General features: G+C 42.4%; 1 protein-coding gene across 4 annotated transcripts; it reads left to right on the forward strand.

Moving 5' to 3' along the window:
• The first annotated feature begins 274 nt into the window (after positions 1-274).
• On the forward strand, positions 275-48,762 carry SLC25A42 (solute carrier family 25 member 42). Of its 4 annotated transcripts, none has more exons than XM_056518192.1 (9): positions 275-950; positions 10,942-11,038; positions 30,174-30,301; positions 32,332-32,446; positions 33,737-33,762; positions 34,775-34,941; positions 39,745-39,861; positions 47,086-47,237; positions 47,599-48,762. In XM_056518192.1, the coding sequence occupies exons 3-9, from the start codon at positions 30,218-30,220 to the stop codon at positions 47,922-47,924; spliced, it is 987 nt and encodes a 328-aa protein (XP_056374167.1). In that variant the 5' UTR covers positions 275-950; positions 10,942-11,038; positions 30,174-30,217; the 3' UTR covers positions 47,925-48,762. The 4 variants fall into 4 exon arrangements, with proteins under 4 accessions (XP_056374167.1, XP_056374165.1, XP_056374168.1 ...); XM_056518190.1 differs by having other exon boundaries at positions 275-653; XM_056518193.1 differs by lacking the exon at positions 10,942-11,038.
• The last annotated feature ends 19,218 nt before the right edge of the window (positions 48,763-67,980 follow it).

Here is a 67,980-nt window from a genome sequence, read left to right on the forward strand (position 1 = left end):
GCTGCCCGTGCATGCTGGGAGTTGTAGTTTTGCAACAGCTGGAGGCACCCTGGTTGAGAAACACTTCCCTACTCTAATAGTAATTGGAGGTTGGGGATGTAAAGTATGTAAAACCTTCAATCCATATACAGATAAAAGGAAAAATGCAGGTGACCGTGGAATCAGCAACAGGTGCCTCTAGTGTTGCAAAACATCCCTAAGTTTCTAGAAAGTTCTGCCGCGTTACGCACGAAGGCACGTACACGTATAAGTACGTACGTACACGTAACGCACCAGTACAGTATATCTGTCACGCAATGCCCAGCGCCCCTCCGCTCCTGTCACCTTTCACCCTGTTTCTAATACCCTCTGTTCACCCTTCTCCCATCCCCCAGCAAAATAGCGGCCACATGAGATTATTAACCACGCCCCCTACCGGGAATTGGATCGTTAATACGCCAATCATCTATTTAAACCCAACCTCTTAGCCCCGCCACACAGCGACACGCCCCCTTGATTCTGATTGGTTCACAGGCCAGTCACTCTCATTTTCCAAACAATTCGGCTAAGTTTAGTCACCAGGCAACACCGTGAAGGGCGTAGCCCAGGCTACTGAGTCTTGTACGGTGGCCTGGAGTGGACGGGTTTTAGAAGCGGTTTTGTGGCTGACAGAGGTGAGTGTGTCACCTGCCGGCGGGTGTGTGTACCCACTGAACGCTTGGGCCCCGCTTAGGGCTGCCAGTGCTTAGGAATGTACCCGTGTTTCTCTTGGCACTGATACAAATGGGTCCCCCTCCCCTCCCTTCATGACATTTGTTTCTGTCCACATTCATAATACCGTAGTTGTTATGGAGATGGTGGCAGTCACGTGTTCTGTGTGTAATTTCTTATCCTGATTGCCTGTTGCTCAATGTATGGGAATTTGGCAGTGCCATCTGGACTCCCACAGAGGCTGTGTTCTCTCTGTTGAGGTGAGTGGTATTGGCATCACATGCTCCCTGTGTGTGGATAGACATTTACAATCTCAGGATTATAGGATAAATCCAGAATTACACACCCCAGAGCCAACTTAACCCTAGAAACTATGCAGATCTTCTACATTGTTCCCTGAGATAGGACTTCAAAGCTGTATTAGGCTGGGTTCACACCACGTTTTTCAAATACGGTAACCGTATAGGGTTTTCCACAAAAAAAGTATACAACCGTATGCATAGAGAATGCATTGTAAACCGTATTCCAAATGTTGTGTACGGTTGCATCCGTTTTGCCTCGGATACAGTTTTGCCGCTTTTCCAACCGTAGGCAAAAACGCTGTCCACCACGTTTTTGCCTCCGGTTGGAAAACCGTATGCGAACCGTATGCGGTTCTTTTAACATTGTTGTCTCTGAGAACCGTACACAGAATTTCAGAATACGGTTGCACACGGTTTTTCTAATCCGTTTTTGGAGTTGACACATGCGCAGATTGGAATTTCAATAGAACAATAGTAACTTTATTAAATTGCTGGAAAACGAATTCCAGCAAAATCGTTGGCAAAAACGGATGCAAATGGATAGAACCGTACATACGTTTTGGAACCGTATACGGGGAAAAACATATACGTTTTTAATTTGGGAGTCATACAGTTGCATACGGTTTTTGCCGTACGTTTTTTAGCGGAAAACCGTATACGGTAACCGTATTTGAAAAACGTGGTGTGAACTCAGCCTTAGGCTGCATTCACACCACGTTTTTGTAATACAGGTCCCGTATCAGGTTTTTGAGGAAAAACCGATTCCTCAAAACCTGACTAAACTGTATCAAAACGTGTGTACAAATTTTAACCCGTATACGGTTTGAAAAATGACATCCGGTTGCATCCGTTTGTTTAAGAAAAAAACGTATACGTTTTTAACTTTTCACTCCATTTTGAATAAAGTTTTACTTGCTTGATTTGAAATTCCAAGAAAAAAAACTGCAAAGTCAAAAACCGTATGGTGAAAACCGGATGGAACTGTATGCACATACAGTTCTGTACGGTTCCCATCCATTTACTCCCATGTTAAAAAAAAAAAAAAAAAAAAAAAAAAAAAACCATATATGGTTTAATAGTTTTTCAACCGGACCTAAAACCGTGGTACGGGTGGGTTCACACCACGATTTTCTTTACAGTTTTTGGAGACGGTTTCTTTAAAAAAAAAACTTATGCAACTGTACAGAAAACCGTGCCCATAGACTTTCCATTCAAAACCGTATGTACCATATTGCATACGGTTGTCTCCGTTTTTCACACCACACGGTTTTTTACTTTTTTTTTTTTTTTTCTGGACAGAAAACCGTGGCCTACCACGGTTTCTGGTCCAGGTGAAAAACCGTATTGACCCGTATACGTTTTTTTTAAACATGGGAGTCAATGGGAACCGTACAGAACTGCACAGTTTTTTTTTCTTGGAATTTCATTCAAACAAGTGAAACTTTATTCATAATGGAGTGAAAAGTTCAAAACGTATGCGTTTTTTTTTTCTTAAAAAACGGATGCAACCGGACATCACTTTTCCAACCGCATACAGTTTTTAACCATATACAGATAAAACTTTGTACACACGTTTTGATACAGTTTAGTCAGGTTTTGAGGAATCCGTTTTTTTATCAAAAACCTGAAAAAAAACTGTATTGCAAAAACGTGGTGTGAACCCACCCGTAGACTACGGTTTTGGGTACAGGAAAAAAAACCTGACAAAACCGTACAGGATGCAAAACGGACACAACCTGATACATCTTTTGGCATACGGTTTTCAATGGAGAGTCAATGCATACGTTTTCCAATACGGTTCCATACGGTTTTCACATAGAAAACGTATACGGGAACTGTATTGCAAAAACGTGGTGTGAATGCACCCTGGATTCACATCAGGTTTTTGCAATACAGTTCCCGTATTCGTTTTCTATGTGAAAACCGTATGGAACCGTATTGAAAACCGTATGCATTGACTCTCCATTGAAAACTGTATGCAAAAAGATGCATCAAGTTGTGTCCGTTTTGCATCCTGTACAGTTTTGTCAGTTTTTTTTCCTGTACCCAAAACCGTAGTCTACCACGGTTTTTGGTCCGAGTGAAAAACTGAATTAAACCTTATATGTTTTATTTTTATTGACTTGTGAGTCAATGGAAACCGTACAGAACTGGTTTTCACAATACATTTTTTTTACTTTGCACATTTTTTTTCCTTGGAATTTCAATCAAACAAGTGAAACTTTATTCAAAATTGAGTCAAAAGTTTTTTTCTTAAAAAACGGATGCAACCGGACATCATTTTTCAAACCGTATGCAATTTTTTTTTTTTTTTTTAACCGTATACAGGTTGAAATTTGTACACCCGTTTTGATACAGTTTAGTTAGGTTTTGAGGAATCCATTTTTCATCAAAAACCTGATACGGGAACTGTATTGCAAAAACGTGGTGTGAATGTAGCCTTAGAAAAAAACAATTGGAGGACAGTTCCTGGTCTATTACCCCGGCGTTCATTCACCCTGCTCAGGAGTCCACACAGAAGATGGTCACTCGCATTGTACATGAAAAAAAATGTGCCTATCACCCCTATTATTGGGATATCAAATGCTGCTCAGCCCAGGGGTCACAGGAGAGGGGCAACCTGTCCTGTAGAATGTGGCACGGAGATGAAGAAAGAAAACCCTTCTGATGTCAGGTGCTGCTTATCCCAATAAAAATGGATTCCGAATGAGGAATATTGTTTAAATCCAAAATGGACTACTTTATTTGGAGTACTGTATAATGAAAGGACTAATGACTCATTTTGGGGTGCACTCTACCTTCCTGAGTTTGGTCTGAGGAAGGGGTGAGTACACTCTGAAACACGTCATTGTTTCTTTATTTTATTGTACTACAAATAAACTAGTTCACTTTAGATTTGAACATTACTCTTGATGTAGAATACATTTACATTGGGATAAGCAGCACCTGATATCAAAAGGGGTTTCTTTTCTGACCTCTGTACTATAGGACCTAGCAAGGAGTGGTGTCTGTGTACTACCACATCTACTACGGTTTGAAGCCCACTGCATACGGTATTATGCAAAATCCACTTCTATATGGTGCCTCCGATCAGAGGTGGAATAACTCACTACTGCCAGTCTGGAGGCCATACCTACCTGCTCGGTCACGTGGATAATTCACTATCTGGTTGCTGCTTTTTCTGATAATGCATCCCATTTATTCCTATGTACGGCAGGTTATGATTAGAGATGAGCGAACTTACAGTAAATTCGATTCGTCATGAACTTCTCGGCTCGGCAGTTGATGACTTTTCCTGCATAAATTAGTTCAGCTTTCAGGTGCTACCGTGGGCTGGAAAAGGTGGATACAGTCCTATGAGACTCTTTCCTAGGACTGTATCCACCTTTTCCAGCCCACGGGAGCACCTGAAAGCTGAACTAATTTATGCAGGAAAAGTCATCAACAGCCGAGCCGAGAAGTTCGTGACGAATAGAATTTACTGTAAGTTCGCTCATCTCTAGTTATGATCTATGTCCATGCAATGTGTGATTTATGGAAGATTCACATAAAAAAAATGTACAACAAGCAGTTAGCATCCCAAAAATGTAATAAAGCTTAGTGACAAATTAGATGACCATAAAGGGGTGTGTGTGTGTGTGTGTGTGTGGCTGGGAGGTAGGGTACGCTCACACAGGTTGTAACCACATGGTTATTGATGCGTTGGGTCAGGTTTACATCAGCATTGAGCTCCATTTGCTAAATCCATTCTAATTTCGGGAGCTAATAAAAAAAAATAAAAATACTGCAGACCTTTCCCCCATCACCCCCTCTCCCCAAACACCAATGTGGACAGCTAGACGAAAACTTTACAGGCTGTTTTCAAAGTGAGTGGTCCATTGTTTGTCACACATATGGACTCTGCAACAGAGCTCCAAAATGGAGCCTAGATGCAGATGTGAACTAGGCCTAAATTGCACGGTTTACTGAATCAATAACTACATTGTGTCACTGTTCACAAAATAAATAAAGGGAACACTTAAACAACACAATGTAACTCCAAGTCAATCACACTTCTGTCCACTCAGGAAGAAACACTGATTGACAGTCAATTTCACATGCTGTTGTGCAAATGGAACAGACAACAGGTGGAAATTATAGGAAATTAGCAAAACACTTCCGATAAAGGAGTGGTTCTGCAGGTGGTGACCACAGACCACTTCTCAGTTCCTATGCTTCCTGGCTGATGTTTTGGTCACTTTTGAATGCTGGCGGTGCTTTCACTCTAGAGGTAGCATGAGATGGAGTCTACAACCCACACAAGTGGCTCAGGTAGTGCAGCTCATCCAGGATGGCACATCAATGCGAGCTGTGGCAAGAAGGTTTGCTGTGTCTGCCAGCATAGTGTCCAGAGCATGGAGGTGCTACCAGGAGACAGGCCAGTACATCAGGAGATGTGGAGGAGGTCGTAGGAGGGCAGCAACCCAGCAGAGGGACCGCTGCCTCCGCCTTTGTGCAAGGAGGAGCACTGACAGAGCCCTGCAAAATGACCTCCAGCAGGCCACAAATGTGCATGTGTCCACTCAAACGGTCAGAAACAGACTCCATGAGGGTGGTATGAAGGCCGACGTCCACAGGTGGGGGGTGTGCTTACAGCCCAACACCGTGCAGGACGTTTGGCATTTGCCAGAGAACACCAAGATTGGCAAATTCACCACTGGCGCCCTGTACTCTTCACAGATGAAAGCAGGTTCACACTGGGCACATGTGACAGAGTCTGGAGGTGCCATGGAGGACATCGTTCTGCAACATCCTCCAGCATGACCAGTTTAGCGATGTGTCAGTAATTGTGTGGGTAGCATTTCTTTAGGGGGCTGCACAGCCCTCCATGTGCTTGCCAGAGGTAGCCTGACTGCCATTAGGTACCGAGATGAGATCCTCAGACCCCTTGTGACACCATATACTGGTCCGGTTGGCCCTGGGTTCCTCCTAATACAAGACAATGCTAAACCTCATGTGGCTGGATTGTGTCAGCAGTTCCTGCAAGAGGAAGGCATTGATGCTATGGACTGGCCCGCCCGTTTCCCAGACCTGAATCCGATTGAGCACATCTGGGGCATCATGTCTCGCTCCATCCACCAATGCCACATTGCACCACAGACTGTCCAGGAGATGTTGGATGCCTTAGTCCAGGTCTGGGAGGACATCCCTCAGGAGACCATCAGGAGCATGCCCAGGCATTGTAGGGAGGTCATACGGGCACGTGGAGGTCACACACACTACTGAGCCTCATTTTGACTTGTTTTATGGACATTACATCAAAGTTGGATCAGCCTGTAGTTTGGTTTTCCACTTTGATTTTGAACGTGACTCCATATCCAGACCTCCATGGGTTGATAAATTTGATTTCCATTGATAATTTTTGTGTGATTCAGATTTAATTATCCAAAATGCCTAAAGGGATATTTTTATTCCTGTGTGTCCGGTATGCAAATTAAGTAGTCATTGGGGCTGGGAGCAGGGGGCGTAACTAGTCACATTGCCTAACCTGTAATTGTGCTCTGCCAGCTTGTATGGCAGTGAGTAACGTAGAAGCCTCTTTGCCTGCTGAGCATGATGACAGGTAAGGTATTGTCGCTAGTTGCTGCTGGCCACGATGACTGCATACTGTGTTAGTGTGAATAAAACTATAATTTCTGGCATTTTGGATACCTCAAACTACCCTATGAGACAGTTTGGAAACTTGGAATAACCCCTATGCTGAAAGGTTCCTGCTGGAAAGGTGAACAGATCTGTAAATTTTTTATTAAACAAATTCAGCCTTTCCGTACTAAACAGCTGCAGTATGTCCTGTAGGGAGAGGTGTAGTTCTTTCCAAATGGACATGGTTCTCCCCACTGCCACCTCTGCCTAACAGGTTATGTTTACACCACCGAATGTTTGTACAGAAAAACTCCACGGGGGAGATTTATCAAGGGACTCAGAGCGGTTTTTTTTTTGCTTACAAAAGTCGCCCAGAGCTGGCTTGCAAAACGGCTTTTGGAGAGCAAATTTTTATATTTCCCGCTGGCAGCTGTGATCACAGCTCCAGCGGGAAATATGATATAACAACTGTACAAAGGGGCCCGGGCTGGCAACATAATGCAGCCGCTCAGGCTCTGTCTGATTCTATCCCCGCAACCCTGAATTAATGATGGGGACACTGCTTTACATCCCCCCCCGCTTGTCTCCCACCCAACCGTGCTGCACATCTCCAATCTGTCTGCTACCTGTTGCAAGACTACAACTCCCAGCATGCCCATACAGTGAGGGCATGCTGGGAGTTGTAGTCTTGTAGCAGGTGGGATATGTGCGGCGCGGGCGGGAGACAATGGGGGATGTAAAGCAGTGTCCCCGTCATTAAGTTAGGGTAGCGGGGTTAGAATCAGACGTACACAGGTGGCTGCAGAGTGATGCCAGCCCGGGCTTCTTTTAACATACCACGGCCCTGCAGAGTTTCTATATCCCCCTACTGTAATTTTTATATTTCCCCTGATTGGCCGGGACAGAGCAGCCAATCGCGGGACCCGGCAGGAAATTTGATCTTACAGTAGGGACTAAAAACTCTGCGGCTGGCATCACTCTGCAGCCGCCTGGGACTCAATCATATATTATCCCCGCAGTGCCGTGGTAAGGAGGGCTGGCTGGCATAACTCTGCAGCTCCTCGGGACTCCCACAGCCACGAAGGGAGATGTGTAGGAGCCATCCCTCAGCACTGCGGTAGACGCTGGGAGATGGCATAGATGGCTCCTGAATGTCTCCCAGCCTGGCTGCGGGAGTCCCAGGTGGCTGCAGTGTTATGTCAGGCCAGGCTCCTTACCACAGCGCCACAGAGTTTACTGTAATTCCAAATTTCCCACTGGGTCCCGTGTCACGGGACCCGGCGGGAAATATGAAGTTACAGTGATTTTGTTATCACCCCGGCCAGGGAGTGGAGCGCATTACCGCTCGCTTCCCTGGCTTGCACGACTACAACTCCCAGCATGCCCTTACTGTAAGAGCATGCTGGGAGTTGTAGCTGTGCGACAGGGGGCAGGTGACAAGCTGCTGCACTACTACAACTCCCAGCAGGCCCTTACTGTAAGGGCATGCTGGTAGTTGTAGTTGTGAGGCAGGTTACAAGCTTGTCACCTGCCCCCTGCCGCATAACTACACTCCCAGCATGTCCTTACTGTAATGTTGTCACAAGCTTGACACTCACCCGGACATCTCCAGCACCACATGACTACAACTCCCAGCATGTAAGGGCATGCTGGGAGTCGTAGTCGTGCGGCACAGGAGATGCGCAGGCAGGTGACAAATGGTTTTTCTCATTTCAGATCTGTTTATCCTGTGGACTACTTCGGATTTGGTGGACTGCGTCGATGACCAGCGTTTTTTTTCTTTTCTTTCTGTTGAATGTTAATAAAATGGTTAACAAGGGCTTGTGGGGGAGTTCTTTTTGGAATAATTATATATATTTTTTTAAACATGTTTGTTTTTTTATTTACTTTACAGGCTTAGTAGTGGAAGCTGTCATCCATTACTAAGCCTGGGCTTAATGTCAGCCCCAAAAACAGGTAGCGCTAATCCCCCAATTATTACCCGGTACCCACCGCCACAGGGGTGCCGGGAAGAGCCGGTACCAACAGGCCCGTAGCATCATAAATGGCGATCCTGGGCCTAGGCGGTAATAGGCTGGCGTTATTTAGGCTGGGGAGGGCCAGTAAAATTGGTCCTAGTCCACCCTGGTAACGTCAGGCTGTTGCTGCTGGATTGGTATTTGGCTGAAAATAAAAATAGGGGGAACCCTATGCGTTTTTTTATTTTTTGTATATTTAATTATTTATGCAAAAATTAAGCATAAGGTTCCCCCTATTTTTATTATCAGCCAAATACCAATCAAGCAGCAACAGCCTGACGTTACTAGGGTGAGCGAGGACCATTGTTACTGTCCCTCCCCAGCCAAAATAGCACCAGCCTGTTACCACCAAGACCCAGGAGCGCCATTTTTGACTCTCAGAGCCTGTTTGTACTGGCTCTTCCCGGCACCCCTGTGGCAGTGGGTACCGGGGTAATGATTGGGGTTAACCCTAAGCCCAGCTTAGTAATGGACTCCGTCTATAAGACAGCTTCCACTACTAAGCCTGTCAAGTAAATAAAAAAGAAAACACATGTTTAAAAAAAAAAATTTAATTCCAAAAAAAACACTCCCCCACAAGCCCTCGTTAACCATTTTATTAACATTAAACCAAGAAAACACTGGTCACTGTACTCCTCCAAATCTAAAGTAATCCACGGGATACACGGATCTCGCACTTTTTATTTATTTATTTTTTTTTTCAAAGCTGCAAATTGTTCTGAAGTAATTTATTGGTTTTTGCTTGTGTGCTTAAAAAATGGTAATCAAAAGTTATTTATTGGTTTTTGCTTAGGTAAGCCAAATTTATCAACTCCATGTGATAGTATAATAAATATGTCACACATAAGCAAAAGCAAGAAAAAAAATGCCTACAGAACTTTCTTACTAAAGCAACGATGATAAATGTCCCCGCATGTGGACATTCAGCAGACTGCATGCTGCTAGGATTGTCAGATCCCGGGGCATCCAACTACTGTGGCCCCCCCCCCCCCCCCCCCCCCCCACCAAACGATCTCCTGCACAGGGCCCTGGCTCTCCTTCTAAATGGAGCGTGATGACCACCGCACAAATCGATGACTGAAAGGCCCCCTCAATGCAGCTCTATTGGAAAGCCGGCGATTGCCAAATGCAGCGCTTTGGCTCTCCCATAGAGCTGCCTTGAGGGAACATGTGAGCTGCCACTTTGTGCGGTGGTTGACACACTCCATTCAGGGGGAGAGACGGTGAATTGAAGAAGAAAAGAAAAATGAAATAAATAAAAATAAAAAAAAAACTGTGATCCGTAGCCGAATGTGACCTGAGATGAGAGGGAGCCAGCTGTAAAGCAGAAAAGGGTGTCCCTGTGTCACATTCTGCTACAGGGACACTGTTTTCTTCACTACATGTGCTGTAGTTTACTCTTGTTTCATTTTCTTAAATTTTTTTGTCCCTATTGTAGATACACCAAAATAAATGACGTAATTTCTTCTTTGTGGAAAATCTAGGACATAAATTAGTCCTGTTTAATCAGATTAATCTGCATCCAAAATGTGATGAAATTACATGGTTAAATTCTAAGGCTAACTTTGTGACATATATTTTGCGGTGTATTTTTAGTTTTTACCTAAAGCTGAAATGACCCTATAATACATTGTACTGTGTGACCTACTTCCTGTATTGATTCTGTTTTCCCTGCTGTCTTCTATAATACAGCATTTGTGGGTCCAGTAGGGTATAGTATGCATTCCTGTATAGCCCTACTGTGCCCAACCATACAGTATGCTATCTTGTAGGTGACAGCTGTGTTCCTGCTACAGTTTCCTTCAGATTTGTTGCTTTGTAGGATAATTTGGAGAAAATCAAATTGCTGCTGAATTCTTACTTGGCAATGGGTAATGTGTATTAAGTAGAGTGTGAAAGTGTTCTGTTTTCTCTTTGGGAGTTCAGTGATAGGTGGTGTCGGAATTATTGTCAGGGCTGGTTGCCGAGTTTAATAAGGTCTGAGCTGTTATCATTTTCTATTTTAATCCTTTCCACACAGCATCTGTGTTAACATCACATGTGCATATCATGTCTGAATGCCTGCTGGAAAGGCATACCCCCCCCCCCCCCCCCCCCCCCAGACAAAATTTATCCTTTATGGCCTGCAAATGAAACCTTGGAATACCTTTTTTTTGCTAGTATTCCAACATAGAGGGGGAGATTAATGAAAACCTGTGCAAAAGAAAAGTTGATCAGTTGCCCATAGCAAACAATTAATTGCTTGCTTGTTTCATATAATAAAAAGCAGCCTCTGAAAAAATATAATTTACCCTATTTTCACCTTAAAGGGGTCCCTAAGGATGTATTGATCAACTTAACCGGCGCTCTTCTGCACTAGCCTGTTGCATGAAGCAATAGATCACCGATCGGACGGCGGTGAGCAAGGTAAGGACCCTCCTGTCGTCTGCTAAGCTGATCGGGACATCGCGATTCTGTTGCGATAGGTCCCGGTCAGCTCCGCTGAGCTGCCGGGATTCTTTTACTTTTGCTTTAGACGCCGCAATCAACTTTGATCTCGGCGTCTAAAGGGTTAATGCCGCGCATCGGCCCGATCGGCCGTGTCTGGCATTAGCCGTGGGTCCTGGCTGCCCGTAGCAACCGGGACCCACCCGGTTTAACCAGTTCTCCGCCGGTGAGAAAAGTTTAAACCAGTTAAACTAGACCAGGGCGTACAGGTACGCCCTGAGTCCTTAAGGATCGGGGATGCAGGGCGTACGCCTACGCCCTGCGTCCCCAAGAGGTTAAACTGGTACTCCACTGAAATATTATTATTATAATGTATGTGTGTCTGTGTATATAGATATAGATATATATCTTTTTTTTTTTCTTTAACCCCTTAAGGACTCAGCATTTTTCCGTTTTTGCATTTTCATTTTTTCCTCATCACCTTCTTAAAAATCATAACGCTTTCAGTTTTGCACCTAGAAATCCATATGATGGCTTATTTTTTGCACCATCAATTCTACTTTGCAGCGACATTAGTCATTTCACCAAAAAATCCACGTCGAAACGGAAAAAAAAAATCATTGTGCGACAAAATTGAAGAAAAAATTTCATTTTGTAACTTTTGGGGGCTTCCGTTTCTACGCAGTGCATTTTTTTTGGTCAAAATTAGGGATCGACCGATTATCGGTATGGCCGATAATCACGATTTTGGGCATTATCGGTATCGGCAATTATCTTGCCGATAAGCCGATAATGTCCCGCCCCCCGCACCGCCCCCACCGCACCGCGACCGCCACCCCCTCGACCCGCCGCACCGCACCTCCGACCCACCGCACCGCGTCGCACCCCCCACCGTGATGCTAGGCGGTATACCGGTATGGATTTTTTCCCATACCGCTATACCGGTCGGGCCCCTCCCCCACCCTCCGAGTGAATAAAAAAAATTTAACTTACCCGTAATGGGGGTGGTCCAGGCCATCCTTCCTTCATGTAGTGTCCGGGGGCGTTCCGGGTGGTCCGGTCCGGGCTGTCCTTCTTCTCCCACGGTCTTCTTCTCCGCTCCGGCCTAGTACGCTGCATAGACGCCGCTACGCCGTGACGTCAGGTGCGTTGCTGCGCACGGGCGTCACTGCGCAGCGGCGTCTATGCAGCGTACTAGGCTGGAGCCTGCCCGGAGTGGAGAAGAGGCCCGCTGGAGAAGGACAGCATGGATCGGACCACCCTCCACCCGGAACGCCCCCGGACACTACAGGAACGATGGATGGATGGCCCGGACCACCCTGGCAGGTAGGGGAGAGAAGCGGGTGGTGGCGGCGGCCTATGGCCCCGCAAAAGCCACTGCAGATCATTGATTTAAAGCGCCCGCTTTAAATCAATGATCTTCAGCGGTGTCGCAGGGGGTTAAATAGCCGATAACTTATACCGGAATATCGGTATAAGTTATCGGCTATCGGCCCTAACCTGCACCGATTATCGGTATCGGCCCTAAAAAAAACGATATCGGTCGATCCCTAGTCAAAATTACACCTTGTCTTTATTCTGTAGGTCCATACGATTAAAATGATACCCTACTTATATAGGTTTGATTTTGTCGCACTTCTGAAAAAAATCATAACTACATGCAGGAAAATTTATACGTTTAAAATTGTCATCTTCTGACCCTTGTGACTTTTTTATTTTTCCGGGTACGGGCCAGTATGAGGACTCATTTTTTGCACAGTGTTCTGAAGTTTTTATCCATAGGGAGCTATAGCACTGCACACACTGATCTCCTATGCTGATCCCTGCAAAGCCATAGCTTTGCAGGGATCAGCGAGATAGAGGCTCGATTGCTCAAGCCTGTAGCTCAGGCTTGGAGCAATCAAACCCCGATCAGACGCTGCGGAGAGAGGTAAGGAGACCTCCGCCTGCGTCCCAGCAGATCGGAACATCGCGATTTTATCGCAATGTCCCGATCAGCCCGACTAAGCTGCCGGGAAGCGTTTACTTTCGTTTTCAGATGCAGCGATCAACTTTGATTGCCGCGTCTGAAAGGTTAAAAGCGCGCGGCACAACGATCGTTGCCGCGTTGTAGAGTTGTAGTGATGAAACAGCTGGAGGCACCCTGTGTAGATGAACTAAGGGCGGAAGTCCCCCCCCCAGCAGGCATCAGTGACATGGTGCCTGTTGGGGAAGTCTGCCTGGTTGTGAGCACACTGCCAGGCAGACAAAAAGCATTTTTAATATAGTAAAAATAAAAATTAAAAGCAGGAAGGGGGTTAGGGATAGATTGGCAATAGGCAGGGACAGAAAAAAAAATAGGATGGTGGGAGCTACCCTTTAATACAATGTTATAGCCCCTTATAGGAGCTATAATATTGTATAAGAAAAGTGTAAAAAAAAAAAAAAAAAAAAAAAAAAAAAAAAATCATTAACCCTTTCAATTATCCCTTCCCCTAATAAAAGTTTGAATCACCCGGCATTTCCAAGAATAAAAAAAAAGTGTAAATAAAAATATGTGGTATCGGCGCGTGCGGAAATGTCCAAATTATAAAAATATACCGCTTTTTAAACCGCACGTTCAATGGCGTACGCGCAAAAAAATTCCAAAGTCCAAAATAGCGCATTTTTGATAACTTTTTATACCACAAAAAAGTGATCAAAAAGTCTGATCAGAACAAAAATGGTACCGCTAAAAACGTCAGATCACGGCGCAAAAAATTAGCCCTCATAGCGCCCTGAACACAGAAAAATAAAAAAGTTATAGGGGTCAGAATATGACCGTTTTAAACGTATAAATTTTCCTGCATGTATTAATGATTTTTTTTCTGAAGTGATACAAAATCAAACCTATACAAGTAGGTTTTCATTTTAACCGTATGGACCTACAGAATAAAGATAAGGTGTCATTTTTGCGGAAAAATGTACTGCGGAAAAACGGAAGCCCCCAAAACTTACAAAATAGTGTTTTTTCATCAATTTTGTCACACATTAATTTTTTTTTCCCGTTTCACCGTATATTTTTGGGTAAAATGTCATTACAAAGTAGAATTAGTGACGCAAAAAATAACCCATCTCATAGAATTTTAGGTGAAAATTTTAAAGTAATTATTTTTTAAAGTAAACAGAAAAAGCCGGGTCCTTAAGGGGTTAAAATTGACCTTGCTCTGGAGTCTGAGGACCTCCTCGAGGCGGAAAGAGATGTTTCCTACACCACTAGGGGTAGGTCCATATGGTTAAAATGATACCCTACTTATGTAGGTTTGATTTTGTCGTACTTCTGGAAAAAAATTGTCATCTTCTGACCCCTATAACTTTATTTTTCCGTGTATGGGGCGGTATGAGGGCTGATTTTTTTGCGCCGTAATCTGAAGTTTTTAGCGGTTCCATTTTTCCATTGATAGGACTTATTGATCGCTTTTTTATTCATTTTTTCATGATATAAAAAGTGACCAAAAATACACAATTTTAGACTTTGGAATTTTTTTGCGCGTACGCCATTGACCGTGCGGTTTAATTAACCATATATTTTTATCATTCGGACATTTCCGCACGTGGCGATACCGCATATGTTTATTTTTATTTACAGTTTTTTATTTTATTTTTTTTTTTTATGGGAAAAGGGGGGATGATTCAAACTTTTATTAGGGGAGGTGTTAAATGATCTTTCTTCACTTTTTTTTTTTACTTTTTTTTTTTTGCAGTGTTATAGCTCCCATAGGGACCTATAACACTGCACACACTGATCTTTTACATTGATCACTGGTTTCTTATACAGGGGTGTGGAAATTTTATAAAAAAAAAACTACTTGTCCACGGGACTAAAACGGACTAAATCTACTTGTCCCTCATGACGATCCACTTGTCCGGCCAATTTTCGCTTTTACGCTCTGATTTTTTCCTCCTCGCCCTATAATAGCCATAACTACCTACTATAATGATACCTTTTTAATTTTTCAATAACATATTCTCCGAACCAAAAAAAAAAATAATATATATATATATATTTAGGGAAGGGATATTGAAATAGTAAAAGATAATTTAGCAGATTTGGTGGTTTTCTTTTCTACGCCATTTACCTTGTGGTTGAGGTAACATGTTAGTTTTATACTTTAGGCCGCCTGATTACAGCAATACCAGATTTGTATCGTTTACGTCATGTTTTACTAATTCTGGACTTTTTCAAATTTTTTTAATTGCCATTTTTTAACCCCTGTAGCTTTATTCTTTTTCCACATACCAGGCTGTATGAGGGCTCATTTTTTGCGCCATAATCTATTTTTTGTATCTGTACCATTTTGGTATTGATCTGACTTTTTAATCGCTTTTTAACTTTTTTTTTCTGGGATATTATAAAAATTGCAAATCTTTGGTTTGGTATTTTTTTTTTACATTTACCGTACGGGATACATAATGTTATATTTTAATAGGTTGTACAATTACGTACGAAGCGATACCAAATATGTTTATTTTTATTATGTTTACATGTTTTTATATAGGAAAAGGGGGTGATTTGAACTTTTAACATGGAAGTGGTTAATGCAGCGGTCTTCAAACTGTGGCCCTCCAGATGTTGCAAAACTACAACCACAGCCAACGGCTGTCCTGGCATGCTGGGAGTTGTAGTTTTGTAACATCTGGAGGGCCACAGTTTGAAGACCACTGGGTTAATGTGTGTCTTTCAAACTTTTATAAACTTTTTTTTTTTTTTTTTTTTTTTTTAAGAGCACTGATCATCAACTAAACGTTCCCTAACCCCCTCCCCATCTGTCCCTGACTCTAACTATCTCTATCCCTGTATTTATTTTTGTTTAAAACCCCCTGTAAATACCTTTTTCATAGCATCTTCGGTAGCTCAGTGTTGAGCAGTATATGAGGACAGGAAGTGCGTTTGGCCCTGCAGGCGCAACGTCATCCGAAGCCTGGCTGGGCCAGCATCCGCCGTTCTTCCTGTATGGAGCGCGCATACATGTGAAGCACAGGGGAGGGCCGATGTGAGGTGGATTTTTGCGCCCCCGTCAATTCTTGTGTCCGCTCCTCCCCCAGCTCTCCTAAGATTTCCGAAGCTAGAGCTGGGGGAGGGCAGAGCAAGGGGAGAGAGGAGGTACACGCCCCCTCTCTTATCTCCCCGAGCTCCGGAGGATGCAGATCTCCACGGGGAGAAGTACACGCCCCCTCCCTGAGCTCCCCGAGCTGAGGCCGCAGATCTCCATGGATAGTCAGAGCAGGGGAGAGAGGAGCTCGGCTAGAGCAGATCTGGAAGCCAGAGCTCTGTTCCTCATCTCCCCTGCCTGAGCTCTGACTGTTTACTGTACACGGGCTGGGGATTCATACACTGCAGGGACTGGGAATAAATCTCTTCCTGGGGATGATCTCTATGTGAGGGGGGGGGGGGTCCCTGTTGTGTGTGTGTGTGTGTATGCTGGGAGTTGTAGTCCCTGTTAGGTGTGTGTGTATACTGGGAGTTGTAGTCCCTGTTAGGTGTGTGTGTATACTGGGAGTTGTAGTCCCTGTTAGGTGTGTGTGTATACTGGGAGTTGTAGTCCCTGTTAGGTGTGTGTGTATACTGGGAGTTGTAGTACCTGTTAGGGGTGTGTGTATGCCGGGAGTTGTAGTCCCTGTTAGGTGTGTGTATGCCGGGAGTTGTAGTCCCTGTTAGGTGTGTGTATGCTGGGAGTTGTAGTCTCTGTTAGGTGTGTGTGTATGCTGGGAGTTGTAGTCTCTGTTAGATGTGTGTGTATGCTGGGAGTTGTAGTCCCTGTTAGGTGTGTGTGTGTATGCTGGGAGTTGTAGTCCCTGTTAGGTGTGTGTATGCTGGGAGTTGTAGTCCCTGTTATGTAGGTGTGTGTATGGATGCTGGGAGTTGTAGTCCCTGTTATGTAGGTGTGTGTATGGATGCTGGGAGTTGTAGTCCCTGTTAGGTGTGTGTGTGTATATGCCGGGAGTTGTAGTACCTGTTAGATGTGTGTATGCCGGGAGTTGTAGTCCCTGTTAGGTGTGTGTATGCTGGGAGTTGTAGTCCCTGTTAGGTAGGTGTGTGTATGCTGGTTTCGGGCTGGTTTCCGCTTTTTTCATGGGGTGTTCATTAGCCCCATAAATGGGACATAGAAATGCACGGGGGTTCATACAGGGAAGCAGAAATGCACGGGGGTTCATACAGGGAAGCAGAGATGCACATGGTTCATACAGGGAAGCAGAGACACACCTATCAGGGACTCTGCTTCCCTAAATGGACTACAACTCCCAGCATACATACACACACACACACCTAACAGGGACTACAACTCTCAGCATACACACGCACACATAACAGGGACTACAACTCCCAGCATACACACACACATCTAACAGGGACTAAAACTCCCAGCATACATACACACAACAGGGACCCCCCCCCCCTCCTCCTCACATAGAAATCATCCCCAGGCAGAGATTTATTCCCAGTCCCTGCAATGTATGAATCCTCAGCCCGTGTGCAGTTAACAGTCATAGCTCAGGCAGGGGAGATGAGGAACAGAGTTCTGGCTTCTAGACCTGCTCTAGTCGAGCTCCTCTCTCCACTGCTCTGACTGTCCATGGAGATCTGCATCCTCCAGAGCTCGGGGAGCTCAGGAAGGGGGCGTGTACTTCTCCCCGTGGAGATCTGCATCCTCCGGAGCTCGGGGAGATAAGGGAGGGGGCGTGTACCTCCTCTCTCCACTTGCTCTGCCCTCCCCCAGCTTTAGCCCTGCTGTTTCTATCTTGCAGAGCCACGGGTTTGAATTTTTCACCTCACAACGGCATTGTCGGGAGCGCGCCCTGCCCGCTCGCTCCTTCTGTCTGATTGACAGGCGGGAAGCTGCGTGAGTATGCGATTTCGGACTCAGCTGCCAGGCCGGCGTGAGTCCGAAATCACTAAAAAAGGGACTCCTAGGGAGACCTCTAGTGGACAAAAGTATAAACACAAAAAACACATAAAAGTATACATTTTTTTTTTTAATAGAACCCAATTAGAAAATTTATCTATACATATTAAACTATAAAATTAATATTTTTTTTTTTGATGAGGTACTCTTTAACACTTTATTACACTTATATGAGGAATCATTAGATTCCTCAGACAGAGGAATAGAGTTCTATTGAACTCTATTAATCTGTGTGCTCTGTGATCCATTGATAGAGCCTGGTCCAGCCAGGCTCTATCAATGACAGAGCGGGACAGCAGGGAACAGAGGTAAGCCCTCCGGCTACCTCTATAGTGGATCTTCCTCCGCGATCGCGCTGCGGGGGGGGGGGGCATCCACCCCACTAGCCCACCAGGGAGCATTCACATGTCCCTTTAGACGCTGATGTCGGCTTTGACAGTGGCAGTCTAAAGGGTTAATAGCCAGCCGCGGCGATCGCTGGCTATTAGCGGTGGCCCCCGGCTACTGAGAACAGCCGGGGGCTGCAGATTATGGAGCTGGCAGGAGTCCGAAGCCCGCTCCATACTCCCCTGTGAGCGCCGCATGCATCTCCCCGTGCAGACGTGCCTCCTCCCCTCAGCTCTCCGAAGCTACAGCTGGGGGGAGTGAAGGCAGAGGACGCAGGTCTGCACGGGGAGCAAGAAGCCACGCCCCTCATCTCCCCCCGCACGTCTGCAGAGCAGGGGAGAGAAGACAAATACATAGCTTCTCATCTCCCCGGCTCTGCTTCGGAGGACACAGGTTTTTACAGCCGGGGGCTGCAGAGTATGGAGCGGGCAGGGGTCAGCAGCCCGCTCCATACAGACTGCAGAGGTCCGGGGGACTTGTCAGGTCCGGCCCTGCTTGCCCGAAGCCGGGCTAAGGGCCGGACAAATTCACCTGTCCGGCACCCAAAATTGCTTGTGTCGGGCGATAGGAATTCCACGTCCCTGTTATAAGAAACCACTGAGCGATGATTCTGCCACTTGACTGCTCATGCCTGGATCTCAGGCAGTGAGCAGTCATTCGGCAATAGGACAACGAGGAGGCAGGTAGGGATCCTCTGGCTGTCATGTAAGCTGTTTGGGATGCCGCGATTTCGCCGCGGCGATCCCGAACAGCTCCCTGAGCTAACCGGCATGGTTTCACTTTAATTTTAGACATGGCGTTCAACTTTGAACGCCGCGTCTAAAGGGTTAATAGCGCGCTGCACCACGATCAATGCCGCGCGCTATTAGCCAAGGGTCCCGACCGTTGTTAGAGGCCGGGCCCGACCTGCTATGATGCGGGGCCACGCCGTGGCCCCCCGTTATAGAACGGGAGCGGATTCAGGATGTACAGGTACGCCCTGGGTCCTTAACAGGTTAACTATAGCTAAAGTGTGGTCCGTGGTGTCGAGTAAATTTCCGCAACCTCTGGTATCTCCTAGAGCACCCTTGTGGGGGAATGTACATTTACCTCACCTACCTGGGTTACAGGAGGCTGGCTTCTGGGGTTCTCATGGAGTCAAGTTTGTGATTCACTTGTTTGCGGAGGATCAGTTTTTTTTTTTTTTGTCCTTTTCAGACATGAAGGAACGCTTTGGCATCCCTCGAAATGCCTTCTATAGGTATCTTCAGCTGAGGCATGCGGTCCAAGCGAAGTTTGGCTCCCTGACATTTACTCCTGCATTCTCTGATGTGGAGCTTCTGGGCACCACAGACCTATATAAACCCCTTACTCAATCTTATGCTCTCCTTCAATCGCTGGGGCCTTGCACTTTCTCACAGGCCTTTCATAAATGGGAGACTGATGTCCCAGGTTTGGCAGAGAGTCAGTGGAAGGAGGTTGAAGGCTCATATTACGCCACTGTTGTTAGTAGTAGAGATATGTTGATTCAATCTAGATGTGTCTTGAGGTTGTATTATACACCTGCTAAATTGAAGCGTATTGGTGTTTTCCAGTCTGATCTCTGTTTTCTTTGTTCTTCGGAGGTTGGTACCTGCATGCAGTTTGGGAGTGTCCGATCATCGCCTCCTTTTGGAGGGAGGTGATGTTTTTTTTTTTTTTTTTTTTTGGTGGAACATCTGGATTTTCCATTTCTACTTGCACCTTTCGGTGTGCTTGCTTGGTGTCATTAATGACGCTTTCTTCTATTCTGTGCTCGAAAGGTGGTGGTTATGTCCTAGAAAGGATACCTCAGTGGTCCGTGAAAATGGAAAATTAAATTTTTCATTTGCATAGCCCATTGTTCCAAAGATCTGTCAAACGCCAGTGGGGTGTAAATACTCACTGCACCCCTTATTAAATTATGTGAGGGGTGTAGTTTCTAAAATTGGGTCACATGTGGGGGTCCACTGTTCTGGCACCACGGGGGGCTTAGTAAACGCACATGGCCCCCGACTTCTATTAAAACCAAATTCTCTCTCCAAAAGCTCAATGGCGCTCCTACACTTCTGAGCATTGTAGTGCGCCAGCAGAGCACTTGACGTCCATACATGGGGTATTTCCATACTCAGAAGAGATGGGGTTAAAAATTTTGGGGTGCAAGTGCTCCTATTACCCCTTGTAAAAATTTTAAATTTGGATGAAAACTAGCAGTTTAGTGAAAAAAAAATAATAATAATAATTTACACATCCAACTTTAACATGTTGGGGATGGAGGGCGTATGGGTACGCCCTCACTTCCCGGTACCTGTAAGCCCTCCGCATTTTCGATCACCAGCGGCATCCTGGAGCGGCAGCGGCATTGACGCAGGAGGAGTGCGGCTGGAAAGTGCGGCGTGGAGAAGGCTGCAGTGAAGATCGTGGTAAGGGATCTTCTCTGTGGCCTTCTAAAAGCTGCAAAACTACAACTCCCAGCATGCCCACAGAGCCAAAGGCTCTGGGCATGCTGGGAGTTGTAGTTTTGCAACATCTGAAGTGGCACAGTTTGGAGACCACTATACGGTGGTCTCCAAACTGTAGCCCTCCAGATGTTGCAAAACTATAATTCCCAGCATGGCCAGACAGTCGGGGATGCTGGGCGTGTAGTTCTGCAATATCTGGCCCTTCAGATGTTGCAGAACTACAACTCCCAGCATGCCTGGACAGTCTGGACATTCTTGGAGTTGTAGTTTTGCAACATCTGGAGGGCTATAGTTTGGATACCACTACTTAGCGGTCTCCAAACTGTTCTTTCCCAGTTGTTGCATAACTACAACTCCTAGCATGCCCAGACTGTCCAGACATGCTGGGAGTTGTAGTTCTGCAACATCTGAAGGGCCAGATATTGCAGAAGTACACGCCCAGCATCCCTGACTGTCTGGGCATGCTGGGAATTGTACTTTTGCAACAACTGTAGGCACACTGGTTGGGAAACACTGAGCTAGAGTCTGTTTCCTAACTCAGTGGTTCCCCACCAGTGTGCCTACAGCTGTTGTAAATCTACAACTCCCAGCATGTACGGTCTGTCAGTGCATTCTGGGAGTTGTAATTTTGTCACAGCTGAAGGTTTGGGGCTCCCCCCTCCCATGTGAATGTACAGGGTACATTCATACGGGTGGGTTTACAGTGGGTTTCCTTCTACACGTTTGAGCTGCGGCAAATTTTCCGCTGCAGGGCAAACTCCCAGCGGAAAACTTACTGTGAACCCCCGCCTGTGTGAATGTACCCTAAAAACACTACACTAACAAATAATAAAAAGTAAAACACTACATATACACCCCCTTACACATCCCCCCCCCAATAAAAATGAAAAACTTCTCATACGGCAGTGTTTCCTAAACGGAGCCTCCAGCTGTTGCAAAACCACAACTCCCAGTATTGCCGGACAGCCATAGACTGTCCTGGCAGGCTGGGAGTTTTGCAACAGCTGGAGGCACCCTGTTTGGGAAACACTACCGTAGGGTTTTGGTGGAGACAAGCCCCTTCCTTGTAACCGGGTCCGCCCCTATTGCAAACTCCTTATTTAGGCCTCAAATGCGCATGGCGCTCTCTCACATCAGAGCCCTGTCCTATTTCAAGGCAACAGTTTAGGGCCACATATGGGGTATTTCCGTACTCGGGAGAAATTGCATTAGAAAATTTTGGGGGGATTTTTCTCCTTTTACCCCTTATGAAAAGGTAAAGTTGGGGGCTACACCAGCATGTAAGTGTAAAAAAAATTACATTTTAACACTAACATGCTGGTGTTGCCCCATACTTTTCATTTTCACAAGAGGTAAAAGGAGAAAAAGCCCCCAAAAGTTTCTAACGCAATTTCGTATATGGAAATACCCCATATGTGGGCGTAAAATGCTCTGCGGATGAACTACATGGCTCAGGAGTGAGAGAGCGCACCATGTACATTTGAGGCCTAAATTGGTGATTTGCACAGGGGTGGCTGATCGTTACAGCGGTTCTGACATGGACGCAAAAAAAAAAAAAAAAACACCCACATGTGACCCCATTTTTGAAAACTACACCCCTCACGAAATGTAACAAGGGGTATAGTGAGCCTTTAAAGGGGTATTCCAGACCAAAACTTTTTTTTTTATATATCAACTGGCTCCGGAAAGTTAAACAGATTTGTAAATTACTTCTATTAAAAAATCTTAATCCTTCCAATAGTTATTAGCTTCTGAAGTTGAGTTGTTGTTTTCTGTCTAACTGCTCTCTGACTCGCGTCTTGGGAGCTGTTTAGTTCCTATGGGGATATTCTCCCATCATGCACAGCTCCTGGGACGTGACATCATCATTGAGCAGTTAGACAGAAAACGTCAGAAGCTAATAACTCGGAAGGATTAAGATTTTTTAATAGAAGCAATTTACAAATCTGTTTAACTTTCCGGAGCCAGTTGATATGTATAAAATAATGTTTTGCCTGGAATACCCCTTTAACAACCCACAGGTCTTTGACAAATTTTCGTTAAAGTTGTACATGAAAATTAAAAAAAAGGTTTTTCCTGAAATGCTGGTGTTACCCCAAATTTTTCATTTTCACAAGGGGTAATAGGAAAAAAGCCCCCCAAAATTTGTAACCTCATTTCTTCTGAGTATATAACTACCCCATATGTGGATGTAAAGTGCTCTGCGGGCGAACTACAATGCTCAGAATAGAAGGAGCACCATTGGGCTTTTTGAGAGAGAATTAGGCTGGAATTGAAGGCTATGTGTGTTTACAAAGCCCCCATGGTGCAAGAACAGTGGACCCCCTCAACATGTGACCCCATTTTGGAAACCACACCCCTCACGGAATGTAACAAGGGGTACAGTGTGCATTTACGCCCCACAGGTGTCTGACAGATTTTTTGAACAGTCGTCCATAAAAAGGAAAAATAGAATTTTTAGTTTGCACAGCCCACTGTTCCAAAGATCTGTCAAATGCCAGTGGGGGTGTAAATGCTCACTGCACCCCTTATTAAATTCTGTGAGGGGTGTAGTTTCCAAAATAGCATGCCATGTGTTTTTTATTTTTTTATTTATTTATTTTTTTTTGCTGTTCTGGCACCACAGGGGCTTCTTAAATGCGACATGCCCCCCCAAAAACCATTTCAGCAAAATTTGCTTTCCAAAAACCAAATGTGACTCCTTCTCTTCTGAGCATTGTAGTTTGCCCTCAAAGCATTTTACGTCCTAACATGTGGTATTTCCATAATCAGCAGAGATAGGGTTACAAATTTTGGGGGGAATTTTCTCCCATTACCCTTTGTAAAAATGGTAAATTTGGGAAAAAATCTGCACTTTAGTGAAATTTTTTTCTTCATTTACACATCCGACTTTAACGAAAAGTCGTCAAACACCTGGGGGGTGTTAAGGCTCGCTGTTTTTTATTTTATTTTTTTTTTTATTTTTTATTTTTTTGCTGTTCTGGCACCATAGATGCTTCCTAAGTGTGTCATGCCCCTTAAAAACCATTTCAGAAAAATTCACTCTCCAAAATCCCATTGTCGCTCCTTCCCTTCTGAGCTCTCCACTGCGCCCGCCGAACATTTGACAAACACATATGAGGTATTTCCTTACTCGAGAGAAATTGGGTTACAAACTTTTTCTCCTATTACCCCTTGTAAAAAAAAAAAAAAAAAAAAAAAAAAAAAAAAAAACTGGGTCTACAAGAACATGCGAGTTTAAAAATGAATATTTTGAATTTTCTCCTTCACTTCACTTCACTTCAATTGCTGCTATTCCTGTGAAACACCTAAAGGGTTAACAAACTTTCTGAATGTCATTGAATACTTTGAGGGGTGCAGTTTTTATAATGGGGTCATTTATGGGGTATTTCTAATATGAAGACCCTTCAAATCTACTTCAAAACCAAACTGGTCCCTGAAAAATTCCAATTTTGAAAATTTTGTGGAAAATTGCTGCTGAACTTTGAAGCCCTCTGATGTCTTCCAAAAGTAAAAACTTGTCAACTTTATGATGCAAACATAAAGTAGACATATTGTAAATGTGAATCCATATATAATTTATTTGGAATATCAATTTCCCTTTATAAGCAGAGAGCTTCAAAGTAAAAAAAATAAAAAAATAAAAATCAAACATTTTCACTTTTTTATAACATTTTTGCATCTTGCACCAAGAACTGATGCAAGCATCGACAATATTTTACCACTAACATAAATAGAATAGAATAAGTAGAATATGTCACGAAAAAAAACAATATCTGAATCCGAATGAAAAGTAAAAGCATCCCAGTGTTATTAATGCTTAAAGTGACAGTGGTCAGATGTGCAAAAAATTGCCGGGTCCTACAGGGAAAATTGGCTGGGTCCTTAAGGGGTTAAGAGGTGCTCCGCCCCTAGACATCTTATCCCCTATGCAAATGATGGGGGAGAAGATTTCTAATGGTGGGGGGGTCCGGCCGCTAGTACACAGCTTTCACTCCCACTCCCATAGACATGAATTGAGGGGGCATGGCGTGATGCCACGAACAAAGAAGCCCCAAGCTTCTGTGTTTGGAATGCCGCAATGCCGGCTGGAGATCGGCACTACCCCCACCCGAAGCGTAGGCCGCCACACCCCCTCCATATAGTTCTATGGGAGAGCCAAAGATTACCGAACATCTCTACCATAGATATATAGGGAGGGGGAGTGGAGGCCTCCTCCGGGTGGGGGTTGTAACGCGCTCCTGTGCTAGCACACGGGGGCTCCAAACAGGAGATCGCAGGGGGCCTCAGCGCTTTGACCCCCCCCCCCCCCCGAATCTAAAACTTATCCCCTATCCAAAGGATAAGGTTTTGATCTTGAGACGTATCTGTAAGCTTGAAATACCTCTGTAGGAAGTTGTGTAGCTCTATTCACTTTTAGTGTGGCAATGTTCTTAGCAGCTCCCTGACTCCTCTCTCCCAAGACAATGCATCATCATCTGCGGTCTCTGGACACTTAGCTGGATCTGGGTCCCTGAGCTTAAACCCTGAGAAAAGCCACAGGCATAAGTGCAGACTGGGACTCAAAAGCAGGTGCTGTAGATTTAATGACTGCAGAGCAATAGTCTATGTACTCATATATTTTCTGAAGCAGCTCTGGGGGGGGGGAGAACTGACAGGAGTGCTTTGGGGGAGTAGGCAGGGTGGGAGGGCTGTGATGAAGAGCTGAGAGATAGCAGTGCATTCTGGGAATTGTAGAACTGAGCAACTGCTCAACAAGGAAGTATTAAAAAAAAACAGGTAGAGGAAAGGGATACATCATACCCACAAAACAAATAGATTTTTGGTGATGTATGGAATACCCATGTATTCCTTATGCACCATAAGATGTAACATTTTATTTTCATACTTTGTCGCCCTGATTACACCAATACCAAATTTTAATTTTGTCATGTTTTTATTTTTCCATATACTGAGCTTTATGAGGGATAACTTTTTGTGGTGTAATCTGCTATTTGTATCGGTACCATTTGGTATTGACCAGACTTTTTGATCGATTTTTACTTCATTTTATTCTGGGATATGATGATTAGAGAAAACGCAATTGTGAGGTTGGTGGGTGTATGTATATATGTATATGTGTGTATATATGTGTATATAAAAGGGGTCAGTATTTTCCTCAGGGAGAGGACACCTCATATATATATATAATATAAATAATTTTTTTTATTTTTTTTTACTTTAACACCATTTACTGTATGTGATATTTAAATGGCTATTCCAGGATTTTTTTTTTGACTATGCTACAGGGGATGTAAAGTTAGTGTAGTGCATAATATAGTGTCTGTACCTGTGTGTTTGACGGTTTTCTCACAATTCTTTTGTGATTTTCATCCACTATTTATTTTTACCAACATACAAAATGACTGTTGCCTCAGATTTTTCCCAGCTTGCAATGCAGCTGAGACCTGACTCGCTAGTCAGCTGATGACAGGGAGCCTGTCTGCTTCAATGGGTGGAGCGATCGCTTGATGGGGGAGAGATCAACTGCAACTTATGCAACAGCTGTAGGCACCCTGATTGAAAACCACAGGTCTTTTGAATGGATGCAGCTCATTTATGTTTCAATGGGGGGGGGGGGGGGTGACTGATGTGTGGAAGGGAGGAAAATGGAATTATGGGATTTGTAGGCTAAAGAAGAAAAGTCAAACAGGAAATGCCAGTTCACAAAAAGCTAGCCACAGTGTTATGGTAATCTCACAGCATAGCCATTTAGCCCCAAGACAAGCGCAGATCCTTCCTAAGCATGTCCATTACTGTCTGCCAGGTACGTACTAAAATCACCTTATGGTGGATAACCCCTTTAATGTTATATTTTAATAGATTGGACAATTACGCACACCGCAATACCAAATAAGTTTTTATTTTTATTACATGTTTTATATATGAAAAAATGGGAACAGGGGGCTGATGTGAACTTTTAATATGGAAAGGGTTAATGTAGGTATTTTTTAAACTTTTATTAAAAAATAATTTTATTTTTTACACTTTTTAAGAAGGAATTGTTAGATTCCTCATACAGATCAATGTAGTTCCATAGAACAGTTCCAATTTAGTTCCATTGATCAGTGGCCATTTAAAGGGTTAGTATTCGCTGCGTGCCGGGTATTAGCTGTGGCCCTCAGCTACATCAATCAGCTGGGGGCTGCCGGGTATGGAGTGGGCTTGAGTCAGGAGCTTGCTCCATATACCCTGAACGCCGGCCCTGTACGTGAAGAATTTACTTGCCCAGTGCCCGGAACTGCATGTAGGATTTCCACATCCCAGAAATGAATTGTATAAACCAGCCTTAGATCTCTTCAGCTAAAAAGAAATTACCTGTAGATGTTTCCTTTTAGCTGTTGTTGTTCTGATAGGCTGGGTATACACTACAGAATCCATGGCCAGAAAAATTCCAGCAGGTGATTTCGAGTGCGGCCAGCGCCATCTAAATCAGTCAGAGCTTGGACCACGTGGGCATTGCGGTCCTGATGGATTGCAGTGTCGGCAACGCGGATTCCCTCAGTACATTGAGCAAGTTCAATGTTCCGATGGAATTTCCCCCCCCCCCCCCCCAGAAAATTCCACAGTGTGAATGGTTTAATGGAAAACCCATTAACTCTCATCTTACCCACAGGTAGCGGAATTTCCGACTGAACTTCAGAAGCGGAATTCTGTTCAGAAATTCCATAGTGTAAACCCAGTTTTTACATTTCTTTTCAATTCTTTTATTTAGTTATTTTCTTTTCTGTGAAACCTAGCAACAACCAATATGGTGTTAGAAAGAGGTCTCATAAAGGTTGCTTGATTCTGCAACTGTATCAGTCTGATTTACCATTCAGAAGTTAAGAAATGTTGGTTGACAACTCCTATGATTGATACTGTAGCTAAGCGCTAAAAAAAGAATAAAAACTAAGACTATAAGACCCTGCATAGAATGTTGGACTTAACGTAGGACATCCTGCCAAGAAGAAGCCATGTGTGTACCATGTACTTGGCATCAGATGAGTTAAAGGGATACTCCAGTGAAGAAAAACATTTTTTTTTAATCAACAGGTGCCAGAAAGTTAAACAGATTTGTAAATTACTTCTATTAAAAAATCTTAATCCTTCCTGTACTTATTAGCTACTGAATACTACAGCAGAAATTCTTTTCTTTTTGTAACACAGAGCTGTCTGCTGAGATCATGAGCACAGTGCTCTCTGCTGACACCTCTGGCCATTTTAGGAACTGTCCAGAGCAGCATATGTTTGCTATGGGGATTTCCTTTTACCCTGGACAGTACCTTAAATGGACAGAGATGTCAGCAGAGAGCACTGTGCTCATGATGTCAGCAGACAGCTCTGTGTTTCAAACGGAAAAGAATTTCCACTGTAGTATTCACCAGCTAATAAGTACAGGAAGGAATAAGATTTTTTTTTAATAGAAGTAATTTACAAATCTGTTTAACTTTCTGGCACCAGTTTAAAATAAATAAATAAATGTTTTCACCGGAGTACCCCTTTTAATAAACATAATTATGTTTGGTAATAAAAGGTGTAAAATCATTGCAAAACAAACAGTATGCCAGCACTGATTTTTTACTGATATTTTACACCAGGTTTATGGCACAAATGGCCTTATCTTACTGACATAACCTGTTACTGTTGGAAGGTTGTCATAAATGCCTCAGGGATGTTGTTTTACTAGTACAGTTTTTATACTAGAGATTTAACCCGATGCTGCCCATGAACAATACTTTTTTGTGGGATTCCCTGGCAATCTGATGAATCAGCAGAGAAGAATAAAGCCTGCTCTGGCTCTGCATTGAACTGCATGCAGGTTCCATGTATCAGACATTTATTGCGTACCAGTAGATATACCATAAATGTTTGAGATAGGAATACCTCTTTATGGAATGATTTCATTAACAGGGTATGAGCATGTTTTCCACAGCAGAAAATCTTCAGTAGACCCCATGAAGGTCAATGTAATGTGCTGTGGAAAATCAGTCACGGAAAACACACTCGTAACTCATCTGTGTGGCGTACCCTTAAAGGAAACGTGTCATTGGTATGACCCACACGAACCTGTTGTACAGGCTTGTAGAACAAGTGACACTGATGATAGTGATGCTTACTAGTTCCTGCTACCCCTGCATGATGACATCTAGCTGGCATCTTCCTATTAACTCCTCCCCTGTGGCGAGCCTCCTCTGCTGAAGAATGGCGCAACACTCTCATCAGTGCCATCCACACTACAACCCTGGTTAAAGGGGTACTCTGGTGGAAAAATAAAAAATAAACTGGTGCCAGAAAGATTTGTAGTCTATTTAAAAGTATGAAGCCTTCCAGTACTTGTCATCTGTTGTATACTACAGAAGGTTGTGCAGTTCTTTCCAGTCTGACCACAGTGCTCTCAGGAACTGTCCAGAGTAGGAGAAAATCCCCATAGCAAACCTCTCCTGCTCTGGACAGTTCTTGACACAGACAGACCTGTCAGCAGAGAGCACTGTGGTCAGACTGGAAAGAACTACACAACTTCCTCTGGAGCATACAGCAGATATGTACCAGAAGGATTAAGTAATTTTAACATGATTATTATTATTTTTTTTTACACGAGTACCTTTAATTCGGGTGACACTGATGACAGATTCCTTTTTGCAGGGGTTGTCCAGAAATAGAAAAACAGCTCATTTCTTCCAAAAACATCACCCTACCTCTCCTCGGGCTGTGTGTGGTATTACAACTTCATTGAATTTAATGGAACTGACCTGCAATACCAGTATACAATCTGCAGACAAGAGTGGTGCTGTTTTTGTTTAAAATCAGCTCTGTTTTTTAAATCCGGGGTAACCTCTGTACAAAAGTTCTCAAGAAATTTTAAAATAAATGGCTTTGTAAGTATAGACCAAGAACAATTAGATTCATGGCGGTCCGAGACTCGGCACAACTGCCTATTAGCTTTTTAAAGGGCCAAATAACTATACACCTCCTCTGTTCATATTAGTTTTTTGGTTTATACCAGGCACAGCCGCAAACATTTACATTTTTTTGCATCCCATGGGGGTGTATAGGACTGATATGTAATACCAGGCACAGCCACAACTAAAAGTATGGAGCTGTGCCTGGTAAAGAGTTAAGGGGACTTGGCTACCTTCAAACAGCTGATTGGGAGGGTGTCGAGAGCCACCGTCCCTTTACAAAGTCTATTAGAATGAGAGATTTAGTAGATTCCAAAAAGTTGTTGAATCATGTACATTATGGTGACAGTTAGGCCTGTTTTATAGAACTTGCCCATGTCTACATTAATCTAAAGGGACTTTTGTTTTCTTTTTCTTATTGTAGGAGTGGATTTATTTTTTTTTAAGATTTTGTAGAAGAATCGTGGTATGGAGAATGGTATTAAAGAAAGCCAAGTTGGTCTAAGCAAAAATGGCACACACACTGTATTGCCTTCTACTATGGTGTCAGAGGTAAGGAATTAAAAAAAAAAAAAAAAAAAAAAAAAAAAACAGATTCTTTGTTACTACCTACAGTAATGTAAAAGGTTATTTGTCAGAATTAGGCTAGGTTGCCACACAGGTTTTATTTTATTTTTTTCTAGCAGTTTTTGGAAAACTGCCTCTGCAGTTTTTGAGCCAAAGTCAGAAGTGGATCTAGAAGAAAGGAGAAGTGTAAGTCCTTCCTTTATTTTTCCCATTGCTTTTGAATACACTTTTGGCTTTGGCCTTAAAAACTGCAGGGGCAGTTTAAAAAAATAAATAAAACACAAAAAAAAACACAAAAAAAACCTGTAAGGGCAACTAAACTACCCTGTCTGATGCACATTCCAGTATAAAAAGTAAGAAATTAAGAAATTTATAAATGAAGGCTGTCTAATAGGTCCCACAAAAGAACAAGGCCTCATATGGCTCTGTAAATATAAAAACGTGTTATGGCTGTTGGAGGGGAAAATGGAAACCTAGAAATTTTTATTTCATATGTCATGAAGAAAAACTTTTTATATGTTGCACAGTAAGGCATTCCGAACAAGTTCCTAAATGCATTTTATTAACGCCTTAAAGGCCATCTGCGGATGAAAACAACTTATGTCCGAACGCTGCAACCCCCCACAATTTCCTGCACAGGGCCACAGCTCTCCCGTTCCGGCCGCAGCGTGATGCTGCGGCAGACACTCCTCCTCCATGTAGTTCTATGGGTGAGGCGGGGAGGCAGCGATCGTGCCTCTCCCATAGAACTCTCTAGGTCGACACTACGCGCATTAGGCGCTCTCACTGAGAGCTAATGTGGAGGCACTGTTCATGAGATCGCGGGGGGTCCTAGCAGTGGGACCCCCCACGATCAAACACTTATCCCCTATCCTGTGGATAGGGGATAAGTGTCTTAATGCTGCAGTTGTCCTTTAAGGACTCAGCCCATTTGGGCCTTAAGGACCTTTTAAAGCCAATTTAATAAAAAAAAATTTCCTCCTCACCTTCTAAAAATCATAATTTTTTTTTTTAAATATATATTTTTATCCACAGACTAGTATGAGGGCTTGTTTTTTGTGCGACCAATTGTCCTTTTGTAATGGCATCACTCATTTTACCATAAAATGTATGGCGCAACCAAAAAAATACTATTTTTGTGGGGAAATTTAAAAGAAAACCTCAACTTTGCAAATTTTGGAAGGTTTTGTTTTAACAATGTACAATTTACAGTAAAAATGACGTGTTCTTTATTCTGTGGGTCAATATGATTAAAATGATACCCATGATTACATACTTTTCTGTTATTGTACCGCTTTAAAAAAAATCTAATTTTTTAACCAAATTAGTACATTTAAAATCTCTCTATTTTGACGACCTATAACTATTTAATTTTTCCGAATTAGCCCCATATGAGGACTCCTTTTTTTGCACCGTGATCCGGTACTTTTTATTAATTTCAGAGCTTTAAAAAGCTCTCAATCATACATTTCTTCTTGCTCACATAGTGAAATTTCCCAGCCAGAGAAAGTGGGTGTTTCCCAGCAGCTATGACATCGCTGAATACTGCTGTGGGACCACTTCTGCCCTCACATTGTTGCAGCGCTGTGATGAATAGAAGACCTCAAGCTCTGTGCAGCAGCTTTCAGTCTGTGCTGCTTTCAGTGAGGCTCTTTGCAGCTGTCAATCAAGCTCAGTGCAGAGAAACCCTTCCTGAGTTTGGTCTCCTGAGATTTTGACCAGACAGAATGTGTTCTGTCCAAGAAGGGATACCCCTGGTGGCCAGAAGTATACAGCAGAAAAACTAACATTAAACTGTTTATTTTTTATTTTTATTTTTTAATGAAAGCCAATTACAAAAGTTATTTGGCATAAGGAATGAAATATAAAAAATCATGTTTAATGACAGTGCCCATTTAAGGGTTTGGCTTGATGGATAAAGCCAAATCATGTCATGAGTTAATAAGTGATCCGTTATTTTATCTCTGGTTTTTATATTACAATGTTGTTTTACATGCTGTTATTTTTCTTTATAGAAAGGAAATAAAAATGACAAAGGAGTGCTGAACTCCTTGATGTCTGGAGCTCTGGCTGGTGCTGTTGCCAAAACAGCTGTGGCCCCCCTGGATCGAACCAAAATCATCTTCCAAGGTAAATATTTCTAAAGACCCTGGTAAGTACAGGAAATATACTCCTGAAGGTCTTCCCTCTGCATATAAAGCTCTTATTGTTAAAATATTTTATTTTCCTAGAAAGGAAAATAAATCCATTAGGCAGTGATGCTAGAAGGGAAGCCATTTTGGTACCTGACCATAGATATGTGTAGCCCCTGCTTTCAGTTATATTTTTACGGTCAGAAAATCTGTGATTCTTGTGAGGCCAGGTTAAAGCTGCTTAATCTCCAGATGGACAAAATCAAAGTGTGGGCTGCGCCGTCTGAATCAGTCATCGCTAGGACTGCGCAGAAATTGCTGTCTCCATAGACGTCAATGTCTGTGCAGGGAGTTCAATGTTCTGGTGAAATTTTTCCCATCTGAATTCCTACTACACTGGAATATTTGAGCAGAATTTCGAATTTCCAAGTTCTGCTCTGAAATTCCGTAGTGTGAACCTGGCCTGCCGGTCACGAACCCTTAAGACATTGTGATCAATACCAATCACAGTGTCTAAAGTGAAAGATCATCAGTTACTCAGAGGGGCTCACTGAACCCCCGCAACGTGATCGAGGGGTTTCATGAGCTAGAATGGCTGCCTCCTGCTGCTACCTGCCTCCTGCTGCCGATTGCCAATCTGATGTAACCTGGCTAGATCAGTGGATAGCCGATTTCACTTTATAATGCTATGCCATAGGCATAGCATTATACAGCAAATGCAATGTAAAAAAAAAAAATCTAAAATTCTATACCGGTAAACCCCCTGCCCTAATAAAAAATACATTACCCGTATTTTCCCATTGTACAAAAAAGGCAAACATTTTTACATATTTGGTATAGCCGCATTCATAAATGTCCAGACTATTTAAATATAATGTTTATGATCCTGCACGTTAAACGGTGTAAATGTAAAAAAAAAAAAAAAAAAAATAGATCAAACTCCCATAATACTGATTTTTAATCACATCATATCACATAGTAAATGTTTATTTTTTTTTCTGTTAACATCTGTCAGAACTGTTAGTTGCCATAGCCTTTGGGTTTGTTTGATCCTGAGTTGTTTACGGGTTCCACTGGAGAATCCCAAAATCATGGTAAAAACATAGCAGATTTTAGAAAATCGTGGCAAAACCTACAGGACTCCGATGAGAACTAAATTGTGAAATATAGCAGTTCAATGAGCACCCCCTTATTTGTCTGTTAATTCATGGCTTACAAATATGTACACTTTATTTTAACTATTGGAGTGCCAAGCTACTCATACGCTGTCCATTTGTTTCCTGTACAGTGTCTTCAAACAGATTCTCTGCTAAGGTAAGAGTATTACTTGCCTAAAAATGTAAGAGTATTCTGGTGTACAAAACATGACTCATGTTGAAAGTATGTGGTAAAAATTATTTGGTAAAAATTATTTATATAATAAAATCTTTTCACTTGTCCCCTACATAATCCCTAGCAATATATTGGCTCAAAATGTGATATTTAGAACTTTATTGCCTAAGGGTTACAACTGCTAGTTCTGCTTGATGGTAAGGTAGCTTCTAGAGATGAGCGAACCTACAGTAAATTCGATTTGTCACAAACTTCTCGGCTCGGCAGTTGATGGCTTATCCTGCACAAATGAGTTCAGCTTTCAGGTGCTCCCGTGGGCTGGAAAAGGTGGATACAGTCCTAGGAGACTCTTTCCTAGGACTGTATCCACCTTTTCCAGCCCACCGGAGCACCTGAAGGCTGAAATATTTTATGCAGGAAAAGTCATCAATTGCCGAGCCGAGAAGTTTGTGATGAATCAAATTTACTGTAAATTCGCTCATCTCTAGTAGCTTCCTTCTAGCACTAAGGCCGGGTTCACATGAAGCTCTGGATGGAGCTTCTGAGTGTGGCCCGCTCGGACTGAATGTCTGCTCTAGGACCACGTGGAAACTGCTGGAATAATGAAATTCTGCTAAAATTCTGTAGTGTGCACTGTGCAGCAGCATCCCATTGCCATCAATGAGATTCTGGTTGGAAATTCCATAGTATGGGAAGTGCACAAGTGAGTGGAGTCTTGTAAAATACAAGGAAGGACAACTGGAAGTAGATGTGTGCAATGCATGATGGGAACTGTAGTTGGCTACCCACATGGGCTGTTCCTGAAGCCATGTCTACTCTTTCTGCACTGTAAACGAGCACCTAAGGAGCAAAAGTTTTGAAGTTAGACCAGCGTTACATTTATTGTTGCCTATACAGTTTAAGTGTTTCTTACTAGTATTAAAGGTTATTGAATGAAATGTGGATGCCCTCTTAAATGGTTGTATATTCTATAAACAGTTTTGTTCTATTGCAGGAAGCCTACAGGTTGATATATCGCACATATCTCAATGAGGGATTCCTGAGTCTCTGGAGAGGCAATTCTGCCACTATGGTGCGAGTTATCCCTTATGCTGCCATACAGTTCTGTGCCCATGAACAGTATAAACAACTGCTTGGCAGTTATTATGGCTTTCAAGGAACGTAAGTGTCCAAAGCTACTTCACAGAACATACTGGGGGAGATTTATCAAAACCTGTGCAGGGGAAAAGTGGTGCATTTGTCTCTAACAACCAATCAGATTGCTTATTTCATTTTTCACAAACCTCTTTGGAAATTAAAGAAGCAATCTGGTTGCACGTGTTTTAATAAGGCTTTTCTACAGTTTTTAACCTTTCTGACCTTTTATTTAAAAATAACATGAAATCAGGGAAACAAGACACCCAAAACTTAGCAGATCACAACTCAAGTCAGTTTATAAAACAGGACCCCTAAGTCTGACCAGTAATGTTACAAAAAAAAAAAACACCCACACAACAAAAGTGAGTGTGAAGACAAATTTATTCATGGAATCCCAACTCCTATTTCAACATAAGACACAAATCAGCTATTGACCTATGGAATGCTAGACCAAGAATATGTTGTCTTTAATTCAGCATGAAGAAAGACATTATTGAAGGTAAAACAGATAATGCCTGCTATTATTTTGTGTAGTAAATCTCCAGATTCTATATATTGCATTCTTTTGGCTGTCCTTTCATTCTCTCTTTGGTAATTGTATCTTCCTGCTTAGGAGTCCTCAAGGACACTAGCTGGTGTCCTTTAGGTGAAGTAGATACAAGTAAAGTCATTTGCTCTCCAGCTTGTTAAACATTACACGGTCACACTGCTGATCCTTAACTGCTTACAGATTAATTCTTCACAACACACAATAATATTTAGGTGCATGGTTCACGTTTACAACATAAACAATAGATTTTTACACAATCAAACGGCTACCAGTTTTGTTATTCTGACATTAATAGATTTCACTGCATTATGTGAACCTACCATTTTGCTTTTATATTGCAGCCACTATATTCAGACTATGAAACTATTAAAGAAGTATTTTGGAATAATCCTATATTTTTCCTTCTTGCACCGCTACTGTGCTTTCTGTCGGTTCCTTGCCATGCTGCACTCATTTTTGTCTTTGTTGCTCAAGGACCTTGCTGCTTAGGCAATCAGTGGCCACAACGTTTTCTGCCTGTAAGGTCCTTGTGTAGCATGCCAGGGGACTGAAATGGAGATAGTAGGGGACCGAGGGATGCAAGTATATGCTTATTTTCTCTTTAACTGCATCCTGAGAATAGCTAATTAGAAAATGTTTCCAGAATACCCCTTTTTGGGTACGGTCACATGTATGTATTTTGCTGCTGTGTATTTTCCTGGGTAGCAAATGTGTAGTAAAATCCTCTTCAGAAAATACGCAGCAAAATACGGCACGTGTGACCCTATCCTAAATCATGAACTTGACATCAATGTATAACACTTACGGTGCAATACAGTTGAATACGTTAACCATTCATCAAATGTTCATTGTGAATTTGTTTGTGTGTGGGACCCCCTGTATTGAAAGAGGAGTAGACTACAAATACAATAACAGGTACTTGTGTATACGGACATACAGTCAGGTCCATAAATATTGGGACATCGACACAATTCTACCATTTTTGACTCTATACACCACCACAATAGATTTGAAATGAAACGAACAACATGTGTTTTAATTGAAGACTGTCAGCTTTAATTTGAGGGTATTTACATCCAAATCAGGTGAACGGTATAGGAATTCCAACAGTTTGCATATGGGCATCCCACTTGTTAAGGGACTAAAAGTAATGGGACAGAATAATCATAAATAAAACTTTTTTTCACTTGGTTGCAAATCCTTTGCAGTCAATTACAGCCCGAAGTTGGAACGCATAGACATCACTAGACGCTGGGTTTCATCACTGGTGATTAGAGATGAGCGAACTTACAGTAAATTCAATTCGTCACAAACTTCTCGGCTCGGCAGTTGATGTCTTATCCTGCATAAATTAGTTCAGCTTTCAGGTGCTCCGGGGGCTGGAAAAGGTGGATACAGTCCTAGGAAAGAGTCTCCTAGGACTGTATCCACCTTTTCCAGCCCACGGGAGCACCTGAAAGCTGAACTAATTTATGCAAGAAAAGTCATCAACTGCCGAGCCGAGAAGTTCGTGACAAATCGAATTTACTGTAAGTTCGCTCATCTCTACTGGTGATGCTCTGCCAGGCCTCTACTGCAACTGTCTTCAGTTCCTGCTTGTTCTTGGGGCATTTTTCCCTTCAGTTTTGTCCTCAGCAAGTGAAATTCATGCTCGATCGGATTCAGGTCAGGTGATTGACTTGCCCATTGCATAACATTCCACTTCTTTCCCTCATTAAACTCTTTGGTTGCTTTTGCAGTATGCTTTGGGTCATTGTCCATCTTCACAGTGAAGCGCCGTCCAATGAGTTCTGAAGCATTTTGCTGAATATGAGCAGATAATATTGCCGGAAAAACTTCAGATTTCATCCTGCTGCTTTTGTCACCTGTCATATCAATAAATTAAAAGAGAAGGAAGCAGTTCCATTGGCAGCCATACATGCCCACTATGCCATGACACTACCACCACCATGCTTCACTGATGAGGTGGTATGCTTAGGATCATGTTTCTTTCCTTCTCCATACTCTTCTCTTCCCTCTGGTACAAGTTGATCTTGTTCTCATCTGTCCATAGGATGTTGTTCCAGAACTGTGAAGGCTTTTCTTTTAGAGGTTTTTGGCAAACTCTAATCTGGCCTTCCTGTTTTTGAGGCTCCCCAATGGTTTCCATCTTGTGGTGAACCCTCTGTATTCACTCTGGTGAAGTCTTCTTTTGATTGACTTTGACACACATACACCTACCTCCTAGAGAGTGTTCTTCATCTGGCCAACTGTTGTGAAGGGTTTTTCTTCACCAGGGAAAGAATTCTTCGGTCATCCACCAGAGTTGTTTTCCTTGGTCTTCACCAAAAGTGCGTTCGTTCTTTTTAAGAATGTTCCAAACAGTTGTTTTGGCCACGCCTAATGTTTTGGCTATCTCTCTGATGGGTTTGTTCTGTTTTTTCAGCGTAAAGATTGCTTGCCTCACTTATAGTGACAGCTCCTTTGGATCTCCTCTTGAGTTTTGACATCAACAGATTGCAAATGCAAATAGCACACTTGAAATGAAATCTGGACCTTTTATCTGCTCGTTGTAATTGGGATAATGAGGAAATAACACACACACACCTGGCCATGGTCCCATTACTCTTGGTCCATTAACAAGTGGGAGGCACACATGCAAACTGTTGTAATTCCTACACCGTTCACCGGATTTGGATGTAAATGCCCTCAGATTAAAGCTGACAGTCTGCAGTTAAAGGGGTATGTGGAATTTTTTAAAAGTTTTTTTTAATCAACTGGTGCCAGAACGTTAAACAGATTTGTAAATTACTTCTATTAAAAAATCTTAATCCTTCTAATACATTTTATGGGCTGTATGTATACTATAAAGCTTTTTTAATAGAAGTAATTTACAAATCTGTTAAACTTTCTGGCACCAGTTGATTAAAAAAAAAAGTTTGCCACAGGAGTACCCCTTTTAAAGCACATCTTGTTCGTTTCATTTCAAATCCATTGTGGTGGTGTATAGAGCCAGAAATGTTAGAATTGTGTCGCTGCCCCAATATTTATGGACCTGACTGTATATTTACACATATTTAGGCTTTCTTCACATACCCACTTTTTCCCCCGAATTTTAAAATGCATGTATAAAACACTGTAAGGATATCAGCTGTGTACTACAGAACATATAACAGGAGTGCATTAGATGACTATGAATAGTACTTTTTGTGTCCTGTAAATAAAAGAACACTATCTTTGTATGGATCATATAGCCTGTGTTTGGTCACACTGACGTCATGTGCTTCATTAGAATCACATACTGATTTGCAACATATCTTGCTTGTTTAACATCTAATAAGAAAGTGAGGGAATTTTTAATGTTTAGAGTTCTGTGTATAAGGCCTGAGTCACACAGAGGAAAAATAAGTGACATATTTTACTTGCTGATTTTTGACCATAATTGACGAAAACACAGCACACTAGAAATGGAAATTAGCACATAAAATGAAATGCGTTGCTTATTTTTTCCACTTATGCTGAATTTAAGTCATCCTATCAACTTTGTTATTCCTTTTTTCCTCAGAATCTCCTGCTTCAACCAAATATAAAAAAATATTTCTGAATATTCTTTTTAAATATGTGAATACACGTTATGGCACTTTTATTTAGAGGCTGAGTTTATTATATAATCTCGTCACACTCTAAAAAAGTACAAATGTACTTATCATGAAGTAGTTCTGGTGCTTATCCCGTCACTGTGCTTTAAATCCTGGTTTTCATGCTTTTATGGCTTCTCACAGCATGCAGTTCACTGAAAAGGAGGGGGCGTTCCCTTGCTTGCCCTCGCATCTCAGGTAGGAGCTTCCTCCCTCCTCAGAACTGACAACTGGCTGTTCTGTGCACTGAGGCTCTCTGATACGCCCCAGCTAATTGATTGACCCGGGAGCATGCATTGCTTGTACGGCCCACAAGTATTTTGCCTTGGCACAGAGACACACAGGCAATAGCTGCAGGGACAAGTGGAAGGTCCTGCTCTGAAATTCTTGAAGACCATAAGATTCATTCTAACCATCCTAGGTTGATCTCCTTGCTGTCCTGTGTATTACAAGTAGTTCTTATTATGATGCTGTGTGTGTTCGTGTGTGTGTGTTATATATATATATATATATATATATATATATATATATATATATATATATATATATATTATAAATAACATGAATGCATCAAAACCTATTGTCCATATGCAAGTTAACTAAAAAATGAGGATTCTATTTCAGACCACAAGTGACAGGAAAATGTTTTTCTCCCACCAGTGCTTTGACACCCATCCCCCGCCTTCTGGCAGGATCTCTCGCAGGTACAACAGCTGCAATGTTGACTTATCCACTGGATCTTGTTCGTGCACGTATGGCAGTCACGCCAAAGGAGATGTAAGTTTATGACTGTCTTGCATAAGTACTTTTTCCATCTATTTTATTTAATATAATCACAACTGTTGCCATGCAATAGGTTTTCTATGTTGTATCAATGCCTAGGATTTAATAATGAGCTGTCATTTATGGGGCTGTACATTACAAGGAGTAATAATGATCATCACCCTGTTGAGTAGGAAACTTCAGGTACCATTTTCTGCATCTACTCTTTTTGGTTTCACAGCTGTTATCCTTACTTTCACAACTATTGTGTTCGGACGATGTAGTATGTGGAAACAAATCCAGTACTGTATTTTACCTGTACATTGGCTTTGGCCAGTTCAAATTACATATGTAGTAGATTAGGAAGGATAAGGAGACATACAACAGCTTTAGACTGTAAGGGTTTGTACCCTGTTACCATGGAAATATGTTAGTATACATAGAAGCTGTAGACAATATTTTTAAAATATTTTTAATTTGAACTTTTTACAAACTTTATTTTTGTTTAGAGAACAACCATGGGTATATGCTGTTGCCGCTAGGATGCTGACACTAGGCAAAAAAACTAAAGAAGTTGGCTCCTCCCGGCAGGATATACCCGCCCCCTGACTGAGCAGTTTTAGCTTAGTGTCAGCAGGAGGCAGACACAGGTCAGGTGCTCTCCAGACCTGGTCTGTTTTTCTTTTTGTTTTTTTTTCTTAGTTTCAGGGTATAATTAGACATTTTCTCCCTTTTTTGTTTTCTCTAGCGTGGGGCGACAGGAGCATGGCGCTGCCTGATCCCCCACAAGCGAGCTAGGGGCACTGTGCATTGCTGAATGGGCCGTTAACCCCTCTTCGCCAGCAACCAGCGCTGGGTAGTGTACCCTGGGTCCGGGTCCCCCAATTGCCCCTGTTTGCCAGGCCAGGCAGGTGGCCCTAGCTGGTCAAAGACTTCAGGGGTGTTTTATGTGGGTGAGTATGTCTATATAGGTGTGTCAACCCTTTTTTCCACACTTCTCTACATCTCTCTCTCCATGATTCCTGGCTAGGGGGCTTAGTAGAGGCTGGGGGTGCGGGTGCTTCTGCAGGCCCATCAGTTCTTTTGGGCGCATTAGGGGTTAATCGGCATCCAGCTCCCCTCTGTTTCTTGCCATTTCTACAGTCCTCTGGGGGGATCCCGCGTTCTCCTTGGGGGGGTCTGGACTGCGGGCGGGCAGCACTGTGCTCGCGTCTCGGGCCCGCCAGTGACCCGATGCCGCTGCTTATTTTTTTCCGCGGCGCTTTTATTAGCGATGCGGCCTCTTCCTTGCGCACCTGCCCTCTGCCGGTCTGGGCCGTGGGCACGGTCACTAATTCAGCCTGCGGCTTGGGCCTACTTGGCTGCCAGGGGGTTAGCTCCGCCCACTTCTCAGTGCAGCATCGCTCTTCCTGTATTATGGGAGCTCCTCCCCTTACCCCCGGCAACCTACGGCTTTAACCTGTCCTGTGGGAGAGCGCGCTGCAGGGGGGGCTGTTTTTTTTTTTCCTTTCCCCCTCTTCCCCTATGGGATGAAGCGTGCACTCTGGGGGTCAGGGCTCCGACCATTCCTGAGTTTGCGTGCGCTTCAGGGGTCAGCTGGCCCCTCCTCTGCTCCTTACCAGCGTGGACCTGACTACATACACTGCTCGGCTACTCGGCTTCTCTGCCAGTCATCCTCTGCAGCTCCAGAGTGCCTTCAGGACCTTATTCTCTGGACACAGGACCTGGGTGAGATCATTCTGTATCTGTCTGGTTGTCTGACTTATGCCCCTTTTTATGTCTGATCCCAGACCTGACTCCAAAATGCCTGGCAGTTCTTCTAACCCTCCCTGTCCACCCTGTGTGTCCCTGCGACCCAATCCTTCCCTGACTACTGTGTAGGATGGTTCCCCGGACAGCGGACGGTCTGATTCCGCCCCCGAATGGGTCTCATCACTCTCTCTCTCTGACAATCTCCAATTTGGCCAGGGTTTCCCAGGAGGTGGTTTCCGCCTTGGAGCGGTCCTCCATTTGCTTTTCCTCTAGTGAGACTGCAGCGGGTTCCCCCTCCTGTCCTTCCCTATGGCCCTCCTGTGGCCGTATGGGGCGCCTTTCCTCCGCTTCCTCCCTGAGTCAGATCGTGCGGAGTCCTCCCACTTCAGCTTCCACTCCCATTCCACCTCAAGGTGCCACCGCAACCGGTCACCCGGAGTCCGTCCCGGTCTCCACACCCCCACTCCCGGTCCACCTCTGCCCGATCCAGAACTCCTCCGGAGCGTTCCCAGTCCCCTGGTGAGCTTGGGAACTCTGATTGGGATCCTCCCTCTTACCTGGAAGAGATTTCCAGCATGTCAGATGTGGTGGTCAGTCTGGTGTCGACAGTCACCTTCCATCGATGGACACCTTCCATCTACAGGACCCAGGGACTTCCGGTGCAACCCCTGAAGTCTACTTCCGCCGTGCTCGTTGGGTGCCCCAGGTTTTCAGCCCACACACTGAATTTGACGAGCTGTTAGAGGCGGCTTGGAAGCATCCGGATAAGCGCTTCCATGGGACTAAGAAGCTCAGGGCTCTCTTTCCCTTATGATCTCGTTACAAAGTTGTCTTCTCCTACGGTGGACCATCCTGTGTGTTGGCTTTCTAAAGCCACTACCCTGCCACTAGCCAATGCAGATTCCTTTTAAAGACCCCTCAGATGAGCGCATTGAAAATCTAGCGAAATTTGCCTTTGAGGCGGCAGGCTCGGCTTTGTCCCCAGCCTTTGCCTCCACTTGGGTTTCCAAAGCCCTCTCAGTTTGGGCCGGTCAATTGCGCCAGGGGATTTTAGCGGGTGCTTCTTCAGGTGATTTGACAGATTTAGTAAAACAAATCGCTCATGCAGGGGACTACCTCTGCTCGGGTTCCTTGGAGTCGGCCCGCTGTGCGGCCTTTGCCTCGGGCAATCTGGTGGCTCTTCGGCGCTCCATGTGGCTTAAGGCTTGGTATGCCTATGCGGCCTCTAAGCATTCCCTTACTGAACTTCTTTTTCTGGGGTCTCGGCTATTTGGCAAACACCTGGACGAGATCATCTCTGAGGCCACCGGGGGCAAGAGTTCCCTCTTGCCCCAAAATCGTCCGGGTTCACGGCGGAAGATTTCTTCTCTTCGCCCCTTTCGTTTTTCAGGCCGCACGGACAAACTCAGGATAGGAGGGCCCCATCTTTCAAAGCTCGCCCCTCCTGGATGTCAGGGTCACGCTTCAACCACCCTCTTACAAATACGGGACTCGTAAGCCCCCCACTGCCTGAGGGTGCGCCCCCATCAGAGTCCCTCTTTCTGGATGTCTGGCTGGCGCAAGTTCAGGATGCTTGGGTTCGAGAGGTCGTCTCCCAGGGCTATCGCATAGAATTCTCTTCTATTCCCCGGGATCGTTTTTTCCTGTCCCGCCCTCCTCGATCTCCCAATCATGCTGCAGCTTTGGGGGCTCTATGGAGGTGGTTCCCTTTGCACAACTTCGATACCATCCTCTCCAGTGGGCCATCCTCTCTCAGTGGGACAAATCTCCTTTGTCTCTCCACCACGGAATCTGGCTTTCACCCAGAGTTCGCCGCTCGCTCCTTTTGGCTTCGGTCCCCCCACAGCCGTGGCATACATCAATCACCAGTTAGGCACCCGCAGCTCAGCGGCCACGAGGGAGGTGTTGAAGATCCTCCTTTGGGCGGAACTTCGCGATCCAGCCATTTCGGCAGTGCACATTCCTGAGATCGACAACTGGGAGGTGGGCTTCCTGAGTCGCTCCACTGCGGACCCGGGCGAGTGGTCCCTTCACCCAGAAGTCTTCGATCAAATTTCCCCAGACGTGGGTCTGTTCAAGTCCCTCGCTTCATGTCCAGGTCTCGGGATCCCCTGGCTCTGGCCGTGGATGCTCTTGTGGTCCCTTGGCCCCCTTCGTTCTCCCCTACCTATTCCCGCCACTTCTGCTACTTCCCAGGGTTGTCTGTAAGCTCATGGCGGAGGGCGTCTCAGCGATTCTTGTGGCTCCAGATTGGCCTCGAGTGTGGTACGCGGACGTGGTCAGTCTCGTGGCAGACGTTCCCTTCCGTCTTCCAGATCGTCCCGACCTTCTCTCCCAAAGGCCCCTCTGCCACCCCAATTTACTTCCGTTGCGCTTGACGGCGTGGCGGTTGTAACTGTGGTTTTGAGGGCTCTGGGTTTTTTACTTCCCGGGTGATCCGTACTATGCCCCGTGCCCGCAAACCCTTGTCCGCCAGGATTTACCATCGTACTTGGTGGGCATATTTTTGCTGGTGTTCGCTCTCTCTCTCCCACCTCGTTTTCCCTGCCGAATCTCTTGTCCTTTTTGCAATCTGGGTAGGAGACGCGCCTTGCCCTCAGTTCCATCAAAGGGCAGGTTTCCCCACTTTTCTGTCCTTTTTCAATGCCCTCTTGCTTCCAACCTTCATGGTCGCACCTTTTTGCAGGGTGTGGCTCACGAGGTTCCCCCCCCCCGTTCCGGTCCACTACTGCGCCTTGGGACCTTAACCTTGTTTTGGATGGTCTTCAGGGTGCTCCGTTTGAGCCTCTGGGTCAGGTTTCCCTTTGTTTCCTTTCTTGGAAGGTGGCCTTCCGTGTGGCAATCACGCCCATTCGCTGGGTGTCTGAATTGGCGGCCCTTTCTTGCCGCTCCCCCTTTCTGGTAATCCACCAAGACAAGGTGTTTCTTCGGCCGATGCTTTCTTTTCAACCCAAGGTCGTGAATTCCTTTCACTTGAATGAGGAGTTCATATTGCCTTCCTTCTGCCCATCCCCTTCTCATCTGTGGGAGCGCCCGCTTCACAAGCTGGACTTGGTCTGGGCCGTTCGGACCTATTTGTGGTCACTTCCTCCTTTCTGCGGTGTGACTCTTTCTCTGAGCTTCTATTGGGGGACACAGCACCCACCCATTGTTTGGTTTGTGACCCGCCAGTTTTTTCCCTCCTCTTGTGTAGGGTTTTTTATTTTTCGTTTTTTTTTTGCGGTCGGTTCCCTTCTTGTCTGGGTTTGTGTTTTGGACTTTATTTCTTGTTCGGTTCTCCTTCTGCTTTGGAACAAACTGAGTTGCTCAGAGTCATGGGGTGGGTATAGCCTGCCGAGAGGAGCCGACTTCTTTTGTTTCTTGCCTAGTGTCAGCCTCCTAGCGGCAACAGCATATATCCATGGTCCTGTGTACCCCAATAGAAGCTCCGAGAGAGAGATTTTGGGGTAAGTCCAAAAATTTACATTTTTTTTTTATAGTTCAGAAGAATAATACTAAAGTTCTTTTGGGTGCATTGTGCTTGCCTTTTTTTAGCTGATATGTTAGGCATTGGTTTTCAGACATATTTATTTCAATTTCCACACTGAAGTGAATTTATTTACATAGGGGCACATTCTGCTGAGACAGGGGCACATTTTCATCTGCTGGAGAAATATTACCATAAGAAGTTATTTGACCTATAATCATATTTGAGGTGTTATATGAAGATTTGAAGTCTCCAGGCTATGTTCACACCCCACAGTTTGAATTTGGGGAGCTTACAGAAAGAATGCTCAAAGTTCAGCAAACAGCAATGTGTGAACACTGCCACAGGGGAGGTGTACAACTATTATTTCTCCTGATCCCATAGAGGTAGCAGCAGCAGTATACAGATGTTGAGCCAGGTGGGAGGGGTCTGTGACCGGCTAAGAGGCATCTGATAGGTGATATCATCCTGTTGTTTAGCCAGCAGACTAGCAGTAATTGAAAAAAAAAACTGCTTTAACTCTGAAACTACCACACCGATTAAAGTAATGAATTATTTTCCTCTAAAGCTGCTCACCCGCACTATAACCCAGTATATTGGATTTAGTGCAGGTGAACAGACAGTTTCTCTTTTTAAAGATAATGTCCAGTAGTGTAAAATTTGTCCCCTATCCTTGGATAGGGAATAAATATCGGATAGAGAATAAATATCGGATCGGGGGGGGGGTCCAACAGCTGGGACCTACCACTATCTCCCGTACAGGGCACTGGCTTTGCTCTGTTAGTGCGAGTCTTGTACCCAGCATGTCAGCTGATCGAAACACGTCCCCTCCATTCATCTCAATGGGAGAGGCGGTGGCGGTGTTTCGACCAGCTGATGTGCTGGGTACAAAACTCGCTCGCTTTGGTTGCTTTGGGCAACTGGTCAGCTTTTCCTTTGCATAAATCTCCCCACATGTTAATCTTTAGAAATAATAAAAGTTAAAATAGTGTTGGGTAAAAATGGTTTTTAGTCACCTCACCGATAAATAAAAACCCTACCCAAACCGTAGGTAATAGTGCACCAAAAAATTAATAAAAAAATGCAAGACCCAGTATAGTACCAAAAAATGGTGCACTGGACAAATCACATAAAGGCAAATATATCTTTAATGAGACAAATGTATACAAAAATAGGACATACAGAACACATACAGGCACCAGAGCACAAACAGAAGATAGGTGTGAAAGACCCATAGGACATGGATATAAAGCGTAACAATATATGTATAGGGATAACACTGCCAAAAACAGCATGCAGCAAATGAAAAGGCAAAACACAGTATTAGCAAACTCCTGCATTAGCGAGAGGAATAATCCATATAGAGTGCCATACCTACCCAACCCCAACGATCGTTTCACTACTTTTGCGATTTCTCCTGCAGCCCCCCCCCCCACCCCCGAGTCATCAGCTCTCTGGAGCCAAGTTTGCTCCGTGGCTGATGACGGGCCGGCTGTTCGTGACATCATGGCTCGCCCCCTCGTGACATCACGCTCCGCCCCTTAATGGAAGTCTATGGCAGAGGGCGTGGCAACAGTCATGCCCCCTCCCATAGACTTGCATTAAGGGGGCGGGGCGTGACACCATGGGGTGGAGGGGTCGAGCCATGTTGTAACGAACCGCCGTTCCTTGTATCGTGAGTAATCAGCCACTGAGTAAAGCTAGCTTTGGAGAGCTGATGACTCGGGGGTGCTGCAGGAGAGATCGCGGAGGTCCCCAGCAGCGGTACTACTGCGATAAGACCTCTTATCCCCTATCCTTGGATAGGGAATAAGATGTCTAAGGGCGGAGTACCCCTATAATGGGCTGTAATGCTGCTCCTTCTGCTTGTAGCATGACACATGGGCTGTGTAAGCTAAGCATGAAGTTAAGAGGACAAATAATGGGGGAGACTACACAAGACTGACAAGATAAGAGAGGACAAAAAAAAGAATAGAAGATGATGATGGATAGTGGTTAATACGATGTTTTGTATATTACAGGTACAGTAACATTATTCAAGTATTTATACGTATGTCCAAAGAAGAAGGCTGGAAATCTCTGTATCAGGGATTTAATCCTACTATTCTAGGAGTCATTCCCTATGCTGGAATCAGCTTCTTTACTTATGAGACACTAAAGAAGCTACATGCTGGTGAGTAGACTTAAGCTATGGTCACACCTGCATTACTGTTTCTATTATTCTGCTCTGTCCTACAAGCAGTACAACGTGTCACACGGACACTTTCAAAATCTTGTGGAAAGTCTTCCCAGAAGAGTGAACGCTATTACGTCTAAGAGGGGAACAATTTCATATTAATGCCAAAAATTTGGAATGGGATGTCTGTGTGTTATTTTTGTGCATATATTGTATATCATTACATAAGGATATGACAGATCCTGTTCAGTTATTATCCTGGATAATGTCTGCACGAAAACAGGTCAAAAACTGAATTCTTTCATTGATGTACTAGATATAACAATCATTGTTAACCCATCTGTATTTGTCATTTTAGAGCATACTGGCAAAACACAACCATCCCCCATTGAACGGCTGATATTTGGGGCCTGCGCTGGACTACTTGGTCAGTCAGCCTCTTACCCACTGGATGTGGTGAGGAGACGCATGCAGACTGCTGGCGTAACTGGACATACATACAGCTCCATACTTGGAACCATGCAGGAGGTGGTGGCAGAAGAAGGTTTTATTCGTGGGTTGTACAAAGGCCTCAGTATGAACTGGGTCAAGGGGCCGATGGCAGTTGGTATAAGCTTTACTACCTTTGATCTAACACAGATCCTTCTCAAGAAGCTCCAGAAAGTATCTGATGTTCAGCGATAATGTGGAGGGTCATTTCATGGTACTTTAACATGCTTGCTGTTTCAGGAGGATCCTTATGACAGTGAGGATTTTAGAATGGCAAATGTCTCCTTCTCAGTCTAAAGGAAAAGGTTCGCTTTGCATTTTTAAAGAAAGTGTGGTGCTTATTTAGTTAGCCAAAACAATATGGCTACAGAAGAAGTTGCTTTTGCCAAAAGAGGAGTTAACATTGCCATTGTTTTGGAATTGGTGGTATAGTTCAGGGTTGGTGGTATAAGATGAGCACAGCCCCTGTCTGTGTAACTCTTCATATCGCTGTTATTGGCCCTCACCGTTTTCCTGTGTGCCAGAACTGCCTCCGAACAGGATGCCGACTGCCATTTCTTAAGAAAATTCTTCTGGACAGGTGAATCCTAGCAATGTAGATGGTACCAAAATTTAAGAGAGATCAAGGCTTCAAGGGCTGTAGTGCTGATTCCATAAGCAGGAAAGCACAAGCCAAAATGTACTGCAATTTATGACCGTGTTTTTTTTTAGTTTTGTCCACTGAATGAATGTTGTATATTATTATTATTATTATTATTATTTTTTATTTTTTTTTGCCTAGCATTTGTGAGCGAAGATTACAGCATTGGCTTTTGGAATCCAGTTGCTCTCTTTTTTTTTTAATATCAGAATGATGTCAAGTTCCATTGTTTGGTATAATAATACACGCACACACATAAATATATATATATACACACTCTCACATAGTTGTGCACTTTTTGTCTCTGTTACAAAATTATATATATATATATATATATATTTTTTGCAAGTAGACACTTTATAGACATGCAGATGAGGACTTCCAAGGATGGGATGAGGTTCAACGGCGCTGACCAGGAGGAAGCACGTCAGGTAAGATGAAGAAGGTTTATTGAATAAAAGAATGCGGCGTGTTTCACCGCGCTTGCACGGTTTAATCAGGCATCAATGAGGTGCCTGAAACCGCGCAACCGCGTTGAAATGCGTCGCATTCTTTTATCCAATAAACCTTCATCTTACCTGCCGTGCTTGCTCCTGGTCAGGGCCGTTGAACCCCATCCCATCCTTGGAAGTCCTAATCTGCTATTGCTTATTTGGTCGGGGAGGCTGCAGACCGGGCTTATTGCTCATTCATGCTGAACATTGTTGTGTGCGAGTCCACACAACCACCTATGGTAAGAGTTCCTCGTTATATTGGTGGATTACCTACAGGTGGTTTTACGCTATGGAGCGCTCTTCTATTTTTTGTTTTAGTACTTTATAGACTTGGACATTTGATATGTGCCTACATTTTTATGTGAAAAAGATTTCCTGTTAGGGACTAATAATCCCTATTTATTTTATACCAAAATATCTAGCAAGGAAAGGGTGACTGGAGTCTAAGGAGATCATGACAGCCTGCTGTAATCTGAATTGACCTATGTGGCACCTGTTTAATGTTGATAGCATCAGCAGGAGCAGCTATAGGAAATTTGCTTTCTTGGTGCCTACTCTTCTATTAGCTGAATCCTGCTCATAATGCAGCTAATGGATTCGTATTAACCAATGGCTTTTGAGCCAAACTCGCATTGGGCAATTTGCTTTCGTATTGATGCACATAAAGCACACTGCCCAGTGTGAACCTAGCCTTAAACTTTATGCAGTATTTACATGTGAATGTTTAATAAAATATGACTTCTGAGCTTATAACAATTTAAGGCAGATGTTTACACCTTTCACACTGTTGTATGTAGTGTGAACAGTTTCCCTTGATGGTGATACCATGCAGTGGTGCACCACACAAGTGTGGAGACTGTGTCTGGAGACTAACTCCCAAGTCTAATCAATATATTGGGGGACATAGCACAAATAGTGCATAGGAAAACTGGAACAGGTACTTTTTCAAAAGGGTCTCAGAAAAATAAGGGTTGAAATCTGGTTGCTATGGGAAATTGCTCACTCTGTATATTTAGTGCCAAAAAAGGAAAAGATTGGTCCTGGAGAAAGCAGGAAAACCTTTCAGAAGAGCTTTCGGAATGTTTTCCCTGCTTTGCATAAGGGGATCGATATTTTAACTAGACTGCTTTCGTAAGGAGCTGTATTACATAGCAATCAGCAAATGCAGCAGAAGTGTCTAAAATTCCATATAAATAATGTAAGGTCGCTTTTTGGCATCAATTATGCCATAATTTTAGCACATAGTAAATGTTCCCCATTGTATTTTACATCAGGGCTTGATACATTTAAAAATCTAGGAGATAGTATGCCGCACGTCATGTGACATCCTATGATCTGTCATCTCCCCCTTGAGTGTCAGTCGTTGGTGTCCCTTCATCTCCTCACTGTCGTTTATTACTTCCTCTTACCTCTCCATGTAACAGTCATTAGTGTCCTCTTATCTCCCCTGTATGTAACAGTAAGAAATGTATTGTATTATTTTTTTTTTCTTAAACAGTTTTACATTTTTCTGCCTCTGTTCCCATACTGATCCCCGTTGTACCTGCGTAATTCAGCATCAGATATCTTCGGTCGGCGCTGGTGTCATGTGACTGGTGCAGCCAATCAGAAGCCTCGCCATGGCGCTCCGTTCTCCTGAGTACATAGCGTCACTGCTGAGCCAGTGATGGACTGCAGTGGTCACCTGACATTCCACTACTCTGGTAACACTGGAGTGCCTACTAGAGACTGAACGGGGAATCGGCACAGGAACAAAGGTGGAAGTAAGTAAAACTTTATTTATTTATGTATATATATGTGTGTGTGTGTGTGTGTGTGTATATATATATATATATATATATATATATATGTATATGTATATGTATATATATGTGTATGTATATGTATATATATGTGTATGTATATATATGTATATATATATGTATGTATGTATGTATGTATATGTGTATATATATATATATATATATATATATATATATATATATATGAAGAAAATGGACACACTATGAAAAGGGCTGAAAAACCGGAGTGCCACCACAAAATTCTCAGTCGCCCTTGTGCCCGGGATTTATCAAACTGGTTTTAAATGATCTAGCGTAGCTAAGATTTGTCAGACCTAGGGCCGGATTTTGTCTGTTTAATGATGGCTTTTACATAGCTACAGAATGCCTTCCTGTACCTGTATTGAGATGTCTGCTCCAGTGTTGGTTCTTTGGAATAGTGATAAATCTCATGTATTATAGCCTACATACAAACAACTCTCTATGAGAAAGCACATTGCACAGAGACGCACAACTATAGTGTTGCACAAAGCTAAATGGGCAACCTTGCTGCTGTAAGTGTTTCTATGTTCTGGTATCTAACAAGTGAGAGAAGTTGATGCTTTTTGGCCTCTGTTCTGCTTTGTTGCAGTGCCAGCACTTTTGGAAGAAGATTATATATAAATACATATATTTTAAATAACTATTGCCAGAGATTAAATATTTAATAAAACATAATATAAAATGACTGCGTGTATCATTTCATTCTTTCAGACTTTGAATTGTGCGATCTACAGATACAGTTGGGCAAAAAAAGTATTTAGTCAACCAATTGTGCAAGTTCTCCCACTTAAAAAAAAAAGGCCTGTAATTTTCATCATAGGTATACCTCACCTATGAAAGACATGAGAAATAATAAAACAATAAAATTGCATTGTCTGATTTTTAAAGAATTTGTAAATTATGGTGGGAAATAAGTATTTGGTCAATAACAAAAGTTCATCTCAATACTTTGTTATATACCCTTTGTTGGCAATGACAGAGGTCAAACATTTTCTGTAAGTCTTCACAAGGTTTTCACACACTGGTATTTTGGCCCATTCCTCCGTGCAGATCTCCTCTAGAGCAGTGATGTTTTGGGGCTGTCGCTGGGCAACACAGACTTTCAACTTCCTCCAAAGGTTTTTTATGGGGTTGAGATCTGGAGACTGGCTAGGGCACTCCAGGATCTTGAAATGCTTCTTGCAAAGACACTCCTTCGTTGCCCAGGCGGTGTGTTTGGTATCATTGTCATGATGAAAGACACAGCCACGTTTCATCTTCAATGCCCTTGCTGATGGAAGGAGGTTTTCACTCAAAATCTCACGAAACCTGGCCCCATTCATTCTTTCCTTTACACGGATCAGTCGTCCTGGTCCTTTTGCTGAAAAACAGCCCCAAAATATGATGTTTACACCCCCCGTGCTTCACAGTAGGAATGGTTTCCTTTTGATGCAACTCTGCATTCTTTCTCCTCCAAACATGACGTGTTGAGATTTTACCAAAAAGTTCTACATTGGGTTCATCTGACCATATGACAGTCTCCCAATCCTCTTCTGGATCATGCAAATACACTCTAGCAAACTTCAGACAGGCCAGGACATGTACTGACTTAAGCAGGGGGACAAGTCTGGCACTGCATGATTGGAGTCCCTGGTGGCATAGTGTGTTACTGATAGTAGCCTTTGTTACTTTGGTTCCAGCTCTCTGCAGGTCATTCAAGGTCCCCCCGTGTGGTTCTGGGATTTTTGCTCACCGTTCTTGTGATCATTTTGTCACCATGGGGTGAGATATTGCATGGAGCCCCAGACAGGTTGCTGGGTGGGGCTGGAGAAGACCCAGCAGTCATGGTACATATAGGCATCAATGACAAAGTAAGAGGTAGGTGGAGTGTCCTTAAAAATGATTTCAGGGACTTAGGCTGCAAGGCAAGGACCTCCAAGGTAGTATTTTCTGAAAGGGTGGAGGAGTGTTTAAACTAGGGACTGGGGGGGAGGGGACCTACAACATATAGGGGGAATATAGTGTAGATAGAGGGGGGGGACTTAATAATGTACCTGGGGGTGGAGCAGAGGGAGGGGTTAGAATAGTTAATAGTGATAGGCATCATAGAAAAAAAAAAACATACACCATTGAAGTGCATGTTGACTAATGCCAGAAGTTTGACCAATAAAACTGACGAACTGGAGTTGAAAATTTCTGAGGATTATGACATAGTGGGCATAACAGAGACTTGGTTGGATGATAGCTGTGACTGGGCGGTCATCATACAGGGATATAGTCTATTCAGGAAGGATCGGACAAAACAGAAAGGGGGAGGAGTCTGTCTTTATGTAAAGTCCAATTTGAAGGCCGCACAGCTGGAGAATATTTGGGAGGGAAACGATACTGTGGAGTCATTATGGGTAGAAATATATGGAGATAAAAACAAAAAAATTCTGATAGGGGTTTACTATAAGCCACCAAACATAATGTAAGAGGCAGAAGATCAATTATTGAGGCAAATCAGAATGAGGTGATAATAATGGGGGACTTTAAGTATCCTGATATAAATTGGGAGACTGAGACCTGTGAATCTCATAAAGGAAACGGGTTTCTGACTATAATAGCTGAAGACCATTATCTGTCCCAAATGGTGCAGGGCCCGCCCTACTAGACTTAATATTAACAAACGTACCTGACAAAGTAATTAATGTGCAAGTAGATTGACACCTAGGAAATAGTGATCATAATATAATACATTATAACTTGCTCTTCAATAAGGGAATCTCTCGAGGGGCCACAAAAACAATGAACTTTAGGAAGGCAAAGTTCGATCAACTCAGAGAAGCCCTTAATATAAAATGGGATAATGTCCTCAAAAAGAACAATACTGACACTAAATGGGAGACTTTTAATAATATCTTAAATTTTCACTGTAAGATGTATATACCTTTTATTAGAGATGAGCGAACTTACAGTAAATTCGATTCATCACGAACTTCTTGGCTCGGCAGTTGATGACTTATCCTGCATAAATTAGTTCAGCTTTCCGGTGCTCCGGTGGGCTGGAAAAGGTGGATACAGTCCTAGGAAAGAGTCTCCTAGGACTGTATCCACCTTTTCCAGGCCACGGGAGCACCTGAAAGCTGAACTCATTTATGCAGGATAAGTCATCAACTGCCGAGCCGAGAAGTTCGTGACGAATCGAATTTACTGTAAGTTCGCTCATTTCTAACCTTTATGGAAATAAAAGGGTCAGAAATAAAAGAAAACCAATATGGATGAATAAAAATGTTAAGGGGGCAATAAATGACAAAAATAAAGCATTTAAATTACTAAAACAGGACATCAGTGAAGAAGCATTAAAAAGCTATAGAGAAAAATGTAAAATATGTAAAAAAACAGATAAAAGCCATATTAACAAAAAGTTAAAAAATGAAAGTGTTGGCCCTTTAAAAAATGAGGAAGAAATTATAAATGGGGATCTGGAAAAAGCAAATATATTAAACAAATTCTTCTCCACTGTATTTATTGAGGAAACTGAAATGCCAGGTGAAATACAGTGTGATAAGGTAAACTCCCCAGTACAGGTCACCTGTCTAACCCAGGAAGAAGTACAGTGCCTCCTACAAAAAATCTAAATAGACAAATCGCCAGGTCCAGATGGCATTCACCCCCCGTGTTTTAAAGGAATTAAGTAATGTAATAGACAGACCCCTATTTTTAATATTCAGGGACTCTATAGTGACAGGGACTGTTCCCCAGGACTGGCGCATGGCAAATGTGGTGCCAATATTTAACCCCTTAAGGACCGGGGCTTTTTCCGTTTTTTCATTTTCAATTTTTCCTCCTTAACTTTAAAAAATCATAACTCCTTAAAATTTTCACCTAAAATTCTATATGATGGCATATTTTTTGCGCCACCAATTCTACTTTGTAATGACATTAGTCATTTTACCCAAAAATCGACGGCAAAACGGGGAAAAAAAGTCATTGTGCGACAAAATTGAAAAAAAAATTCCATTTTGTAACTTTTAGGGGCTTCCGTTTCTACGCAGTACATTTTTGGGTAAAAATGACACCTTCTTTATTCTCTAGGTCCATACGGTTAAAATGATACCCTACTTGTATAGGTTTGATTTTGTATTACTACTGAAAAAAAATCATAAATACATGCAGGAATATTTATACGTTTAAAATTGTCATTTTCTGAGCCCTATCACTTATTTATTTTGCCATGTTCAGGGGGCTATGAGGGCCGTGATCTGAAGTTTTTGTCGTTACCATTTTTGCATTGATTGGACTTTTTGATCACTTTTTATTCATCTTTTTATGTTGTGACCAAAAATACGCTATTTTGGACTTTGGAATTAATTTGCGCGTACGCCATTGAGCGTGCAGTTTAAAATCGGACATTTTCGCACGTGGCGATACCACATATGTTTATTTTTATTAACAGTTTTTTTTTATTCTTGGAAATGCCGGGTGATTCAAACTTTTATTAGGGGAAGGAATCATTGAAAGGGTTAGCGATTTTTTTTTTACACTTTTCTTATGCCATATTATAGCCCCTAGGGGTCCTTAAGGGGTTAAGAAGGGGTCAAAAGGTGACCCTGGGAATTATAGACCGGTTAGTGTAACCTCGGTTGTATGTAAATTGTTTGAGGGTTTCCTAAGAGATGCTATTTTGGAATATCTAGATAAAAATAAATGTGTGACCCCATATCAGCATGGCTTTATGAGGGATCGATCCTGTCAAACTAACCTGATCAGCTTTTATGAGGAGGAGAGCTCAAGACTGGACCAAGGGCAATCGCTGGATGTCATATATCTGGATTTTTCCAATAGATATGTGCAGAACCAAAAATTTCGTTTCGTTTTCAAAAATTTTCGGTTCTGTGAATATTCAGAATGCTGTTAATTCGTTATATTCTGTTTTCGGATGCATAGGCTAAAAATGTTTCCGTTTTCGGATGTATTCATTAATATCGAATGCATTCGTTAATTTGGATCTTTCATTATATCTGTAAAATTCGTTAAATTTAGCATTCGTTACTAAACGAAATGCACATTAGTTTCACTTGCTGATCCTCTTTAATAATAAATAGCAGGTGTTACCTTAGGATTCTTGTTGTTTTCACCTTTTTTTGCAGTTTTCTCTGTGTAGGAAGGCAAGTTTTCCTCAGGTAAACCCAATGAAAAAAATCTAATTCATTCCTTACATTCAGTTTACTGATAACGAATGCATTCGTTATTCGGTAACATGCATTATTCGTTATGCGTTATTAAAACAAATGCATTCGTTAACTGTATATTCGTATTCTTTTTCGGAAATATTCAAATTTTTTTTTTGTGCATTTGGATTGTAACGAACACCCGAAAACGGGAAAATTCTTCTAGTATTCATTCCGAAACTAATTGCACATGTCTATTTTCCAAAGCATTTGATATGGTTCCACATAAAAGTTTGGTGCATAAAATGAGAAGGTTTGGGCTGGGGGAGAATGTGTGCAAGTGGGTAAGTAACTGGCTCAATGATAGGAAACAGAGGGTGGTTATTAATGGTACTTATTCTGATTGATTGGGTGACTGTTACTAGTGGGGTACCACAGGGGTCCGTCTTGTGTCCTGTCCTATTTAATATATTCATTGATGACCTTGCAGAGGGGTTGAATAGTAAAGTAGCAATCTTTGCAGATGACACTAAACTCTGTAAAGCGGTAAACAATATAGAGGACAGTGCACTGTTAAAAATGAATCTGGATAGGTTGGAGGTTTGGGCTGGGAAGTGGCAGATGAGGTTCAACACTGATAAATGTAAAGTAATGCACATGGGGAAGAAAAATCCGGGCTGGGATTATGTATTAAATGGGAGAACACTTGGGACGACTGACAGGGAAAAAGACTTAGGAGTCTTAGTTAACAGTAAATTTAGCTGTAGTGACCAGTGTCGGGCAGCTTCTGCCAAGGCTAATAAAATCATGGGGTGCATCAATAGGGGCATAGAAGCCCACGACAAGGAAATAATTCTACCGCTGTACAAATCACTAGTCAGACAACACATAGAATACTGTGTACAGTACTGGGCACCAGTGTACAAGAAAGATATAGTGGAGCTGGAGAGTGTTCAAAGACGGGCAACCAGAGTAATACGGGGAATGGGAGGACTACAGTACCCAGAAAGATTATCAGAATTAGGGTTATTTAGTTTAGAAAAAAGAAGGCTTAGGGGAGACCTAATAACTATGTATAAATAAATCAGGGGACAGTACAGAGATCTCTCCCATGATCTATTTATACCCAGGACTGTTTCAATAGCAAGGGGGCATCCTCTACATCTAGAAGGTTCCTACACCAGCACAGACGTGGGTTCTTTACTGTAAGAGCAGTGAGACTGTGGAATTCTCTCCCGGAGGAGGTGGTCATGGTGAACTCTGTAATAGCGTTCAAAAAGGGTCTGGATGCATTTTTGGAGAGTAATAACATTACTGGTTATGTATACTAGATTTATAGGGACAAAAGGTTGATCCAGGGATTTATTCTGATGCCATATTTGGAGTCGGGAAGGAATTTTTACCTCTAGTACGAGGGTTTTTTGCCTTCCTCTGGATCAACTCAATAGGGACTTATTAGGGTTATAGGTTGAACTTGATGGACTCTGGTCTTCTTTCAACCTTATGAACTATGTTACTATATAGATCAAGGGAGATAATCAGTGGTCCTGAATGTCTTCCATTTTCTAATAATTGCTCCCATGGTTGATTTCTTCACACCAAGCTTCTTGCCTATTGCAGATTCAGTCTTCCCAGCCTGGTGCAGGTCTACAATTTTGTTTCTGGTGTCCTTCGACGGCTCTTTGGTCTTGGCCATAGTGGAGTTTGAGGTTGTGGACAGGTCTTTTTTTATACTGATAACAAGTTCAAACAGTTGCCATTAATACAGGAAACAAGGGGAGGACAGAGGAGACTCTAAAAAAGAAGTTACAGGTCTGTGAGAGCCAGAAATCTTGCTTGTTTGTAGGTGACCAAATACCGTACTTATTTTCCACCATAATTAATAAATAAATTCTTAAAAAATCAGACTGATTTTATGGATTTTTTTTTTTCTCATCATGTCTCTCATAGTTGAGGTATACATATGATTAAAATTACAGGCCTTTCTCATCTTTTTAAGTGGGAGAACTTGCACAATTGGTGGCTGACTAAATACTTTTTTTGTCCCACTGTAATAGTGTCTTATGGCCCTGAATAATAGTGAAAAATAGGACATATCAAGCACCATGAAAAAATTCCTTTAAAATCTTAAATCTTTCATTCAAACTGGTTAAAACATGATACACAAAGTCAAAAAAAAATTGTGCTCAAGTGAGGTAAAAATTAATCCAATGCGTTTCAAACCCTTAAAGGAGTACTCTGGTGCAGATTACTCCTTCTCCGTCCTGCCCGGGCTGCAAAAAAAAAAAATGAAAATAATCACTCACCTTCCTGGGTTCCCACGGAGCGCCACTACAGCTGATCTGTCCTCCGGTCCATCATCTTCATACTTCCGTGTGAACAAAGCGTCACATGGCGCTCAGCCTATTATGGGCCGAGGCAGAACATCGCGGTGGCCGACGATAGGCTGAGCGCCATGTGACGCTTCGTTCACACAGAAGTATGAAGAAGATGGACCAATCAGCTGTAGTGGCGCTCCACGGGAACCCAGGAAGGTGAGTGATGGTTTATTTTCATTTTTTTTCGCAGCCCGGGCAGGACGGAGCAGGAGTACTCTGCACCAGAGTACTTCTTTAAGTTCTTAGTCATGGCATTAGTAGTTACTACTAGCTACAACCCTTATATATTACTAATTGTTTGGACTAACGTGACAAAAACGCCCTACTACGAAGCCGAGCATTCGTAATGAATCCATATGTATATTAATTTAAATCTGCTATAAAAAAGAGAAAAAGAACACAAATTAATAAATGTATGCCAAATCATTCTTCTAGTTCATACCCAGTGGAAAACGTGTGTCCAAACATAAAATCCAATAGGCCTCTCTCATAAACAGTCTGTGAACAATCTCCTTCCCTTCGGGTATGGCGGACTCTCTCTATATACCTGTGATTTCCAAGCATGATGCGTCCCAATCATGAACATTTCTAAGATGCTCAGTCAAACCTGATACAGAACGTGAAAGCGACATAAGGTAAATTAGTTTTTTCAATTTACATGCTGTGCATCCCACTTATTGTACGCTGCATGATTTGCACATAGCCAGATATATAACGTGCGATGTCTCACAATTTATAAAGGACCTAAAGGGGTACTCCGGTGGAAAACTTTTTAATTTTTTTATTTTTTTTAAATCAACTGGTGCCAGAAAGTTAAACAAGATTTGTAAATTACTTCTATTAAAAAATCTTAATCCTTCCAGTACTTATTAGCTGCTGAATACTACAGAGGAAATTTATTTTAATTTTGGAACACATTGCTCTCTCCTGACATCACGACCACAGTGCTCTCTACTGACATCTCTGTCCATTTTAAGAACTGTCCAGAGTAGGAGAAAATCCCCATAGCAAACATATGCTGCTGTGGACAATTCCTAAAATGGACAGAGATGTCCGCAGAGAGCACTGTTTTCCAAAAAGAAAAGAATTTACTATGTAGTATTCAGCAGCTAATAAGTACTAGAAGGATTTAAGATTTTTTTTAATAGAAGCAATTTACAAATCTGTTTAACTTTCTGGCACCAGTTGATTTAAAAAAAAAAAAAAAAGTTTTCCACCGGAGTACCACTTTAACCTCTTAAGGACGCAGGGCGTACCTGTACGCCCTGTGCCCGGGCCTGGTATTTAAAATGGGGTCACACCATGACCCTGCGTCAAAACGGGTCGGTCCCGGCGGTTTATGATTGTGCCGCACACTATTAATCCTTTAGATGTGGCGATCAAATTTGATTGCTGCGTCTAAAACGAAAGTAAAAGCTTCCCGGCAGCTCAGTCGGACTGATCGGGACTATCTCGATAAAATCCCGATGTCCCGGTCAGCTGGGACGCGAGCGGAGGTCCCCTTACCTTGCTCCGTCATGTCCGATCAGCGTTTGATTGCTCCAAAGCCTGAGCTACAGGCTTGAGCAATCGGGCCCCTATCTCACTGATCCATGCAAAGCTATGGCTATCAGTGTAGAAGATCAGTGTGTGCAGTGTTATAATCCCCTATGGGAGCTATAACACTTCAAAAAGAAAAGTGAAAAAATAAAAGTTGATAAAGGTCATTTAACCCCTTCGCTAATAAAAGTTTGAATCACCCCCCTTTTCCCATTAAAAAAAAAAACTGTAAATAAAAAATGTGGTATCGCCGTGTGCGGGAATGTCCGAACTATAAAAATATATCATTAATTAAACCGCACGGTCAATGGCGTACGTGCAAAAAAATTCCAAAGTCCAAAATAGCGTATTTTTGGTCACTTTTTATATCATGAAAAATGAATAAAAAGCGATCAAAAAGTCCGATCAAATACAAAAAATGGTACCGATAAATGAGCCCTCATACCGGCCTGTACGCTGAAAAAAAAAAAGTTGTAGGGGTCAGAAAATGAGAATTTTTAACGTATAAATGTTCCTGCATACAGATATGATTTTTTTTTTCCAGAAGTACGACAAAATCAAACCTATATAAGTAGGGTATCATTTTAACCGTATGGACCTACAGAATAAAGATAACGTGTCATTTTTACCGAAAAATGCACTGCGTAGAAACAGAAGCCCCCAAAAGTTACAAAATGACATTGTCGCACAATTAATTTTTTTTCCGTTTCGCCGTGGATTTTTTTGTAAAATGACTGTCACTGCAAAGTAGAATTGGTGGCGCCAAAAAAATAAGCTATAATGTGGAATTTTATGTTCAAAATTTAAAGCGTTATTTTTAGGTGATGAGGAAAAAATTTAAATGCAAAAACGGAAAAACGCTAAGTCCTTAAGGGGTTAATATCATAACTATTATTAACAGATGATTTAAAAGTATGAGCCTTGCTTATAAATTTGCATAGGCCGCATCGAGATTTAGGACATTTAAAACATGGTTTATGTCGCAACCAACTTTCATTACTTTTCCACAAAAATAAATGGTTGCGAAGGGTTTGTCCTCTTTTTGCTGCCACTCTTATACCCGGTTTAAGGATTTTAATTTAGTACATCGTTTTCAAACAAAACAGGTGTTTTCATATGATCCTCTTTATTTGAGTAAATTCAGTGCTGTAAGATGTAGAAAAAACTATTTTGTTTTTGTTTTTTGATGTTTTGGATTTTTTCTCTTGTGATTGGGTGTTAGGAGGTCATTGCAGTTTTTAGATTCAACTATGTTCTGTGCTTGGTTAGAATTGTTTTAGAGTAGCTGCCTTGTTATGTGTGAACGGGCATCAACATAAGCTTGTTTAGTGGATCTTTTAGCTCTAATATAATCTCCCAGTAGGGGAGTATGAACAACATGTTACGGATGACCATTCGATGAATGCAAAATTCTGTTTCCAGAAGTGGATTTATTGTATTGAAAAATACATTTTTCAATAACATTACCTTTTTAAAGTGACACCTAAAAAATTTATTTCATTACCTACCTATTCAAGGGTGAAACCAAGATTCAGATCATTGCAATTAATGTAAAAAACCCTGTTTTTAAATGTTCTAACTGTCGATGTGGCCTATGCTAATTTATAAGTAAGACTCATACTTTTAAATCATCTGTTAATGAGTTATGATATTGAGTCCTTTATAAATTGTGACACATCACACGTGGATACGTGCAAATCATGCAGCGTACAATATGTGGGATGCACAGCACGTAAGTTGAAGCACTTATGTCGCTTCCACGTTCTGTATCGGGTTTGACTAAGCATCTTAGGGATGTTCATGATGGTGACATATCTATCACACTTGGAAATCACAGGTATAGAAAGAGTCCGTGAGGAGATTGGTCACAGACTGCTTATGAGAGAGGCCTATTGGATTTTAGGTTTTCCACTGGGTATGATGTAGAAGAATCATTTGGCATACATTTATTAATTTGTGTTTTTTTCTTTTCCCCCTTTTTTTTTTATAGCAGATTTAAATTAATATACATATGGATTCATTACTAACGCTTGCTTCGTAGTAGAGTCTGTCACTCCCTCTACCACATAATGTCCTTGAGGTTGGAGGGCGTTTTCTTCACATGTGAGTCCAAACAATTAGTAATATATAAAGGGTTGCAGCTAGTAGTCTAATCATGCCATGACTAAGAACCTAAGGGTTTGAAAAGCGTTAGCATCTTTTTTTTTACCTCACTTGAGCACTATATTTTTGTTTGCCATGTTTTAACCAGTTTGAAGTAAAGATTTAAGTGGTGGATATGTCCTATTTTTCACTGTGATTCTGAACTGAAGATGTGGCCCAGCATCTGATCCTGTGCTCCCTGTAATTAAAGGCATTTCCTCGAACTGCAAGAACGGTGAGCTGGTGCAAATCGTTATTGAATTTAATTTTACCTGCATAATAAGTCAGTTTTAGTTTGTGTTTGAGGTGGTGCTCTGAGATGCATAGATGACATATCGATAGGATATGTAATGAATATGTGAGTAGTGTTAGTCTAACTCCTGGCATTCTTATGGTTTCCCCTTAGTGGTAGAGACATCAGTGGTCAGACCCAAGGAGGTAACTATTGAGGATACACCTGACCCAGAAGCCTATTCACATGGCAGAATATCTGCATTCGGAATTCCACACAGATTCCGCATGCCGATTCTGCCTCAAATTAAAGCCCAATAGACTTCTATCGGATTCTGCACTACCATTCACATTTTTGACTTTCCACATGTGGGTTTCGCACCAATTCCGCTCAAAATCTACACAAGCCAGAAACCACCCAAATTTGTGCGGAAGCGGAATTGGTGCGTATGTGCAGAAATTCTGCTGTGTGAATAGACTCTAAGAGGCCCATAAGGTCTGAACCTATATGGGTAGACCAGTACTATGAATGAAGTAGTAAAGCTGGGGGCTCTACTAACAGACTATGCATTGGGGCCCAGCAGCTATACATTACGCTGTGGTGCATGGCGTTGGATGGTGAGTGCAGTCTCATTTCTTTCTCACATTTACAAGTGTTAAAGCCTTGTCGTGGACATTGCACCTCTGGGACCAACTTCATTTCAGGAGATCCCAGTCCTTTCCTGTTAGGGTGGTTTCACACCAAGTGTTTGCAATACAGTTCCCGTATCAGGTTTTTGAATGAAAAAAACGGATTCCTCCAAAACCTGACTAAACTGTATCAAAACATGTGTACACATTTTAATCCGTATACGGTTGAAATGATGTTCTGTTGCATCCGTTTTTGAAGAAAAAAAGTTTTTTTTTACCTTTTTCATTCCATTATGAATAAAGTTTCACTTGTTTGATCACTTGTTCCAAGAAAAAAACTGCAAAGTCAAAAACCGGATGGTGAAAACCGGATGGAACCGTACGCACATACGGTTCTGTACGGTTCCCATTGACTCCCATGTTAAAAAGAAGAAAAAAAACTTACACATTTCAATACATTTTTTTCACCCAGACCAAAAATCGTGGTAGACTACGGTTTTGGGGTAAGGGGAAAAAACGGACAAATCCGTTCAGGATACAAAACTGACAGAACCTGATGCATACGACCTGATGCATACAACCTTTTGGCATACGGTTTTCAATGGAGAGTCAATGCATTTGGTTTTCAATACGGTTCCATGCGGTTTTCAAATTGAAAACATATACGGGAACTGTATTGCAAAAACGTGGTGTGAACCCAGCCTTACTGTATCCCATATACCCTAGTCCTGGTAGGGCTGGGCCACCACTTTCTTCAGTTTACATACCCCCTGGAGATAGTGTCTATGCTCTGATTCAAACAGAGCCCAGTATATCTGGTGACAAAAAAACATGGCTCAACAGTATGCAGGTACAATGTAGCATGTTCTATTGAGGATTGTGATTCAGCTACCAAACACTGAGATAGTTGGGTACCCTTCTGGCCTATAAAAGGCACAAATCTTAATAAACATGTTATCATTTTTGCAAATAAAATGCCAGAATTGTAGTGTTGTACTGAGGAATGGGGAGCGGGGGTTTAAAACAAAAAACCCTACACTACAATATGCTCAGAGATCTTGGGTTAGGAATACAACTCCTAAAATTAGTTCTCATTGACATAATGGTTGGCCTTTCTGTCACATATGTCAACATCCTGTCAACATATACATGCGCGTACTGCCACAAGCCCCATTAACTTTAATAGACCAAATGTAGTTTGGCTAGTGACTACGTTCAGGTCATTTCACACACAGATACCTTTTACTTTGTGGGACTTATCTGTGTGTGAAGAATGATGTGAATGAGGCCATAGATATGTTTTGCTGAAGCTTATTGATAACTCATGGGGCACCCAATGGATGACATGATTGATGCTTTTATGTGCAGTCTCCACTAGAGGGCAACAGTACTTCATTTTGGAGACTGCTACATTTCATGTTCTTTAACAGTATGGATGTACTCTATATTATCACTTATCCTGGTTGAGTAAACCAACCTTAATTATGCGTACATTCAGATCATGTATCATACAGATGGCCTGCAGTGTCTAAATATGATTTGCTTTGCTGTATTTTTGTCTCCATGTGCTTATGTTTTAAAGTACAAGGCATGTAGAAGTACATCATAAATACGCAGCCTGTAATGTACTGTGAAGCTATGATCCATACAATACTGATCCTACATGCTCTTCTGTGTAAGTAAACGTTAATAACTTTTTTTGTAAAGTGGTTTATTATGTAATGAACCAGTTTATACAAGTTGGTAAATAAAAAAAAAAATGAAATGTAGTAATTTGAACAATTTATAAACTCATTTATTGACCTACATCTTTACGGTATGGCCCAACCATGGCGCTACAGACCAGAACTGACGGCATCATAGTGATCTATGATGTTATCAGTTCAGGGCTATAATACAGATGCAAAAAGAAAAAAAAATGCACTTGTATTATTGTACTACACGTGTGCATACTCTGTCAGTGGCTTCATGCCACCCTAACCACAGGCGTTATGAAAAATGCATAGCTCTCCCCCAATACAATACGCAACTAATTACTCTAAAATGCTGCAGAGACACACACAAATCATAATTTAGAAGTAAGCACGAAAAGAGGTGTTAAGTCAGGGACGTAAACCAAGCCTGACTTTGGCAGAGAACATGTGCCCAAGAGCTGCTTCTTGACTTTTCATTACTGGATAGTTTTAAAGGGGGTTTGATCTAGGGTTAGAAAAACACAGCTGTTTCCTTCTAGGAACAACACCAGCTCTGTCCTCAGGTATTTCAGCTCAGTCCAATTGAAGTGAATGGAGCCAAGTTGTAAAACCACAGGAAAGGAGTGGCGCTGTTATGGAAAAGGCAGCTATGTTTTTGTAATCTTTGATAACCTCTTTAAAATAGGATTCTCTGAAATGCCACAGTGTTTTACAGTAAACTATAGCTTACTGTAAAGGGGGAGGGAGCCTGTGCCTAGCTTGACAGTCCCTATCAACCATTTGGAGCAAATGCTTACCTGAGCGGCACAACATCCTACCTTTTCTCAGTGTGAACAAACCCTTTAAGGTGAACTCCAGGGGATAGATATATATGTACACACACATACCTCTACTTGCCTCCTGTGGTGCCTCCAGTGTCCCATTTCTATCCCCTGATGCTCTCGTTTTTCTGAGCTGTAGTGTGACTATGGTCCAGGGAAGCAACCGAGCCCAATGTGTCATACTGCAGCTCAGTGAATTGCTGGCCGAAGCAGTATGAAACACTGGGCCCGGGTGCTGCTGTAGACGACATGTTCCTGGAATAGTGAAAAAAGTATATATAATAAAGAAAATTATATAGACCAGTCCTTGAAGGATCGTAGAAAATGAATACTACATAGAGAAGTGGTGAAAAGAAAGAATAAAGAAAAATATGAAAAACTATACCAGTATGGGTGTGGTACAATTAACTGGTTACATAGATATATAGATGTAAGTAAACTAAAAAAATGATGTAGTTATAGGTGAAAATAGATCAAATGAGCCAAAGATAAAATTAAGCATATTTATTTAGAATAAATCGAATAGAAATCTTTATTAAACTTATTATAAAACATTATAAAAAAAACTAAGAAAAACATAAACCCAGAAAACCAATCCCACCCACACAGAAACTCCCCCCCCCCACCACATCCCAGTGTCCATCCTTCAAAGCAGATTAAACAAAAAGAATCATGTTAGAAACAATACAGTGCGGTATAATGTGTCATCCCCCAGACAAAAGGCAAAAGCTTGTCAACATACATACTCAAATATAAGGCAGGAGCATCGTATGAGAAGAAAGTACAACATCAATCAGTACGGGAGAGGGGGCAGCAACAAGGGGCACACAGAACCCCAACACAGAACAGATACTCAGACAGTGAGCAACATACTAAGAAAAATACAAAATAGGGGCACTGACAAGGTGAGGACAATCAATGAGCAAAACACAGACAAAATCAACGGTTAGCAAACCAGGGGGCCCCATATGGACTCAAATTTACGCATGGCTTTTCTTTTAAGATATACCCCTTTTTCTAGTCTAATATGATTTAATTTTGTTATCAATTCAGAAATAGTAGGCGGCGAAACCCGCAACCAATACTGGGCAATCAACTTATGAGCTTGGTATAAAATTCTGCTGATTCCAATACATAAGCCACTATACTCATCTAAGCCCTCCAGGTATCGCAGCACACATGTCAAAGCAGGCAGACCAAATGGACAACCATACACTCGTCTAATCAGCTGTCCCACTTTGTTCCAGAAGTGCTTCATGTGCCCGATGCTCACATGAAGCAAGTGAGCATTGGGCAAGGAACAAATAAAATAAGAGTAATAAAGTATTAAAGTAAATTTTTTATAGTGTTCCTTGTGTAATTAGCAAACACCTTCCCATTCACTTGCTTTTTAAAATTATCAACATAAATATGTTTAAAATGTAATATAAATAACAGCCACTAGGTGGCTCTGTTCTGTTCCCTGCCACAATTAATACAGTGAGTTTGGTCTTAGCCTGGCCTGGCAGGAGTCTGAACTCAGGAAGTGTTTCTCTGCACTGAGCTTGATTGACAGCTGCACAGAAAGTGAAATCTCCACAGATTCTCACAGAAAGCTGCACAGACTGAAAGCTGCAGGAGAGCCTCACTGATAACAACACAGACCGAAACATGCACAGAGCCTAAGGTCAATGCTTCAACAATGTGAGGGCGGAAGTGGTCCCCCAGCAGGCTTTACTGATGTAGTGAAACTCCCACTTTCTCCTGCTGTGAAATTGCACTGTGTGAGCAAGAAGAAAGGTATGATACCAAGATTTTTGAAGCTCTGAAATAGTTTTTAAGGGCAGGAGGGGTGTTCAGTGCAGTTAGGGAACATAGCTTGAGGTAGTTGAGAACTGTTTATTTGGTGACAGGCACTTTTTAAAGAACTAACATCCAAGCAGGGCCCTTGCTTAAGTTGTAGTAATTTTCTTTATTATATATACTTTTTTCCCTTTTTGAACAGGACACTGGTGGTACAGCGGGAGTGCTATATATATATATATATATATATTTTTTTTTTTTATCCCACACAATGGCCATAGTTGGGAAAAAAAGTAAACATTCTTGGCAAAGCTCTTCATTAAAGTTATTATAAATAAGTGAACTCAAAAGTGAGCAGAATTATGAACAAACCATTATTGTTACTTATACATGAATGTCAGCAACTTATATCATTGATGAGCACTTGTGTTTAACAATTTATCATGGTCTATAAGGACCCTTTAAACTTAGTGGCCAGTTTTCATAAATCTGTCTTGTCTATAACCTTAATCTACATCCTATAGTAGTGCACATTTAGTGGTGAGAAAAAAGGAGCCAAGCCGTAGCTTCATATGTACAATTCAGAGCCCTGATAAACCTGAAGATTGAGGTTTTCATGCCATCAGCTTTGTTACAAATTATTCTCCATCCCAGTAAATGCTTTTGGTATGATTACATTGCCCTTAATAGACATGGGTAAAGATGACCTCTTACAAATGATCATTGGTGTCAGAATCCCAGGGCTGTTAATACTTACTGTGACATCTATGTAGCCCAGACATCCCTCCTTGTCCCCCTTCCCCCTCTCATTAGTTAGTTTCTATAAAGACTGCGTGTGAACATGACTGAGTTGTGTCGTACACGCTCTGTCCCAGCCTTGTGGGTCACGTCTGGGTGAGACCCCCTGAGAGCAGTCAGCCTGCAGCCCTGAATTTATTAGCACCT

This window comes from Hyla sarda, chromosome 1 (assembly GCF_029499605.1).
Source record: "Hyla sarda isolate aHylSar1 chromosome 1, aHylSar1.hap1, whole genome shotgun sequence".
Classification (NCBI taxonomy): Eukaryota; Metazoa; Chordata; class Amphibia; order Anura; family Hylidae; genus Hyla; species Hyla sarda.

What these genes read in the sequence shown, in the direction of transcription:
- SLC25A42 (XM_056518192.1), top strand. Translation starts at nt 30,218, where the DNA reads ATGGAGAATGGTATTAAAGAAAGCCAAGTTGGTCTAAGCAAAAATGGC. An exon ending in GCAGTCACGCCAAAGGAGAT is followed by an intron (nt 39,862 to 47,085) that starts GTAAGTTTATGA and finishes TGTATATTACAG; the next exon opens with GTACAGTAACATTATTCAAG. An exon ending in ACTAAAGAAGCTACATGCTG is followed by an intron (nt 47,238 to 47,598) that starts GTGAGTAGACTT and finishes TTGTCATTTTAG; the next exon opens with AGCATACTGGCAAAACACAA.